The sequence below is a fragment of the Aphidius gifuensis genome, linkage group LG6, assembly GCF_014905175.1.
Source record: "Aphidius gifuensis isolate YNYX2018 linkage group LG6, ASM1490517v1, whole genome shotgun sequence".
NCBI lineage: Eukaryota > Metazoa > Arthropoda > Insecta > Hymenoptera > Braconidae > Aphidius > Aphidius gifuensis.
The window spans coordinates 11,979,709-12,051,797 of NC_057793.1; the positions used below are offsets into that span (position 1 = coordinate 11,979,709).

At 29.6% G+C, this 72,089-nt stretch overlaps 2 protein-coding genes and 1 pseudogene across 2 annotated transcripts; all 3 read right to left on the reverse strand.

Moving 5' to 3' along the window:
- Positions 1-15,197: 15,197 nt before the first annotated feature.
- On the reverse strand, positions 15,198-18,036 carry LOC122859489. Its single transcript, XM_044163102.1, has 2 exons — positions 15,720-18,036; positions 15,198-15,586 (listed from the first exon to the last, which is right to left on the reverse strand). Exon 1 carries the CDS (start codon positions 17,041-17,043, stop codon positions 16,243-16,245), a length of 801 nt encoding a protein of 266 aa, XP_044019037.1. The 5' UTR covers positions 17,044-18,036; the 3' UTR covers positions 15,198-15,586; positions 15,720-16,242.
- Positions 18,037-31,563: 13,527 nt separating this feature from the next.
- On the reverse strand, positions 31,564-48,700 carry LOC122859847 (odorant receptor 43a-like). The gene is made up of 4 exons (XM_044163530.1): positions 48,539-48,700; positions 47,734-48,448; positions 34,884-35,168; positions 31,564-31,619 (listed from the first exon to the last, which is right to left on the reverse strand). The coding sequence occupies exons 1-4, from the start codon at positions 48,698-48,700 to the stop codon at positions 31,564-31,566; spliced, it is 1,218 nt and encodes a 405-aa protein (XP_044019465.1).
- Positions 48,701-54,716: 6,016 nt separating this feature from the next.
- Positions 54,717-62,128, reverse strand: LOC122859848 (annotated as a pseudogene).
- Positions 62,129-72,089: the final 9,961 nt, after the last annotated feature.

Consider the following 72,089-nt stretch of genomic DNA (forward strand, 5'->3'; position numbering starts at 1 on the left):
GTTTCGAATCCTCATTTTATTTGTTTCAATTTCTTTTCATTACATAATTCACCACAACTTCTAAACAAAGTGTGAAATTACTCATTTTCGTGAATTATTTATAAGATGTGAAAGAAGAAATTATAAAAATAAACACCTATGCCATTAATCATATCAACATGACCAGTTCCATCAATAGATTATAACAGTCATATATTTATCAATAGTTATACTGAAATAATCAGTTTTTTTACTTAAAGAGACATGTATATATGTATATACATATTCTACTTTTTTTGTCAAAATAGAATGATTACATTTTCAATTGTCAATAAAATTGTGAATAAAATGATTCCTTTTTTTTTTTTTTTTTTTGTTTCTAAATAGAATGTATGTGGATATTATATAGATACATACTTTTATTTTCTTGTACATAAGCCTATTGATTTTTTCATCATCATATTAATAAAGTTATATATAAATCATTTCATTTATTATCAATAAAAACAGTTATTATAATTTAAAGACTATTTTTTGTTCAAGCGATCTGTCAAATCTTGATTTAAAAATATATAAACAAATAAATTTATTGATTACCTTAACGACGGGAAAAAAAAAAAAATGTGAGTGACTGAGAAAGAAAATTTGTTTATTTATTTCATTAACAACCGACAAAGACAGAATGACAAATGACATGAGAATGACAAAGAAAACCAAATAACCAATCAAATCTTAGGAAGATCGATGACAACTGTCCTTTTTATATAAGGAATACTAAGACGTAACAGTAATATGTCGACAAAATAAAAATTATAATATTAAATGAAAATATAATATAATAATTTATTAATTTTATAAAATATAATATTAAATTATTTACAAGAATAGCGTCATATTAATGATAATCTCATGATAATTACAAAAATATAGTCATATTCACGATGATTTTGTAATATTAACAAGATTATCGCTGATAATATTTATGATAATTTTGACGAAACTCACGACATTGACGATACAATTATATCGTGAAAATTTGACGATACGATACGATAATACCTGGATGACCATAATTCTGATGAATCATTGTGTAATGGTGTACCAGCCAATAATAAACGATGCATTGATTCACATTTCCTCACTTCCTTTTGCCGATTTGGTAGTGTTGATGGAGGACAAATTATCGAATAAGGTCCTGGTATCTGTTTTTTAGTTCAATAACAAATTGATGATATTGTTTGAACTGTTTTACTAAAACTTATTTCACTAGCTAGTATTCCACTAAGTGCTATTCTCGTGTAATGATGTTAACTATTTTGATCCAATCTTTTGATAATCACGTATTACTGCTCCAAGATATTTTGGCTTTTTGTAGATTGTGGATACTTTCTCATCTCCGTCATCTGACTCATCTGATGATAATATTGTTAATTCAGCTTCGATTTGTTTTTCACTTAGATTTCTTTTATTTTTTTTTCTTTCTCTTGTTTCTCTGATAGAATATCATTAAATTTTTTATTTTAAGATTGTTTTTTTAATGCTGGCTGTTGTTTTTTTAATAAAAATTTATATTGTTCTATAGATAGTTTTTCAGCTTCACGTTTGGCTTTCAGGATATTTTTTCTACTTTCAATTTAATTTTTTTTCTTTATTACATGCAGACAGTTCTATTTGATATAAAAAAATAAAAAAAATTATGCGTGTTGCAAGTACGCACGTGGGAAGTGAAACTTCTTTCAGAGTGATTGCGGTTATGACTCTATGAGTTTCTTTTATTGATTTTTCTGTTGTTTTTGACAATTTATATTACGGTCGGTATTAGTAGTGAAGCAAGGCGGATCCTGGGACAGTTTGATATCAAACCCCCACTCCGGCCCAATTAAACCCCCACCAGGCTCCGATTAAATTCCCCCTCTATGTCAGCCATTTTGAGGTCGACCATTTTGTATATCGGTAACGTGGGGAGTTGGTATATCTGTATATTCAAAAGTCGGCCATTTTGAATGTTGGTAATTCAGTGATTACTATTATCTATATATATATATACACTGTGATTGGATGATATTTATTTATTATGGATATATTTATTAATAATAATTGAAACAATGACTAAAAATATAAATTTATGATGGATATATTTATTAATAATAAAAAAAAAACAATGACTGAAAAATTATAAATTTAATATCAAATATTTATTCAAGTTTGCATGATTCATTCGAGTATTGTACAATCATTAAGCCAATTATTATTATTATTATCATCATGAAATTATTTCTTCTATAAATACAACATCATCATCATCCTTTTTTAAACAATTTGCAATCTCCATTTGACTGTTATATATATTGTCGAATTCTATGGCAGCTCTCTCCAGTTTTTCTTGTTGTTCTCTGATGATGTTTCTCTCTTGCTCCAATGCTTCTTCTTCCCCTTCTGATGGTCTGAGAGCTATATTGTTAGATAAACAAATAAGTAAATATTATTATTATTATTATTATTTTTTTTATGGGATTTATTTATTATTTATATGAACAGTTTAAATATACTTACAAAAATTAATAATTGGCATTCTTCCAAATGAATCAAAAATTTCATAGTATCCTGAAAACATAAGAATTAACATTATTAAATCGAGTAATTAATATGAAGAAAATAATTATGTGTGTGTGTGTATATATATATATATGTATATATTACCATCTAGAGTCACATCATACTGCAACTCATCAAGTGCCACTGGTGAATCGTCTTCTTCTGGGAAAATGGAGCCATCATTCCAGTAATCTGTAATACAATGAATAAAAATTATATTTTATAAAAACCAAATAAAAAATTATGAACATTCGAATTATACCTGGCAAAATAGTTGAGATTGGAGTTCTATTATTTCCTATACATTTTGTATGAATATTGAAACCACCTGTGGATAAAAAATTTATGCAGTTTATTATTATTATTATAGACATGTTTAATGATTTAGAAAAAATCTTTGAATTTAAATATAAAAAAGTACTTACAATAATTATTCATTAGTCTTGATGAATACATTAAACTATGTATTGATAAAAGATTATATTCAATCTGAGAAACGATATTTATTAAAACAAATATAATGATTAAATATAATTATGCATAAAAAATCGAATATTACCATTTTTAAATTATCCTCTCGCATGTGTAAATCATATGAAACTCCAGAACGCTCATCCTCTCGATACTCTCCCTCAATAACAATCAGTGGTGCAATTTGGGTGGAAAGTCGATCCAACTAAAAATCAAAAAAATTAATAAATTAACAAATTGAAAATACATTAATAAATAAATTAAACACATGGAATGATAAATTTATAAATACTAATAAATAATTTAAAATGTTGATATATCACTTACCTCATTGTTATAAAATTCGTGAATCATCTTGATACTCTCCCTCAATAACAATCAGTGGTGCAATTTGGGTGGAAAGTCGATCCAACTAAAAATCAAAAATTAATAAATTAACAAATTGAAAATACATTAATAAATAAATTAAACACATGGAATGATAAATTTATAAATACTAATAAATAATTTAAAAATGTTGATAAATCACTTACCTCGTTATACAATAATGATATGTAAGACTGTTTACTATGCGAGGTTTGTTGACGTAAACAAGAGATAAAACGTTTGCAATGATCCATTCTCATTATACCTGGAGGAGCTTGTTGGAATTATGTGTCACTAGCCAACATACAAAATATCTATTTCCTATGTTGTCATGTAATGTTTCATGCAAAATTGTACATCTACACACACACATACAGTCACATGCTAAGATGATGCTTTGAGAATCTCTCGTCCTAAACAAATAAAAAGTTTTTCTCTTACATACTATAATATCTTTACAATACTTTTATTTTCCTGTAAATAAACAATGTTAAAATTTTCTCAATATTTTTATCTCGTTATGCTTGAATAATTGAAGGCCAAATTTACAAGATGAAACTTGTTTAGAATTACTCACCACTGCCGCACATAAAAACTGTCAAGTAAACAAATGATGAAATTTTCCAATAGCTTTTATTTTTTTTTCAAATTCTATCACCGTGAATAATCAAGACAATGTAAAATGATAAAAGTTGTAAATAATATTGACTATTATTCACAAAAATACATCTTGAAGGGAAGCAAAAATGTTTTATTTATTTTTCCGATAAATATTTTCAAGACAAAATTTCTATGAAAAATGTCACACACTTTTTGAAAATGAAATAATTTCACCCCCATCGTACGTATATAAGGACTCTCAAAGCAATTAAATATATCAGTATCTTCTGAACCTCACAGCCGGAGTTTATATTTTTTTTATTTTCTGCTACTTAATACAGTATTTTTATACTTTAAAAATATGGCTGAATCAATGATAATATTCGCAAATATGCCAATGAAAAGTCATAAAGAGCAGCGTGCTTTTTATGATAATATGTTTATTAACTTATCGCAGAATAGTGTCAACAGAGATACAATTTGTGAATCAATCGATGATTTATCGTGTCGAATTGTTGAATATAATGACATTATGAAGAATGAAAATTTGGAGTATAACGAGCGGAAAAAATTTTCAACTTCTCTAATATACGCAAAGCGGGCATTGTTAAAAATTGAAAAATTACTAATTAAAGTTGGTTCCGGTTTAAACGATGATAGTGACAATGAGAATGTTAATAATAATGATAGTGAAAGTGAAAATATTAGTGCTAGAGTGAGATGGCAAGAAGTTTCAAGTTTATTCGATTCAAATATGCGCACATGCGCAGTAATCAATTTGCGACATGTTGATGTCCAGACTTTTTGTAATGATGTTAAAACATTGCTCATAGCAAAATTAAATTTGGCAATGGAAAGTACAAATTCTTATAAAGTTGATTGTGCTTTATCATGCAAATTTAAAATTTCCAAACAAGACAATGAGACAATTGATACAAAATATCTTCATACCGGAAACATGATAATATTACCATCAACAGATATGGAAGAATTGTTTACAGCAAAATTCAATGAATTAAATGCGCGAAAAGATGATATTGAAATGCAAGGCTCAGGTTGGACGCTTCATGAAATAAATAACATGGAAATTCAAATCAATGTATACAAACCACTTAAGGGTGGTAATTCATTTGTAGAATTACCGAAATGGCTCAAAGTGAAACATGCAATAATAAACGTAAAAAACGATGATGAATACTGTTTTCTGTGGTCAATTTTAGCAGCCATGTATAATTTTAAAGATCACCCTGAGCGTATGAGCAAGTACAAGCCACCTAACAATGGTAAAGATCCATTTAAAAATATTTTATTATATCAACAATTTGATTTTCCAATGTCATTACAGGATATTAAAAAATTTGAAAAAGTAAACGATTTATCGATATCAGTATATGGCATCGAATATAATAAAAATGGAAATAATAAAATAATAGAAAAAAATGGTAAAAAACAAAAAATAATTGTGCCATATCACTTGAGTGAATATACACCAATCGAGCCAACAAAAAATTTAAATTTCAATAAAGTTTATGTAAAAAAAACAATTCATCTTTTAATGCAACAAAAAAATGTCGAAATAGAAGAAGAAGAAGAAGAAGAAGAAAAGGAAGAAGATGATAATGATGATGAATACATTCCAGATGAATATCATTATACTTGGATTCATAATATGTCAATGTTGCTGTCATCACAATTGTCAAAACACAAAAGTAAAAAATTATTTTGTGATCGTTGCTTGTGCAGTTTTCAAGTTGAATCATCTTATTTGAATCATAAACTTGCATGTTTTAACGTCAATAAGTCGCGTATCGAACTGCCTATAAAACAAAATAATATTTTAAAATTTAAAAATTATAAATATCAGTTAAGAGTGCCGTTTGTTGTTTACATGGACATAGAGTGTTTGCTTAAAAAAGTGGAAGAGAATGAAGATAGTGTGCAAAGAAAAAGTGTTGATGTGCAAAGTCATATACCATTCAGTATAGGCTATTATTTAAAGTGTGACTATGATGACTCTTTATCAAAACATAAAATATATCGTGCTAATGATTGTATTGAGTGGTTCATTAATGAGCTATATGAAATATCAAAAAATGTTGATGCTATACTCAGTGTAAATAATCCAATGATTATTTCTCCACAAGAACAAGCTGAGTTTGATAGAGCACAGTTTTGTTATATTTGTAATAAAAAATTCACGGAAAAAGACCCTAAAGTTAAAGATCATCATCATTTCTTAAATCGCTACAGGGGTCCGGCACACAACAGCTGTAATATAAATTATCAAGAGTCGTGTATTATAAATGTAGTGTCGCATAATATGTCAGGTTATGATTCTCATTTTATTTTAAAACAATTAGCAACTCAGTTTCCAGGTCGTATGACATTATTACCAGTAAATAAAGAAAAATATATCTCATTTACAAAGTATGTCAAAGGTACACGCGTGCAGCTTCGTTTTATTGATTCATTTAGATTTATGCCTTCAAGTATTGAAAAATTAGCCTCATATTTAACAAATGATGAAAAATATATAACTCAAAAATATTACACTGATAAAAATAAATTCAGTCTCGTGAATAAAAAAGGAATTTTTCCATATGATTTTGTTGATTGTTTTGAGAAATTGAACCTTCCTACTTTACCAACGAAGGATCAATTTTTTTCAAAACTCTATGATGAACATATTAGTGATGCCGATTATGCTCACGCTTGCAATGTTTGGCATACTTTTGATATAAAAACACTTGGAGAGTACTCAGATTTATATTTAAGAACTGATATTTTATTATTAAGTGATATATTTGAAAATTTTAGAGATAATTGTATGGAAACCTATAAGCTTGACCCACTCCATTTTATTACATGTCCATCATTGGCAATGCAGGCAATGCTAAAAATTACTGAAATTGAATTAGAGTTGCTGACTGATGTTGATAAAATGTTGTTTATTGAAAGCGGTATTCGGGGTGGCTTGGCACAATGTTCAAATCGTTGGGGTAAGGCAAATAATAAATATATGAAATCTGGCTATAATCCAAATTTAGAAGATAATTATTTAATGTATTTTGATGTTAATAATCTATATGGGGCTTCAATGATGTCATATTTACCATATAAAGATTTTAGTTGGGTTGAAAATTTTAATTTAAATATTTTGAATGAAATTAGTGAAACATCAGAATGGGGTTATATTTTAGAAGTTGATATGGACTATCCAATCGAATTGCATGATGAGCATAAAGATCTGCCATTAGCTCCAATACATGATAAGCCACCATTGCCAACTTCAAAATGTAAAAAATTACTAACAACATTGTCACCAAAAAAAAAATATATTATTCACTATAGAAATTTGCAATTATACACCAGTCTAGGATTAAAAATTACGAATTTGTATAGAGTATTAAAATTCCGTCAAAAAGACTGGCTCAAAAAATATATTGATTTAAATACAGAATTGCGTAAAAAAGCAACAAATGAATTTTCAAAGAATTTCTATAAATTTTTAAATAATAGTGTATTTGGTAAATTAATGGAAGATGCTAGAAAGCATCGCGATGTACGAATCGTGACAAAATTGAAAGGTCGTTATGGCGCAGAAGCATTAATTGCGAAACCAAACTTTTCCGCATCTTACATAGTTGGTGATTTAGCAATAATTGAAATGCGTAGACTGAAAATTATATTAAATAAACCAATATATTTAGGCTTTAGTATATTAGATATTTCAAAAACATACATGTATGATTTTTATTATAATTATTTACGCAAAAATTTTTCTAATTTTGTCACTTTATATTATATGGATACAGATAGTTTTATTTTAGGTGTAAGACGTTATAATATTTATGAATATATGAAAAGAGATTGGGAAAAATTCGATACATCTGAGTATTCTCCTGCAAACCCTTGGGGCATCGGGCAGCATAATAAAAAAGTAGTTGGCTTGATGAAAGATGAAACAAATGGGGATATTTTATTAGAATTTATTGGTTTGCGAGCTAAAATGTATGCATATCGAGTTCAGCGAGATAAAAAGTCATATGGCTCACGTGCAAAAGGTGTAAAAGGTTCTGCTCTTCGAACAATAACTTTTGACGATTATAAAAATTGTCTTTTAAATAATGTCAATATTGATCGTATTCAACGGACGATACAATCGAAAAAACATGAAGTTAAAACCATAGAAATGCGAAAATTAGCTTTAAGTGCTGGTGATGATAAGCGACAACTTATTGAAGGCTCAACTGATACTCTACCGTGGGGTTACAAAGAAGTATTTGTTGATGAGCCAATGGAAATTGAATAAAAATGTTTACATTTATGTTTTTTAAATTTAGCAAAAGAGGGTGCTTGAGTAGCATAAATAAAACCTCATACTCAAGCAAGAGTAAAAGTCGCTATAATGTAAATATATACTTATATTACAGGGGTATGTTACTAGGGTATTATACTGTATTTTTTTTTTTTAAATAAAATGACAAATGTTTGTTGTGCATAAAAATACAAAAAAGTTATATAGATGGATATCATGTTGAGAAATAAATAAACAATTAAGTAAAAATTAAATAAACAAATATGCGAATGAATAAAAATTTAAGCTAGTATTATCTAGGGTTTATCTGGTAACTTGTAAATACACTTGTATGCAATAGTGTAAACACTGCTTTAATGGTAATATGTTTTAACTGTATAAATAAATAATTAAATAAATAAATAATCCAATAAAACAATAAATAAAATAAAATGAATAAATAAATAAATATAAAAATGTAGAAATCATAATAATTTCAATAAATATTAATGTAATGTGTCTGCTATGTAAAATACTAGTGTATTATACTACAATTCAAAATAATATTATTACCACAGCCTGTAAATGTATTATGTTTCAAAAATGTAAATAAATAGAGTGAATAATTTTAAAATGCATTGTTTTTATTTTATAAGTCTGCTTTATTTATCCATTGATTATGAGTATTATCGAAACCCAAGAATTTTACAAATAATTTATTACCACGTTTTTTTATTACTTTTTCAATCAAATAAATATTTGGATGTTTGACTGAATGTAATTCTTCCTCATAAAAACATCCTTGTATAGGGTTTTTTTGATAATCTTTTAACATGTATGTTACTGGATTGGTATTGTTGATTTTTACAATTTTAAATATTTCATTAGTATAATTTGGTATATATCCTTTTTCAAAAACATGCTTATATTTTGATATTCGAACAAAATCATTTATTTTAAATTTTGCAAATAAATATGGTAGTGGTATATAAACTATCATAACGTTGTTTTAACTTGCCAGCATGATTTGGAGTCACGTCAGCAGGCTTCATGCCAATTGTTCGATGTTTTCTCTTGTTATATTCCTCTAGAAGAGATGGTAGTATTTTTTCCCACTTGTATGTGCCTTGAAAACTAAATTTCATCCACATTATACGTTTTAATGTACGATTAAAACGCTCACAAATGGATGCTTTTAAGTGTGTGAATGTAGAATACATGTGTATTTTATATTTTTTCAACAATTCATTGAATTTTGAATTTTTAAATTCTTTTCCATCATCTACATGCAAATTTTTTGGAATGCGGCCAAGTTTTAAGATGCTTTCAAATGCTTTTGTAACTTCGATTGCACTTTTATTTTTCACAGCTACAGCCCATGCAAATTTTGAAAAGTTGTCAATTACAGTCAATATGTATTTATAGCCATTATTTTCAGCAGCATATGGAATCATTTCCACAAGATCAGCTTGCCAGGTCTCATCAATGTCACGAATGTCAACATGTCTTCTTGAAAAATTTTTTCGCGCAGGCGCATGAAGCTCTTTAACAATATCCCATTTATATACTGCCATGTTACATCAACTGATGATATGCAACAACTAATTATTAATATGCAATTTTCTTAATATATGAAACCAGCTTCTCGCAATTCCTCAATAATCGATATGATTTCATTATTGTGGCTGGAGTTTCCAGCTGCTCGTGAGGCAATCAGTAATCGCAGGCGTTCGACAAGCTCTTCCGGATCATTCCACCATACATAATCTAGTTGTGGAATATTTCTTGTGCTTTGGAGACTCATAGTTGTAGGCAAAAGACCAGCACCATGATGCTCAGTAATATGTGGTGAAATATACTTTATAAATTTTGATGAAGCTGGATTTCTGATAGATCCAAGTGGTTCATAACGTTTTAGATGACCATTTGTATTTATGATAATATTAGCATAATTTTTTTTATCAATATCTGTCACTTGATTTTTATTCGGACTTTTCATGAATAATAATTCCATCATTCCTGGTGTCATTTCATAGAAATTGTTATCAATATATACACAATTGTCTTTAAAAGAAACTTCAGCAGAACCAATTTTATAATAGGACCTGAATTTTCTCACTCCAAAATCTTTATCCCATGCTATTGTATCGATGGTGTTAAGATAATGATTCACCAAGCTATCATCATCATTGATACTTGTAATATTATTTTTTTCTATGACTTTTTTTGCACTATTTTCTTCTTCTTCCACATTTATTAAAGTATCATCGAAAATTTTGCTATTTTCATCAATTTTGTTATCTTCATTTTCCTCATCAAAATTGAAATCTTTTGATGCCTCAATGTTTTTTGAATTTGAAACTTTATCACTAATCTGTTTGAGTGGTGTCAGCAGTGGCTTAAAATAATTAATCGATGACTGCTCTAAAGTATCTTGATTATGTTTTAATAATTTATGTTTTTGTTGTATTACTTTTCGAACTTTTTCTAATTCACTTAAAATATTAGATTCTTCCACAAGGTTTTCTCTAGTCAGAGGCATCTTGCACTCTTGGTGTCGTAAACTGATCTGTTCACTATTTTGCCCTCATGAGTATGATACATTATTTGTTTTATGCATCAATGCTAATAAATGTATCAAAATTTTTTCTGTATCGTCCAGCATTTATTTCACTATCTTTATCAATAACAATAAACCCATAATTATCTTTCCAGCATTTCAAGCACATGGTTTTAAATTTTTCGAATGTCATGTCTGTGTTTACATGATCATTATATATATGCCGCAAGTTCATCTCATCTTGTTTAAATAAAATGAGGAAATTTACATTATCACGAATCAAATGTTTTGGTATACGAGCGTATGACTGGTTTATATAAAAACTGTCAACATTTTTATGCCTTCCTTGACAAAAATATGCTCGAATATTATTTTGTTTTTCCATTGCAACGTCATCAAAAATAAATATGGAATTTGGCTTCGCCTCATCAACTGGTACAACTTGCTCATTGTCAGAAAATGGATAGTAATTAATCCCATCCAATGCCAAGAGTTTTTCGAGATATTGATATTTAGGTTGATTTAATGACTTTGAGTAAATATATATGTTTTCAAAGCGCAAACCATTTTCATCGATCAACAAACTCAGGAGACAATTAGTTTTTCCTGTATTTGATGGTCCGCAAATAATTGATCTTATTGTATTTGGCAATAAATCACCATGACGTTTTATAGTATTCACCCCAGCACCACTTCTTTTGATGTAAATTATATCGAAATTTATGATTGACAATTTTTTTGCTTGTGCCTTGAACTCCATCATGACTCATACTAAACGAAATCAAACTGTAGAGAACCATTTATATCTGCCATCGTTCAGTATCATTTAAGCCATGGCTAAATGCACATCAAAAAACGCCAAAAACTGGCAACTTTGAGTTTAAAAATAAAAATTAAAAATAAAAATCCTAAGAAAAAAAAGAAAAACCATACAGCTGGTGATGGATTATTAAATAAAATTATAAATAAATTGCCAGTTGAACTTCATATTCCTGGATATTCATTCGCTGGACCTGGGACAAAATTGGAAAAACGTCTGGCTCGTGGTGATCAAGGCATCAATCCTCTCGATAAATTTTGTAAAGATCATGATATTGCGTACGCAGCAAGTCCTAATGATATGCATGCAAGGAATATGGCAGACAAAATACTTGCTAAAAAAGCATCATCAAGAGTTTTTGCAAAAGATTCAAGTATTGGGGAACGTGCAGCAGCTGCCCTCGTTGCTGGCACCATGAAAATAAAATCTAAACTTGGAATGGGCATGAAAAATTCAAAAACTCCGAAAGCTAGTATTAAAAAAAAAGAAAAAAAAAAGAAAAATGGAAGAAAAAAAAAATTGCCATTGAAAAAAATTATTCAGGCAGCCAAAAATGCAATGCATTATGTAAATGATAATCAGATGAATATTAAATCAGCATTACAAGCAGCAAAAGTTGAGATGAAGAAGTCTGGGGGAAAATCAAATATACAAGTACCACGAATTATACCAATACCAAGTAAGATAGGTGGCGCTCTACCATTATTGATTCCAATTTTGACAGCACTCAGCGCCATCGGTGGAATAGTTGGCGGCGCTTCCGGCGTTGTAAAAACAATAAATGATGCAAATTCCGCCAAAAAACAATTGGAAGAAAGCAAAAGACATAACAAAGCTATTGAATCAATAGCACTCGGTAAAGGTCTATATATGAGACCATATAAAAATGGGGCAGGATTTTTCTGTCTCCAAAAACTTGTAGAGATGCTGCCACGTCGAGCGTTGACTGATTGGGATCTGGTGAAATTTGCAGAGCAATTGAAAATAAAAATTTTCGTGGGGTTTTATGAGAAATAATCTACCAACAAGATCTTTGCATCGAAACTGGTATAATAAAGCTCGATGATGATAAAAATCCTGGTACACATTGGACTGCATATAAAAAAGTTAATAAAAATCTTGCGATTTATTTTGACGGCTTTGGAAATCTCCAGCCCTCCGACAGAGCTCGTTGAATATTTAAATGTTGGCAGCATCAAATATAACTATAAACGCTTTCAAAATTGGAATACATGGAATTGTGGTCATTTGTGTCTTCAGTTCTTAGCAGACTGCCTATAAAAGGCATAATTTTCATTAATTATAATCAGTCTTTATAGTAACAGTGAGCATGCATGACGCATTCACACTTACTTTATCTGGCAACTCATCAGTTCTAGAAGCTTCATATTTTCCAAGGATTGAATTATCACCACAAAAAAATTACTCGCTTGGCCTAGCGACTTTTTTAACATTTAACACGATACCAAATATTACATCAGAAAATAACAAAATATATTTTTCAACGTCTGATGATTGGATTGAGATACCTGAAGGAAGTTATGAGATTGATGCTCTTGCTGAATTTTTGAAACCATACTCTATTCAGCTTTGGGGCAATACAAATACATTACACAGTCATATACAAAGTGCAAAAGACATTGATTTTCGATCATCTGATACAATTGCAAAACTGTTGGGATTTACTCCACGTATCTTGGAGTCAAATATTGTGCACGTATCCGATTTGCCAATAAACATTATAAAAGTGAATTCAATAAGAATTGAGTGCAATATTACCACTGGTGCTTTTATTAATAATAAAAAAGTTCATACAATCCACGAGTTTTTTCCAACTGTGCCACCAGGCTATAAAATTATTGAAGTTCCATCAAATATTATCTATTTGCCAGTATCAGTAAGAACAATTGATCACGTGCAAATAAAAATTGTTGATCAAGACGGTGATCTGGTTGACTTCCGTGGTGAGACAATTACTGTAAGATTACACATTAAATCACGTTAATGGGCATCGTCTATAATCGAAAAGTTGGCTCATCATATAAAAGGATTCAATGCAATCCACCACCAATCAGTTGTCATCGAGCATTGAAAACATTAACACCACAGAGTGTCCAGTTTCTGAAAAGTCTCGGCCTTCAAGTGGTGAAAAGCTATTGGAGTTGGGTCTGGGTAAAAGTATCTTGTTTGAATTGTGTGTGCTGTCCAAAATGGCGGAGGCTATGCTGAGTATTAACACACCAATTGAATTTGATTCATCAATATCTCACTATGAGATCCATGCACATCAGCCCTATGGTTCAACAACATTTGGAAACAGTGATGAAATTAGAATCAACATACAAAATCAGGATATTTTTATTTTGCCATGCAAAAGTTCATTACACATTTCCGGAAGATTAGTGACCGAAAAAAATGATGGTAGTGTGGCAGCGGCTTTGACTACTAAAATTGTTAATAATGGTATACTTCATCTTTTCGATGAAATAAGATATGAAATGAATGGTGTTGAGATTGATAGGAGTAAAAATACTGGCAACAAGCACTTTAAAAACTGTCAGTAAATCAGAATCAAATTTAGAGAATGCTGGTTGGCTTGGTACTAGCGATGATATATCATTGACTAACACTGATGGATACTTTGATGTTTGTATACCATTACAAATGTTTCTTGGCTTTGCTGAAGACTATAGAAAGATTATTGTCAATGCTAAGCATGAATTGATATTAATTCGCTCAAGAAGTGATATGAATGCATGTATTGGAATTGGTGGGGCAGAAGAAAAAGATTTGAAATTTCAAATAAGCAAGATTGAATGGCTAGTGCCATATGTTAAATTATCTGATAAGAAAAAAATTGATATGATGAAATTTATTCAACGAGATCCACCAATTTCAATGAGTTTTCGAGCATGGTGTCTTTTTGAATGGCCAATTTTACCTCCAACTAATAAGCATGTATGGTCAATACAAACAAGTACACAGCTAGAAAAGCCTAGATTTATTATTCTAGCTTTTCAGTGCAATAAAAAGAATAAATGGAATGAGAACTCTGCTTATTTTGAGCATTGCAATATTCGAGATGTCAAGCTTTTTCTCAATTCAGTGTCATATCCATATGCTAATTTGAACCTTGATATTGGGAAAAATCAATTTTCAATTTTATATGAAATGTTTAAGGACTTTGGTGAAACATTTTATGAAAAAGAAATAAATTATGCAATATCAAAAAAATTATTTTTGGAAAAATCACCATTAATTGTCATCGATTGCAGCAGACAAAATGAAATGATAAAATATGGACCAGTTGATGTTCGACTGGAATTTGAATCCAAGGAAAACTTTCCTCCAGCAACGAGTGCTTATTGTTTGATTCTACATGATCGTATTATAGAGTATAAGCCTATCAGTGCAAGTATTCAGAAATTAACATAATATAAAGGAAAAAAAAAAAAAAATTGATGTAAAACTATAATTGAATGAAAAAATAAATAAAAAATGAGACACAATTTCTTGTATTTAATATATATATTTATTAACATTATTTATACATTTACTCCTTAATCAAGCATTTCAATGTTGTTTTGTTTTCGTTTCTCGAATCCAAAATGGTTTGATCCATGTCTGACAAATCTAAGTTCTCCAGAGAGAGCATCTTTAAGTAACTCTGGTAAAATTGTTGAATTCTGTGTGATGAAATTGCTAAGTCTTTTTGGTAGAAATACTGAAAATTTGCGCTCCAATTCCAATATGATTGAATCTCCATATGGTGTTCGAACTTGTCTTACATTTGTCACACAATATAAGTAATCAAATTCAATCTTTTTGATTGGGATAGTAGCAGGATATGGTGTTACTCCAATAGTGTTCATTTCTGCATATAATTTGTCCATGTTGCCTGTTGGAAATGAAACAAAATTAGAATCATTGCAAGAATAATAATACGACAATGCATAAATACATAAATGAGAGGTTACATAAATAAAATGTTTAATCGTATAAATAATATAATATATGTATAAAATATTTACCAATTTTATTTTTACTGTCTTGGAGATGCTAGCTCAGAAGGTTCGATGAGATCTGTGGCTCTACAGCTCTGGGCAGCAGCTTTTAAAGGAAAATCGATCCCCCACTTTCAACGATCCCCACTTTAAATGTTTCTTAGGTTAGGTTAGGCTTATATTTTTTTTTGTGAGTCACTTTTCTAAAAATTTTTGCTGTTAGAGGCTGAATAATCATTCAAGATTATTATTTGGCTGATTCATTATTTGTAATGAGTCATGTGTTTCGTTGAAAAAGTTTTGGATGATTGTAAGTTAATATTTATACATGATAATAATAAAACTTATTTACTATTTGCAGCTGTCCAACTCCTCAAACATGTCTGAGCATGTATAAACTTGCCTGAACATGTTTAAACATGTTTAAACTTGGTTTTAAGAAATTCTAATGCTAACCTTATTTTATAATTTAAATATTAAAAAAGAAATAAATATACATTCCAACACAATTTTTTCATCGTTTTAAATTTTCATTTATTTATTAATTTTTTTACATGATCATTTTAGTAGAAGATTGCTCTGCAGCACATTTCTCACAGTCTTTTATTAGTGAATAAAAAAAACATCCAGCTATATCACCATCTCCACAATCAATTGAATGCTTGGTACATCTGCGCAATCCTGAAACGTGAGGATTTTGTTTCTGGTTTTCAGACAGCTTATTCCAGACTTTATCTATTTCATGAGCGGAAAATTTGATGATTGCCATTGTTGGAATCAGCGCAATATCTTTAGCAGACATATCCGCCAAATTTTCGACAATACTATAGAACATGATAGACTTGCGAAGAGATGGTCGAAATGTAAAGGCTCTAGCAAACCAATATTTGTATCGATTTACATTTTCAGCAGCACAAATATAATTAATGCATTCTGTATGACAATTCATATGCCTCAATGTTGGTAGATTATATAATTTTTCATCTGGTGGACAATCAAGATCATCAAGGTTGATGATTGTTGCAGTCTGTGATTTCAAGATTTCTGATAGCCATTTTTTTTTCTCAGCACCTTTTACATAGATATATTCCAAATCACCACCTAGTTTTTCATTAATTATATTTGATACTTCACGATAGTCAACATCCCCAGCACTCCATGAGATTCGATGCAGATTAGTCGCAGTTTTTTCAATAGTCTTCCAATACTCATTCGTTAAATTTTCTTTTCCACATGGTGCAGCAAAAATGATAGTTTCACTTGCTAGCTTTGAGTTTGCATTACTAATTGCAAGTTCTTTGATAATAAAAATTGAATCATTGAATCCTTGAAAATCAACAAAAATGGCCATTTTAATTTTTTCAACTGCGATCTTGACTGTCGAGTTCGTTTTTTACAACTGGCAAAATATATATGGTTCTGAGTGTTGCCTGATGCTAGCTCCCCCACTACAATTTTCAAAATCAACCTTCCCCTTCTATAAAATTTTCTTATTAATTTTTCGACTACATCGGAAATTCGTTTGTACATAGTTTCCAGTGTGCTAACTCTAGATTCTATGAGTTGAAAAAAATTTTTGCTCTGATAAATTGAATCTGCATCAACATTTATAGAATGTTCATTTTTATGATCGTGAAAAGCTGATTCGAGTCCGCCAATCATAATGCTATTATTTTCACAACTATCTTTCAATGATGCAGTCTGATGATATATCACTCGCGTTTCTTCTTGAATCATTTCGCGAACAATTTTAACTGACGCAGCATCGTTTGCATTTAGCGGATCTCCGACATTACACAAACGTTTATGGTTTATATCATATTGTTTATCCTTTGTTAGCTTAAAGCCCTCACCCGTCGGACCTCGAACACCAACACTATTTATTGTATTACTTTTAACTATACTTTTTGGCAGTTGACGACCGAAAACATCTACAGTCATCTTGCCTGAATGACAAAATCTCTACTGTGAGAAAAACAAAATTTCAAGTCTATTTAACCATTTTGAATCAAAATAATAATTGAGTTTTTTAATTTAAATCATATTCAAAATGGCCGATATTTCAAACATGTAAATATAGTAACTTACCACATTATCGATAAACAAAATGGCTGACATATAGAATCAAATTCAAATATATAGATATACCAACTCCCTACGTTACCGATATACAAAATGGCCGACTTTTGAATATATAGATATACCAACTCTCCACGTTACCAATATACAAAATGGCTGACATACTAACATAGAGGGGGAATTTAATCGGAGCCTGGTGGGGGTTTAATTGGGCCGGAGTGGGGGTTTGATATCAAACTGTCCCAGGATCCGCCTTGCTTCACTACTGGTATTCATATTATTGTTCATTTTATTAACAATTTATTATAAATTTTTTCGTTATAAATTATCGTTGTCTAGAAGGATATCGCTGTGAACGTTCAGTACTTGATGAAATTGTAGGTGTTACGGCTAATATGGTATCGGGATTTTCCTATAATTTTTTTCCACGTTGTCTAGCACGGTATTGCAGTAAACGTTGAGTGCTTGAAACAGGTAAAGATGTTGAAGAGCATAAAGGTTTTCCTGTAATTTTTGAAACTTGTGGAATTTCTTTACGGAGGGTAGCGACAAAATTCGAGGCCTCACTAGCGTTACGCGCTCTCGTATACTCTCTCGTATACTCTCTGGTATACGCTCGGTCACAAGCGGATGAAGAGGGGAGAATTGCGTAGAGAGAAGGGAGCCGGCAAAGAAGTTTCACTTCCCCCTCGCGTACTCGCAACACGCTAATTTTTTTAACGTTGTCTATCACGATATTATTGTACACGTTCAGTACTTAATGGTCTTGATTTCTTCGCAGGATTTTCCTGGAATTTGTGATCAGTTGAATTAGGAATGGGAAACTTGAGTCTCGACGAGTAATACAGTTATTTACAACAATTTGAATCAAATGTTGAAAAATAGTACCATCAATAGTATTAATATTAATACGATATTTTTTTTTTTTTCAGTTATGCGCATTCCTATTTTTTTTTCTTCCTCTCAATCTATACTATACTGTATTCCATGCCGCGTTGCCTATGCTATATGTATACTGTGATGTTGGACGGAATTCTTGTGTCAAGTTTTTCACATCAACAAATTATTGGTTGAATTATTATTTTAAAGAATATAATTATAAATGAAATTTTAGCACATGAAGCTGCCAAATGAACTTTTTCCAAAGGCTCAAGTCTAAGAAAAAAAGGAGCTGCTGCATTTATGACTGATGCAATAAAGTTAAAGACAAAATTTGACATGGGTTTCGATTATAAAAAAGAGTTTGTTGCAGAACTCAAAAGAATAGAACAACAAAGTCTATTATGGAAAGAAAGAATTTGAAAAGTTGTGGAGAATTGAAAAATAATAAACAGTCTATTGCTAAAAAGAAAAAGACTGCAGCAAACAAAAAAAAACTAAAAAATGTGTTGAAAAAAAAAAAATATCATTGTCAAAAATTGTTTCCAAGCTGAATGGCTTAAATAACTCAATAATGTCAACTTAATCTGCACTTGAAGGGGCAAAGTGCTATCGGTGTGCGTGGAGTTTCACCAGTTGCTGAACACATTGGTGGTGCGTTACCACTACTAATACCAGTCCTATCAGCTGTATCAGCACTAGGTATAAAAGTTGGTGATGTATCTAGTGTTTTTGAAGTAATTAATAGTGTTGCATCTATTAAAGAACAATTCAAAGAGAGTATAAGACATAATAAAATAATGAAATTGATTGGCATTGAAAAAGGACTTCATTTGGCACCACATAAGATTGGGATGGGACTGTATCTGACTTTAGAAAAATTCGTCTGTCTACCCCCAAGAGCTTCGACTGATGATGATTTATTGAAATTTGCAAAACAATTAAAAATATATAATTCTCGATAAGTATTTACGACATTCCAAAAAGTGGTCTTTGGAATCGTGAGTATGCAATTGTCAGTTTAGATGATAAAAAAAATACTGGAACACACTGGGTTGCACATAGAGGACTTGGCAAACATAATGCAATTTAAAATATTCAAACGTTTACCACCTTTCCTTTTTACTTATTTCAAGATTTTACTTTAAATACTTTGAAAGAAAACAAACACAATTTCTAATTTTAATATTCATTATACTACTTATTGAATAATTAATTAAAGAGATGAACTATTTAAATATTATACAATTGATTAGTGATGTGGCAAAACCACGTCACGAATATCTGTTGATCAAGAGTATTTTTCGGTCGCACCTATCAGCTTGGTGGCGGACTCGAAGTAAATTTTATATTTTACAAATTAATTTATTAAGCAATATCACAAAATAAAACAATTGCGGTACAAAATAGTACAAATTAAGTTAGAAAAATTTTATAAGACTTATGCAGGCTAGGTTTACGCACCTAAAAAACAGACGAATAAACAAAATAATAAGTTTATTTTATATTAATTAATTAATTAAAGAAAAAAGAGAATGTTTGACCCCACAGCAACCGCAATATCTATAAAATTGACAAAAAAAAAAAAGAGAAAAAACAGACGAAGAAACAGATAAATAAATTAATTTTATTATTTAAAATGAAGAGAGAGAGAAAGAATATCAAGCTAGAGATCCGAGAGACAACCAATCACACAACGAAGAACCGGCATTACAGTTCTGTTTATAAATTAGATAATAAATTGAAATATTTTTTCACTTAAAATCAAACTAAAATTTCATAATAATCATAGTTCAAAGTTAAATTATTTTTTCTTTAAAATTTAAACTCGAAAATTTTGAACTATCAACAATCAAAATCAAATTAAAATTTCATAATATTCATAATTCGAAATTAAAATATTTTTTCTTCAAAATTGACATTGGAAAATTTTAAACATACAAACAAATAAAATTCAAAAATTGTGTGTGTTACCAGTACGCGCGAGGGAAGTGAAACTTCTTTCGCAGTCTGTTGAGTTATTTTATCATGTAGATGGTCTCACAAGTGTATAAGTAAGACAGAAAGAAATATAAACACAAAAAATTTCCTCATGGTCTAGTAAAAAAAAAAAACGAAAACCAAGTACAATTTCATTTGGTTTTTTTAATTTAATTTTTTTTTATATAAAGAATCGGAGTCTTTTAGAACCCAGGTAGGAAGTGACGACGTGCACAAGCCTGGGATAAGCCTGATTACCCGGCTCTCGGGCCTGTGTCAGGCCTGAGACACAAGCCTGTGTCAAGTATGTATTTGCTGGTGTCGGACTAGTGTATCGGGCTTGACACAGGCTTGTGTTCCCAAGCTCGACACCGGCTTGCAAAAAAAATTATAAAAAAATATAAATAAACAATTATTATTAATTTATTAAGTTGACATTTCTGTTTTTTACGCGATACAATTTGAATTAACGATAATTATATGAACGAAAATAAACGGCGTAACGGGGGATCGATCCTGGGTCTCACGTGAAACTCCTATGCTTTATCAAGTCAACCACCGGGATATTAACGAAAGAGTCAGTCAAAATTTTTTATATAAATGAATTTATTCAAGAGTCAATTCACAGTCCTTGTAAAAGCCTGGCACGATAGTCAAAACCTAATAATTGTTATTTAAAATTTCTATTTACAATTTATAGATCTAATTAATATAATTTTTTTTTAATTGAATATATGCACAAGTCAAGTCCTGTGTCAGGCTTGGCACAAGGCTTGTGTGAGGCCGGGGAAAACAAAAAAAACAGGCTTGACACCAGCTTGGACTATTGAGGCCTGTGTGAAGCCGGTTGAAAACAACGGGGTCAGTCTTGTGTCAAGCCTGTGTTCACAAGGCTCGTGTGAGGCCGGGGAAAACAAAAAAAACAGGCTTGACACCAGCTTGGACTATTCGAAGCCTGTGTGAAGCCGGTTGAAAACAGCGGGGTCAAAAGAAGCAAACGTTTAGTGGATGAAAAAGTCAAGAAAAAAAAACTGATGATATTGTTCAAAATCTATTAGCAAAAATAATATTTATGATTTTTGATTCCAGATTTTGTATATCTTTTTTTTTTTTTTTTTCTTTCATTCTCATTTTAATATTATTTCACGTATAAAAATTGAGTTCTTAATATAATCTTAACCTTCGTCATTTCTAATAAATAACAAGTGTACTTATAAAATAAAGAATTGTCAATATTGTTTTTTATTTCATTATTTTTTATACAATGTCAGTATTCATATATAAATTTCATTTCGATCCAAAACGGAATCATCAAGAAAACCTGAACAGAAAGCAATTCTAATTGATATCATTAGTCAAATTCTTAATAGTTCAGGAGTTTAATAGCATACTCACTAGCACCGTTCTAAAATCAAATAGCAGGTCCTTGATTATAAACAGGAACGAGAGAAAGCAGATTTTTCCTCGTAGATACATTACTGATACATACACTGATTTGGATTCTTTCAATTGACATACATATAATCCTTTGATTCCTCAATTATTGTCATTGATTCTTTCAATTTTTTAAATTTTTGCAAAATTAATATTATCTATGTAAATAATACTATCCCAAAACACTCATTTAGAAAGAGATTTTTTACCCACTCATGTACTGATTCATCATCAACCGTATCCATAAGAAGTTTTTGGAGTATAATTCGCGATACGATCGGTGATTTTCAATCATAAAGACTGATGACTGAATGGATAACATTAGCATTCCATAATTTAAATGTAACGGATAATATTTACCCCAGTTACGTACTGACTCTACCAATTGCGTCAGTGAATAAATATTCAAGCTCATCAAATTTTCCCTCCGCAAATCACTTATTTGACTCACGCATTAGTACAATTTTTGATCGGCTATTTTTAAATTCAATTTATCAAATTATGAATTATAATTAAGCATACAGATGAAATAAAAAAAAAAAAAAAAACGGCAGTGGAAAGGAATATTAAATAAAATAATAAACGAGTTAGCATTCGAACTTCATTTGCCTGGTTATTCGTATTGTGCACCAGGTATCAAGTCAAAAAAACTATTAGCGAGAGGTGATCCGAGAACTAATCTTTTATACAAAGACTGTGAAAATCACGATATTGCATATTAAAAAAATTAAAACGATATCAGAGCAAGGCATGCAGCTGATCATATTCTAGCTTGTGAAGCAGCTAAACTTATTTTTTCCAGACACGCAAGTTTTAGTGATACTAGAGCAAAGAGAATCAAATTAGAATTTGGTATTGGTTGTGTTAATCAAGAAAAAAAAAATATCATTTTTAAAAATTGTACAAACAGCAAAGTAAGCAATGAAAGAATCAAATAATTTATCTATTGCAATCAAATCAGCATTAAAAGGTGCAAAAGCAAAACAAGTGGTGTCAAGAAAGCAATTACTATACTCAGAGTTTTAAGACTAGTCGCTAAACATATTGGTGGTGCTCTGCCGCTTTTAATCACAATTTTCACCGCCATAACAGGATGTCGTGGATTAGTTGGTGGAGCATCTGCTGTTGTTAAACCAATCAATGCAGTTAAGCCGAGCAAAGAACAATAAAATGAGAATGTAAGACATAATAAAATGATGGAATCAATTTCCATTGAAAAAAGACTTGATGTAACACCTTAGAAAAACGAAATGGGACTATACCTTTCTTTGAAATACTTCTATTGATGCTACGACAAAGAGCTATAACTGGTTGTGATTTATTAAAATTTGCTAACCAATCCGAAATTACTAATTTCCGTGGAGTTTGTATCCGGAATGATATGCCAAAAGATAAACCATGGGAATAAGGTAAAAAAATCATTAATTTGAATGACAAAAAAAATCCTGAAACACATTGTATAGCATATAAAAGACTCAATAGAAATCTAGCAATATACTTTGATAGTTTTAGCAACTTGCGATCACAAAAAGATCTCGTCCGTGATTTCAATATTAGTCGTATCGATTCTACTTAAAAAACAATATTATGATTCGAATACATTCAATTATAAACATTTTTTCGAAAAAAAAATTTTCTATTAGTTATTTATCAACCTTGACAATAAACGATTCATTTTCTTCAACTCTGAATGGGAAGTTAACTTTAGTCTCAGAAACAGATTACTTTTCACCAATACAACTATAAAGTGTTAGAAATTATCCTTCAGCACCTATTTCATTTTTATCAATTAATACCAATTGTTAGAACGATATAAATTTATATTTTGGAGGGTGATAGAATAGTTTAAATACCAACTGGGAGTTATAAAATAAACGATCTTAAATATACTTAGCGAATAAGTAGGTGGTATGAAATTAACAGTGTTAATTTTAGAAATTACAGTATTATAGTTATTATTATTATTATTGTTGCTGTTCAATAATTTGATATTATTTGTTGATGTTATCATAAGAATCTTATTGACAATCGAGAATATAATTATTTTATTGACGAAGAAGTAGAATATATATGTATATAACTTTTTATATAACTCTTTAGGATAGTAGTAGTGCACGAAGAAAAATAAAAAGTAAAATTTATTATAAAAAAATTGTAAAAGTAATATTTTTTGTAGAAAAGGAGTAATCTGAAGACAAAATTAAGTGAAAATTACCTATTGATAAAATCGAAAGACGGAGACGTGTTTTTATATTTATTCAATATGAATTTTACAATTTTCAAAAATAAAACAGAAGCTTAACCATACAATTCATAAATTTTACATTTTTTTTTTCTGTAGTTTTTTTCATGAGGTGTTTTTTGAGTGTAGGAATCATGATTCCCAGAAAATTCTATTTAGAAATATTTTATTATGAACATGGGTAATTTTGAAATAGAATATTGAACTGCATGACAGAAATAAAAGAATTGAAAATAAAGTGATCGATACTTTAATGAATGAAAAATCATGGGTAAATTGTGAGAAGGGTTTTTGAAAAGACAAGAAAACATAATTATAATTCGCTCTTTTTGTAAATGAATGATTAAGTTATCAAAAATACTCAGATATGAAAAACTTAATAGTAAAATTGAAAAAATTCAAACTAAACGTCCACAAAAATGTCATAAAGAAATGAATTTCGCTTTAACAGTGGTTGCAGGAAACTGTATCTTTATGAGAAATCGTCTTTTAATCGTGTGAACGGAGTGTTATTTTTTTTTAATTATTACTAAATAACAATAAAAATAATTCAGGGTGTGGATGAAACTGATATTTGAAATAAAAAGTATGAAAAATAATAATTTATGAAAATAAAAATTTAACAAATAAAAAAAAAAAAAAGTCTTAAAATTTATTTCCGTAGGTTAAGAATAATATAAGATATTTTTCATCTATGTTTAAGTTTTGTTTTCAGCAAAAAAAATATAAAAAAGATTTTCAAAATGAGTTATGTACATCATGTCTGGAACTGACCCCAACTATGTAAAGTATAAAACCCTCTCTATCTCGCGCATTGCCTTCCCCACAAGACGTTTTCCTATCCGAGTCCTTATTCGCTTCCTTACTCCGCCCCCGAGTTTTGATGTTTAGATGATTTCAAGTTTATATTTTCGTTTTTGAAATTTTTTTTCGTTATTATGTTAGTCTATATTTTTATCTTTTCAATTTTGTTTTTGTAAAAAGTTTTTTTCTTAATTTTTTTTTTTTCAAATTTAAATTTTGTTTTCATTTTAAAAATTTTATTTGTGTATATGAAAATATACGCCTTTTATAAACTAAACTAAAAAACTATTCTGAAAAAACTTGACCGAAAAAACTATACGAAAAAAAAATAAAACGAAAACTCTACTAAAAATACTATACTAAAAAAACTATACACCGGTCCGCTTCTATACTACCTGTTAGAAGAGAGATAAGTGAGAAGAGAGAGAGAAAGAGAAACAAGTAAAATTCATTTGAGAGAAATAAAATAAAATGTAAAATAAAATAAAAACTAAAATAAGAGAGAAAATATACAACAAACATTGGGCTAGCGTGTCTAATTCTCTGACGGCACGAGTCAATGCCGACCAGTGCCTCAGACTGACAACTTTGCTATTAGAAAAATGTTGCAGTTTGACGACAACTAGGATTAGGCTGCTGACCTCGAAGACCACCCAGTCTTTCGAAAAATAAAATAAAATGTAAAAACATTTTGGAAAGTTTGTCGGGTCCAAGCGACGCTTGGTTATACAAGCGTCGTTTGGCCTTCTAGAATTTTCCAGAATTTTCATATTAAGGCCCAGAAGCTGAGTTAGCGTCCTGGACCTTTTTTGCAGTTAGTTGCATTCGCTATCTTGTAGCCTACACATCTCTCTCTTGTCACTTGCTCTTATTCAAAATCAACTTAAATAAGTTAACAATTCAATAAAATAAATTCAAACTAATTCAATTAATAAATTGAATATTAATATAAAATTCGAATAATAATTGAATTAACAATTATTAACATTAAACGAACAAACAAAAATATTATTGTGTTCATTATTTAAATTAACCATCCCAAATCATTACTAGATATAAATCCCTTAACGGGCAATATATCCAACACTACATATCGCTTGCTTATGCTCTATATGTACCGCTGCCCCGTGACGTCATCCATGCATTTTTATTTTACCCGTGTTAAAACCGCTCTCATTCATCCTATCTATACTATACGATCTCATGCACTCTATTCCTATACTTTACACAGACCTCTCACTCGCACACATACATCTTATTTTATCCCATGCTAGCTCTATAGCTATAGCCTCATACACCCTGTAAAACACACACATGAGTGGGGAGGAGGGGAACCGCATTCCACAAAATCACCCAGCCACCTTCTACTTATCTCATTTCCCTATCCTTCTATCTTGAGGAATCTCACAAAAGGCTGACTGGCAAAAGTCTCGGATAGGGAAATGATGACCACTTGCCGCGACTTTCAGATATTTTAGAAAAATATAGCTATGCAAATTTTCCTTCTCCTGATTTATCCAAAGGGTGGAGAAGAGCCCCTATCACCACCTGAGTGACTCTTGCCAGTCGGTTTTCAACTCAGCAGCCCTCTTACACATGCTTAAATACTATGCTATTCACTTTCATTTTCCTATGCTAAAACCGCCCCTCTTTTGTGCTCACTCATTTTATTATTCCGAGCTATTCTCTATTATTTTCGCGAATAATATCTAGTAAAATATTATCTTCTCGAATATTCAGTCTTCTTGATACATGAATTTTATTCCTCTATTCTACAACTATACACTATTCTTTCCATACTAAAACCGATTTTTTATATGCTAAAAGTCTACGTTATTCTTCTACATTGTCCCCGTGATACCACAATAACTTGAGAAATCCCCAGGAACCGTGCCTCTATCCAGTGGAAGAATTCACGTGTATTTTCCACTGCAAACATGACAACATGAGAGGCCACTAAAAGAAGAGAAATTTCAAGAAGGTGACCAAATCGCCCTCTTTTTACTGTAGATTCATCACACTCCCTCCTTTTCCAAAGTACAATAATATAATTCTACAATTATATATTTTGTATAGGCTCCCGTCATTATCCACCTTGAAAATGATAGACCTTTACCGTTTTTTACTTAGCTAGATCACTACCGATTGGCCGTTGGCGGCATATGCTTTCGTATGCTATCTCCCGTTTGTTAGTTGCCGTGATATTCATCTGGTTTGTTAGTAAGAGTGGAGAATACATATAATTAGTATTCTTACCTCGCCAGTGAATGTACTTTTACACAACATAATAATGATACTAATCGTTTTGACAATAGTAATAGTCATAACAATAATGTTCATAGCAATATCAATGAATCATAAATAAAATGATGAATAGCTGACATCGTTTAACATAAATTCTGATATTCAATCTAAATTTTCAAGCTTTTTTTCCGTTAGAGTCATAAAATTTTTCAAAAAATACGGTGTGTATTGAAGCTGAAAATCTTTTTGTTCAAAACTCTCGAACCTGTCCTCAAATTTTGTACGTTTTCTGTCGAACTTTTCTCGATATCAGTTCACTACATAAATCTAAAGAAAAACAGATGATTGTTTCGCTTATTGCGACATTCCTGTAGCAACGATTCATTTTGTTACACTGAAAAATTTTTTCTATTTTAAGACAAAAAGTTCTTAATAATAGAAGTTTTCTTCTTGCAAAAAATGGTTTGGATTAAGAAAATTGATTTGGATTGAGACAAGACTTCTTAATCAAATCATAAAAACTCTTGAATCATGAAAAAACGTCTGACAGAAGTTTGTGTTATTTAAAAATAATTTCATCTTGATCAAGTCCTGATTTCAGGCTATTGAGATATAGAATGGCCTGATCAAGATAGCATCAGTATCTGTAATCAATGAGCTATTGGATCAAATTTGATCAGAAAAATTAGAAAAACAATAATCTTGATCAAGATTTGATCATGATCAAGCTACTCTAGATAAACAGATAGCTGATGTATCTGATCAGGCAATTTGTAAAATTAAAGAAAATTTGTACTATGTTTTGATCCAACTAGTTACTCTATCGTAGCTGATCTTCTGGATCAAATCTTGATCAAGAAAAATTATTTGAAAAATAAATTCAATAATTTTTCTTGATCAAGATTTGATCCAGAATGGATCAGGCTTCTGGATAAAATACAGATAGTACTATCTTGACGACCATTCTACTATATCTTTAATAGATAGCCTGATCAGTGGATCAGGACTTGATCAAGATAAGTATTAAAAATTAAATAAACACTGAAAAAAAACTTCTGTCAGATAGAAGTTTCTTCTTCTTGAAAAAATGATTTGGATTAGAAAAAGTTGATTTGGATTGAGACAAAGACTTCTTAATCCAAATCATAAAAAACTTCTTGAATCATGAAAAAAACGTCTTGGTTAAAAAAAAATTGTTCATGTTTTTAGAAGTATGCTTCTTGGATTATGGATAAATGTGTCTTGAACCGAGACAAACTGTTCATGTTTTTAGAAGTATACTTCTTGGATTATGGATAAATGTGTCTTGGATCGAGACGAACTGTTCATGTTTTAGAAGTATGCTTCTTGGATTATGAACAAAGTTCTCGGTTCAAGACATATTATGTTTTAGAAGTATTCTTCTTGAATTATGAATCGATATGTCTCGGTTCAAGGCAATATTGTTTTTATTTATGAACATTTATTCTCAATAGGATTGAAAATAAAAAAAATAAAAAAAATTTTTCAATTACAAACTTGTAATTTGTAATTTTTTTTTTCCTACCATTTTTTTTTTTTTTTAACCTAACGCGGGACCCGAACCTATGACCGTAAAACCTATCTAATCTAAACCTGTGCCTTAGCTCGCTTAACCACGGGCGCGATATGGAAACGGAAAGTTATTTGTATTACTTTAGTGACAAGATATTTTTTTTTTTTTAAATTTATTACATGAACAAATGAACTAAAACTACCACGTATCAATTTGTATTACTTTAGTGTACTATTGTATTATTTTATGTTTTCTAAATTTTATTAAACATTTAGATAACATTTTATCATTATTATTATTTAAGAATATAAACAATTTAAATGCTAGTATTTTGAGTCGATTCAATATTGACACATTTTGTATTTTAATAAATTAAATTTAACATTTATTTGTTTTAATTTATTTTTAGAATGTACTAATATAAAACTTAAAAAAAAAATAATACATTTTTTTTCAATTTTCGATTATAATTTAGTTTTTCTTTACAGTCAGTAAATCTTAAATCTTTCAATAATTCTAACTATTATATTATTGTTGTTTATCTTCTTGAATAATAATAATGATAAAATGTTATTTATATGTTTAACAATTATTTGGAAAACATAAAATGTTTCGATATAACAAAAGAATGATATTATAGTAATTGAATAATTAATTATAAAAAAATATATATATACGTGTAGTTTCAGTTCATTTGCATAAAAAATTTAAAAAAAAATATCTTGTCACTAAAGTAATACAAATAACTTCCCGTTTCCATATCGCGCCCGTGGTTAAGCGAGCTAAGGCACAGGTTTAGATTAGATAGGTTTTACGGTCATAGGTTCGGGTCCCGCGTTAGGTAAAAAAAAAATTGTAGGAAAAAAAATTATAAAATAAAAATTGCAGGAAAAAAAAAATTACAAATTACAAGTTTGTAATTGAAAAATTTTTTTTATTTTTTTTATTTTCAATCCTATTGAGAATAAATGTTCATAAATAAAAACAATATTGCCTTGAACCGAGACATATCGATTCATAATTCAAGAAGAATACTTCTAAAAACATGAACAATATGTCTTGAACCGAGACACTTTTGTTCATAATCCAAGAAGCATACTTCTAAAAACATGAACAGTTTGTCTCGGTCCAAGACACATTTATCCATAATCCAAGAAGCATACTTCTAAAAACATGAACAGTTCGTCTCGATCCAAGACACATTTATCCATAATCCAAGAAGTATACTTCTAAAAACATGAACAATTTGCCTTGGACCGAGACACTTTTGTTCATAATCCAAGAAGTATACTTCTAAAAACATGAACAATTCGTTCTGATCCAAGACGTTTTTTTCATGATTCAAGAAGTTTTTTATGATTTGGATTAAGAAGTCTTTGTCTCAATCCAAATCAACCTTGTCTTAATCCAAATTCATTTTTTTGCAAGAAGAAAACTTCTATCTGACAGAAGTTTTTTTTTTCAGTGTATGATCATAACAATGTAATATCGTGGTACTTTTAATATGACGATTAATGCTATTAGGATAAGAGAGAAAAGTTTGTAAAATTTAACAGTATTTCGAAGACATTCTCTATTTGAAAAAAGTTCCAACTTATCGTGTTACTCGAGTAAGCTCGAGACCTCTGGCGGATGGCGTATGAAAACATAATATTTTCTACGAGTGCGAAAAGGATAGAAAAAAGAAAAAAAAAATTGTTTCTCACTTCCACTCATGTATTTAGACAAAGACAAAAATTTATTTTTCTATTCTATGAACAAAATATTTTAGGTCAGAAAATTATTATTTAACTAAAAAATTCGTCTTTTTTTCCTCTACAGGCTGATAGTTTTTGAGAATTAGTTTTATATGAAAGTTTAAGTTGAACTAAAAAAAAAGTAAAATCTCCCTATCTCATCATGTTTAACCTCAAAAAAAAAGCAACTTTAATAGTTTACAAAGTTACCTAGGACAAAAAAAAAGTTATGAATAGATGTATTTCTTTGCATAGAATCATTTTTTATTAATTACATTGGTATCTTACTATTTCGACTTTACTCGAGTAACACCTTAATGTGAAAAGGTAGGGAAATCATCTAATAAAATAACTTTTAATTAAATTTTTTTAAAAACAAACACAAGCGTGTTGCAACTTTTATCGGTAAAAATGTTTGGTGCCATCAGTCTCATCCCCTGCTGTTGACGAAAGAATTCCGAGATTTCTGCTCTGATACTTGTTTTATTTACAAGTTGATAGATTTGACCAGGAAGTGGAGCAGAAAAAAAAATACGAGAAAAACGATTCCAACGTCGAATTATGTCATTAGTCTATAATTTAGCAGATATAACACGAAATCAAGTTTGCAAGAAGTCAAATATTATTCACGATAAGACATAAAAAGATCCCCGTCAAAGTTACAGTGCCTAAATGAAAGAGAGATAACTGCAGCAGCACAATGTAGAAAACTATATCGATGCTTAAGAATAAGTATTTCACAGATCAAAGGTACTATTTAAACATTGTAATCTGCAAGTTTTTGAGCTTTCTACCTTGCAGTCTTTTACTTTTTCCAACAGTTGAAATGATATTTTTCCAATATTTTCGATGAAATTAGTATCAGTAAATAGACACAAACATTTAATGAAACGAAGTTCCAAGTTTATTTCCATCAGTGTTTATATGAAAAAACAATATTCAATCTTGCAGCATAAGTCTCAAGACAGAGAAAAAAGAAAACATCGATTTTACAACTGCAAGAAAAGAAAATATTTACAATATAATAAAAACTTGGTCGTTAATAATATACTTAAGAAGGAGGGACTATTTAACGATTTAATGAGCCTATGATTTCATGTAAAAATAAATTCATTATATTTCATTCATATAATCTCAATATGAAATAATAAGATTAAATGCAAGTTATTCAAATAGTTGTAAGGAATAAGTCAAACAAAATCATTGTTTTTTTCATAATTTTACTTTTTGAATTTAATAACGATTCATAGCGATTATATGACTTGTATGACAAACTACCATAATTTATTATTTCAACAAAAAAAACAAAAATAAATAAAAATTTAACACTTTTTTTGTGTAAAAACTTTAATCTGTATTTAATAGGCTTTTTTAATTATTTCTACCTATAATAACTGATTCTATCGTAAAATGAACTGTAAAAAAAAAGCCTGGCACATTTTTAGCTAGATCGGTCAGATCTAGAGGTCACGTGGAGCGGAATTTTATTTGCATTTAATTGACATAGGCAAACGGTGTTCATTGACTTGATATCTTAACTAATTTTTTCCACATCACCTAAACAATGCATAATACTATAAATAATTAACAATTCTGATAGTTGTTGAAAATGATTGTGGAAAAGCACCGCTGTTATTCATCTGTACCATATGTCTAGTAACAGACAGCCCTGGTAGAAATATTTTTTAGCGTTCGACATAGTTAAGTCGAATTCAAAGTCGACCCAATGTCGGCCGTATGTCGGTACAATGTCGAACTTGCCCGTTTGTCGTCGTTAAATCGAGGTTATGGTATTTGAAAAAAAAAAAATTCCTAGCATGGTTTTTATTAAAATGACATTATCGGCAGCGGTATTTTATTTATTATTGGATAAATGAACTACATGTACTTTATTTATTAAATAAATAAGTTGTATGTATTTTATTTATTTAAAAAATGAGATACATCAAAATTATTCTTTGAAACTGAAAATTTCCAAGAAAAGCTGCAGCTAAGGAAAAGATGTGGCTGAGGGAATACATTTGCCAAAAAAAATATATTTTCAAGCTACATTCTTAGCCACATCTTTCCTTAGCTACTGCTTTCCTTGGACACATTTTTTATTTTTCAAAATGAAATTACATGTATTTTATTTATTTGATATAAATAAAAATCTCAGGACAAGCAGTATTAGGAAAAGATGTAGCTAAGGAATTACAGTTGCCAAAAATTATGTTTAAAAGCTACATTATTTCCTTAACCACATTAATTCATAGCTACTGCTTTCCTAGGACATTTGTATTTTTAAAAAATAAATTCACATGTATTTTATTTATAAAATAAATAAAAATGTCAAGGAAAAGCAGTAGCTAAGGAAGAATGCAACTAAGAAATTGAGGTTGCCAAGGGTATGTTTAAAGGAAATAATTCATAGTCACATTAACTCATGCTTCATCTTTTCCTTAGCTACTCTTTTACTTGGACATTTTTATTTATTTTTATAAATAAAATACATGTAATTATTACAAAATACAAATGTCGAAAAAGCTTTAGTAGCTAAGAAAAGATGTAGCTAAGGAATTAATGTGACTAAGAATTCTTTCCCTGAAACATTAATTTTTGGCAACATTATCTAGTACACATTAATTTCTTAGCTACTGCTTTTCATGGTTTTATATGTATTTTAAAAAATAAATTCACATGTTTTTATGTATAAAATAAAAAATGTCACGGAAGAAGCAGTAGCTAAGGAAAAGATGTAGCTAAGGAATTAATGTGACTAAAATTATTACCTTGAAACATAATTTTTGGCAACATTAATTCCTTAGCCAAATTAATTCAAAGCTACTGCTTTTCCTTGGACATTTGTATTTTTAAAAATAAATTCACATGTATTTTATTTATAAAATAAATAAAAATGTCCAAGGAAAAAACAGTAGCTAAGGAAAAGATGTAGCTAAGGAATTGAGGTTGCCAAGAATTGTTTTAAGGAAATAATTCCTTAGTCACATTAATTCCTTAGCTTCATCTTTTCATAGCTACTGTTTTACTTGGACATTTTTTATTATTTTATAAATAAAACTGTAAATAACCCAAGAAAACAGTAACTAAGGGAATTGTGTGGCTGAAATTGTGTTGCCAAAATTCTGTTTTCAACTGGTCACATTATTCGAGTACATCTTTAGCTACTGCTCACTGGACATTTTCATTTATTTTTTAAATAAATCACATGTGAATTTATTTTAAAAAATACATATGTGAAAAGCAGTAGCTAAGGGTAATGTGGCTCGAGAATTATGTTATGTTTCAGGAAGAATTGCCAGTCATTATTCCTTAGCTACATCTTTTCAACAGCTATGCTTTTTCTTGACATTTGTATTTGAAAAATAAATTTACATGTTTTTTATTTATAAAATAAATAAAAAATGTCCAAGTAAAAGCAGTAGCTAAGGAAAAGATGAAGCTAAGGAGTTAATGTGACTAAGGAATTATTTCCTTAAAACATAATTCTCTGGCAACCTCAATTCCTTAGCTACATCTTTTCCTTAGCTACTGCTTTTCCTTGGACATTTTTTATTTATTTTATAAATAAAATCATGTGGTATTTTTAAAAAATACAAATGTCAGAAAAGCTTTTAGCTAAGAAAGGAAATAATGACTAAAAATAATGTAGCAAAACATAATTTTAGCTCATAATTACTTTATCTTCCTTTGTCGAATTTGCTTTATCCAGAAATAAAAACATGTGATTTTCATTTTTGAAAAAATAAAAATGTCCAGGAAAAAGCAGCTAAGGAAAAGATTGGCTAAGGAATGAATGTAGCGAAAATATATTTTGGCAAATATTTCCTCAGCCATCTTAATAAGCTGCAGCTGAAATTTGGATTTCAAATATTTTGATATCATTTAAATAAATAAAAATACAGACAACTTATTTATTTGATAAATAAAGTACATGTAATTCATTGTCCATACCGCTGCCATGTGACATAGCAAAAAACATGCTGAAATTTTTTCCATACTGCCTCATCACGACAAACAATGGATCTTGATATACATAATACAACAATTTTGATAGTTGAAAATGATTTAATAAGTCGAACCATATGTCGACCCGACGGAGTATTTCTACCAGGGAGGGTTGAGAAGTTTTAACTTTGTTTTTATTATCTATTTTCAATCGTGTATGAACCCATTCACCTCGGTAAGGACCGTTAGACACGATAGACGGGATTCTTTAAATGAATAAAAAAGATAATCTCTATTTGTTTTATTAGTACCTGCTTTAAAACTCATTAGATTCATCGGTAAAAATTTGCCAGCTGTTATGTAGAAAGGATAGTTGCTCCGAATCATTATGAATTTCAAATCTTTTGCGACGAGTGGTGAAAATGCATACCAAGGACAATTATAAATTGCATCTTGTATTTTATCTGCTTGAGCAGATAATTTTTCACCCATATATGAGTATATATAAAGCTGAATAAAAACAAGTACTAGTCTCACAACCATTGCGGAAACAGTTTCACTATCACCTTCATGCTGAGCTAAGAGAAGCATGACACCTGAAAAAAAAAAACAAAAAAACAGAATCAGATTTCTCAAAATACTTCAATCATTTTTTTTTCTGATTTTGGAGAATTTTTAATATGAAGTCTAGACAGAATCTTGTCATTTCGTCAAAGCTAATTGAGATCGTTAAGCATAGATCCAATAAAGAAATCAAGTATACCATAATGATTAGTGTGTTTGAGAGTCCGTCACTTTCTATTATGACACATCTATGTGCCAGAGCTTAAAATTGCAAAGAGTCACTAGCAAGACACTAGGATGCCGAATAGGAGCCATCTTCTTAATTTCGGAGCTGAACACATCGGTAAATTCGTAAAAAGCTACATATGTTGATTTCACTTTTGTTCCAATATTCGTTTTATTATGAATAGTTTGAGAGTATTTTCTCGAATTTTGCGTGGCACTCTTCATTGAAATTCGATATGTCCTATTGTTTTTTAAACTATACACTTTTATTACTCGACTCGAAAAAAGATGATATCAATCTCCTATACAAATTGGGACTTGTTGTAAGTCAATCCAAATGCCAAAAAAACATATGTACGATTGTAAAGGGGTCAGAGTTTTGACATGACAAATTTATCCGTCTTGCCTTGTATATGTTATAACTTTTGAACAATATACATGTTTGTCCCCGTTAACCAGGTACTATGAAAACGATAGTTGTTACTGCACTGTAAAAAAATGATTAGTTTCACTATGTTACTATAGTACTGAGGGACGTTTTGGAAATATGGTTTAACATATTATTTTTATAATTTTTTACTATGTGAGCTTTAAGTTTTACTATAGTAAAATAGTAAAACTACTCTGCTGGGGTAAAACCGGTTTTATTATGGTTTTAGTAGACTTTACTTGTTCAATAGATAGTCTCCTCTATACCAATGATACGAACAACCATAGACTTGTTACTTTTTACTATGTTGTGTGTTTAAATTAACCATAACCGTGAGGGTACATTTAGAAAAATGAACCGTACTATGGAAACCTTTAAAATGTGCTATGCAATTCGTACTTGTTACTATATACAAAATGGTAAAACTTATTAGGTCTGTAGTTAGTTTCACTATGCTAGCATGAAAGAAGAAGGGAATAAAAGGGAATAAATATATATAGACATTTTCGATTCTTCTACTGTTTTATACCTGAATGGCTATTTCGGTAAACCATCGGAGTTCAATTCCAGAAACCCGAGTTCGAATCCCGAGTTAGGTCAAGAAATAGCCAAGTTGAGAAATTTGTATAAAGATAATAATAATTATTATGAATAATTTAAAGTTATTTTTTAAATAAACAAATAGCTCTATTTTTTTTTTATCGAAAATACAAATAGAATATAATGAAATGTACTATTGAGGATCGTGAATCTCACCATGCAAAAGTAGATTTAGCGAACGCTAGACTTGACTATGCAACATAGTACTTCTTAACAAGATATATCGTATCTTTTCCAATTGAAACATTGTAAACTATACTAGGATAAAAAAATTTTACTATGTGCATAGTACATGTTATTATTTTTTCGAAAACGTCCCCGAGTACCAGAAAAAATAGTAAAAATAATTCTTTTTTTATAGTGAAACTAATTATTTTTTTTTTTACAGTGTACATGAATATAATCGGTGACGAATTTTGAAAAATTTTTACGCAACGTATCATTGGGAAAGTTCGTAAAAATACTGAAAGGTTCAACAGATTTCAACAGATTATCGTTATTTCGGTGTATTGTTGGTTGAAAACTTTTAATTGTTGAATTTTATTCTTTCAGATTTTTGTTTAAACGAGAAAGCATTTCTCGTAGTTGGAAAGATTCTATAGTATTTTCCAAGAACAGATGTGAGCACTGTGATGCAAATGAGTGCATCAGGGAGAATTCTGCATCCTTACGTGAAAGTCAGAATTATAACAGCCAATGATAGTGTGCTTTCAATTGCGTCAATGATTCTGAAATGTCTTCTTACTTTTAATTTGGCATAACAAAGCACTTAATGAGAACTGTATAGAAATCTATTTCTGAATATGAAAATAATTTAAATAAAGGAAAAACTAGGAAACATGGTTACTTCATAAATTTTACTATCTTTACCACCATAGCATTTTTAGACTATGTGACTTTAGCTCAAGCGATTTTCTGATATGCCTGAGATACAATAGGACGTAGAAGTTTATTTTTATAGAAAGTTTTTTTAAACTACTGCCATAATGCTTGTAATTATTCAGCTTTCAGAGCTATTCGACGTTTTTCTAGGTATCTACATGGAGAGAAGACTCTTTTTGATTTAAGTCAAAATACATTAATAATTCAGGGAGTATCATGAGTCCCCAAGACGTTAGATCATTCCTTCAATTTTTACGGGATACTTTATTAGATTTTAATAAAAACCGTTAAAATTTCAGAAAAAAAACCCTGAATTATTAAGTGAATGATCTTACGTCCTGGTAATACTGGAGCATCCTGTAATTATAAAATGAGTCACCTTTGGAGCCGCGATTGCACAACAAGTTACTTATCCCTTCCAGCTCTAAACACCAATTGATTTTCAAGAGCTGAACATACTTATATTCGATACAAGAAAATAAAATAGAAATTTAGTTGTGATGCAATATTTCGTACACAGTGGAATCTAGTAAATGCAACCTCTAATGAAGCTATTTGTAAATATTGATTTCGACAACCTCAAAAACAAATGAAAATCGAAACATAACCAGAACGGTTTATTATAGAACCCGAGACAAAAGCGTCATCTTACTTTAACTGAATAATTTTATAAGATACGAAAAGTTATTCATAGTCGAAATCATGGTGTCAAAATTTTCAAAACAAGCATATAGATTACGCGAAGTCACGAGCAGATATGATTTAACTTGGTTTATTTTTTTAAATCATTGATTATTCTTGACTACTCGAGAAAACGATTTTTCACGTCTTAATCAAATGGAACATTTGAAGACTTCGAGGCAGTACTTAAACATAAATATGGGTCAGGCCCATCGTGCGAAAATTTTGGCAGTATTGTTTTTAATCGGCCTACTTTTCACATCAGAATATGAAAAAAAAGGTCTGAGATATTTTATAACGAAGCTGGGCAAATCTCGTGCTCTTAGTGGCATATATTGATATGTCAGGCTCCGTAGATGACTATCCGTCTAATACCTTCAGTGCCATAACAAGGGGTGGGCAAGACGGGCAACTGCCCAGGGCGCAGTGTAAAGGGGGGCGCACTTAGAAGCGCGTCACAAGGAAAAAAAAAATTCTTTTTTAAACAAATAAAAAAAAAATTATATTTTCAGGAAAGAAATTGACTACTATCATTTATGATCATTCAGATATTACATAAACATGATTGTCTTTCTGAATTTTGGAGTTAATTGTCCTCATTATTGTCATTTGTCGTTTAGAGACAATCGTCCTAGAACAATATTAAAAATGCAAAATAAGACGTAAAATAAAAAATATACTTAATAATTTGAATTGAAAATTTTTTCTGTTTCTTCTGACAACGGCCAAGACACGATCCTCTATACTCTAAAATTCTACCTAATTCTACCTATCACTAACATCGTACTATAACCGACTTAACCACTAACGCAGGTTAACATGGACCGATTTTTATTCTGCTTGTATTGACTATATGCCAAAGGTTTGCGTATCCTTTTTTTAATTGACGAAAATAGAGATGATTATGGCAAATGGCTGAGAAATTAATTCAGATTAAGAATTTATTTATTTGGTCACATCCTTTTCTTAGCAACATTTGCCATAATTAATTAATAAAAAAGCTATTGCCAAATATTGCTGAGGAAAGAATGTATAACCAAATATATTATTTCCTAGTCTAAATGAATTCTTTAGCTATTTTAGACAATAATTTCAATTTATGATAGGAGATATTGCTAAGAAATTAATTTAGACTAGGAATTAATATACCGAGTGTCCCATTTTAATTTATCAATGGATTTTTTTCGAAAAATATAGCTCAAATTGTAAAATGTTTCAAGTAAAAGTTGTAGGGTTTGGAGGGGGACGAAGAAAAAAAAAAAAAAAAATCGAAAAATCCAAAATGGCGGAGTTTCCGGTATAAACATAGTTTTTTAAAATGGATACTGCATTTTTTTTTTGAACCAAAACATTTTCTACGTCAAAACTAACACTTTTTATTTGAAAAATTTTTCGATAAAATCACTTTTTTTTCGGGCCGATTTTATCTGCTTATGGATTTTCCTGAAAAAATATGGCTTTAATTAAAAAATAATATTTAGAAAAGATGTAGCGCCCAGAAAGACGAAAACGAAAAAAAAAAAAAACTTCCGAAAAAAAATCAAAATGGCGGAGTTAGAAGCATAAACAAAGTTTAAAAAAAAAAAATCGAATTTTCCGGAAAATTTTATTTAGAAAAAGTGTTAGCCTTGATGTGAACAATTTTTTAATAAAAAAAAAATACACCTAACCTCGAAAAAAAATGTTCATACCGGAAACTCTGCCATTTTTAAATTAATTTTTAATAAATTTGTTTTTTTTTTTTTTTTTTTTTTTGTCTTTTTTAGCGCTACAACTTTTTTAGATAACATTTTTGAATTGAAGCCATATTTTTTCAGAAAAAACCATAAACAGAGAAAATCGGGCCCAGAAAGAAAGTCATTTTATCTAAAAATTTTTCGAATAAAAAGTGTTAGTTTTGATGTAGAAAACGTTTTGGCGAAAAAAAAAAATGCAGTATCCATTTAAAATAACTATGTTTATACCGGAAACTCTGCCATTTTGGATTTTTTGAATTTTTTTTTTTTTTTTTTCTCCGTCCCCCTCCAAACTCTACAACTTTTACTTGAAACATTTTACAAATTGAGCTATATTTTTTGAAGAAAATTCATTGATAAATTAAAATGGGACACTCGGTATTTGGTTACATTCTTTCCCTAAATACATCCCTAGATAATTAATTAATCAAAAAGCTATTGGTGACTGTTGCTAATGATTGGATGTAACCAAATAAATTATTTCATTATCTAGATCAATTTCTCTGCAATATTTTCTATAATACAATAGAATCATTGTGCCAAATTGATTGTATCTTCAATAGACTTCGATGACATCATAGATGAATTTTCCAGCGACAACGCCAGAAGACAGAAACTGTTTTGATTTTGTAATGATTCATTCTTCATCTATATCACTTTTAAAATATTTTGTCTTTTATATTATTATCCACAACAATTTTTATTTAAAAAAAAAAATAATTTTAATATATTCTGGCGGTTTTGCTTGTTATATATATTATTGTTAAATACACCTAACAAATGATTTTTTTAAATATATTATATCGATAAAAATAGGGCGCAAAATATAATTTTGCCCAGGGCGCAAAAATTCCTTGTTACGGCACCGGGATACTTGGCACAAACTCAAAGTTAATTGATACCGCTAGTTGGTAGTAAAAACAACTATCTTGCTAGTGTCATCTCAAAGCTACTAGTCAATGATGACTTGTGAGATTTGCTATAAGCTGGAATAGTATACACACCCTGACTACGTTAGATAGCATGCCTCTACTTTGTTACCCCACTTGAAAGCCACATGAGCACGGTGGGCAGACGGAATAGTGTCAAACAAAAGTGGGGCTTAATAGTTTATGAAACTAGCGAGTGTTATCAATTAATTTTCAGTAGTCGGCCAGCTTTTGGAGCTGGTTAATGGCTTCGAGACTAGAAAAAGTGGTGGAGTTGGCTAGCTTCTCAGTGACGTTGACATTGTTCTTTAATGGAAACTAGTTGATGTATCTGGTTGGAGCTTACTATGATCTCAATGAATAAAGCATGCTCTCGTATGCGATATACTTTGTTCCTATCTTATCATAGATAGGAGCCATTATCATTGTTTTCCTAGGAGTAGTGTGGATAACCTTCTGTCAGCAGTGCCGTAACAAGGAATTTTTGCGCCGTGGGCAAAATTATATTTTGCGCCCTATTTTTATTGATATAATATATAAAAAAGACATCATTCGTTAGGTGTATTTAACAATAATAAATGTCACAAGCAAAACCGCCAGAATATATTGAAATTATTTTTTTTTTACATAAAAATTGTTGTGAATAATAATATTAAAGACAAAATATTTTAAAAGTGATATAGATGAAGAATGAATCATTACAAAACCAAAACGGTTTTTGTCTTCTGGCGTTGTCGCTGAAAAATTCATCTATGATGTTATCGAAGTCTATTGAAGATACAATCAATTTGGCTCAATGATTTTATTCTATTATAAAAAATATTGCAGAGAAATTAATCTAGATTATGAAATGATTTATTTGGTTACATCCATTCCTTAGCAACAGTTGCCAATAGCTTTTTGATTAATTAATTACGGCAAATGTATCTAGGGAAAGAATGTAACCAAATATATTAATTCCTAGTCTAAGTTAATTCCTTAGCAATATTTCCTATTATAAATTAAAATTATTCTCTAAAATAGCTAAAGAATTCATTCAGACTAGGAAATAATAAATTTGGTTATACATTCTTTCCTCAGCAATATTAACATGATAAATTATTGAATATTCAAGTTAAACAAAATATATACGATCACTGGAGGATTAAAGAGAAAAATTAATGAACAATACCCATCAATAAATAATAAAGAAATAATGATACCAGTAGAAGCTTATATAAAATTCGATGACGATGAGGAAAATGAAAATATACCAAAAATTAATTTCGAGTTTAAAAAAATACAAGAAATTGTACATCTACCAATTAATTCATTTGCAGGCAAAATAATTTTAGCGAAAAAAAAAAAAAAAAAGAAAACTATTCAATAATAATAATGACATTATTTAGATATCATCGCAATCATAATAGCAATAAATAAAGTGGAATTTATATATGCAATGTCAGGACGGTTATTAAAATAAAGAACAATAACATTAGCAGACGACAGTGATTATGAAGTAAAATAAAATTTAAATGAAAAAAAGTTTGATTAAACTAAATAAAGATAATAAATTTACCAAAGAAAATATATTTTAGATTGAACTAACTTTATGGAATGAAGAGGCAGAAAATTTCTAGGGAAAAAAGGGTGATGTGATAGCATTGAAGGAATTGAAAATGAATGAATATAAATAAATTAAAAAATATAACGACGACTTCAGCAACAAGTAAAACGTTAAATCCTGATTCAACCGAGAGAAAAAAGTAAATAAAATAAATACAATCGAACTCGACAATTTTGTAATAAATATTTAACATTGACAGGCTAAAATCATAGTACAACAAAATGAATAAAAACAGAGAGTTTAAAAGGTTAGAAGAAAGCGATTCTGGACATGGAGATGACCCATTAGAAGGAACAAGCAAAATGAATGAAAATTAAATAAATTTTAGTTGTAACAATAATCATTGTAACGATAGAGAATGAAATAAATTTGTAGTCACGAATTTCGATATATATTAAAAAAGAAATTAAAATTCCCCCCGCAGGGAAGGCACAGTTGCTTCAGCAACTGTATGATCATTTTTTTTTTTAATTGTTTAAAAAAAAAATATTTTTTTTCTCGTAACGCGCCTCTAAGTGCACCCCCCATTACACTGCGCCCTGGGCAGTTGCCCCTCTTGCCCGCTCCTTGTTACGGCACTGTCTGTCAGGGTTATCTATATCTCGGTGGTTGGGTGAGTAAAGTAATGTGTCGTATTCATGCATGACTACGAATTGATCTTGCATCTGACTACCTGTTGCAGTAGATAATATTGAGTAACCACTAACCCGGAGAAAATTTAGTAGTGTCGAAGGGTATACAAATCATTACGTTCCGGATGACACCAGACTTATGCGACCTAGCTTATTAAAAGTTAATGATTTTAGTGATGAAATTACGCATGCCATTGTTCTCACCTCACAAATTACCCAACCCGTTGGTTGCCATTATGCACCGGTCGTCATATTTATGTTTTCCTTGTACCTTGTCAACATCAATATTCAAATAGTATATTTCGTTACAAGTGCCCACTCAGAGAGTGTGCTCTCAACGAATTTGGAGGGGCAAGCACGAGCCTTGGCGAGTGTTTCCCCTCCAAATGAGTTGTGAGCGGGCTCTCTGATTGGGCACATGTAACGAACTATATTTTATGTTACTAGGAACAGTGGTAATAATGTGTGAATTTCCAAAAAGCGCACTACCCCTCTTACGCTTTGGAAATTCACACATTATTCCCACTGCCCTTGTAACATAAAAGTAGTTTTACTACATATTATACGATGCTATCACCTTAAATTGTCACAATCGAAAAGTCGAGTCTAAGGACACACCTGATACAAATTCATTGACCTCAAAGACTACAATTCTACTTGCAAATAGATTTTTTCTTTCGCAAAAAAGCCCAGCTAAGATTTTCCTACTATTTATTATTATAAGTGTGCCACATTCCCATGATGAAAGTCTCGAGGTGAGGTGTACGAGGCCAAGTCAGACTTTTGTCATTGCCGTTTGACATAAATGGGCCCGTATAACTGTAATGATGATTTTCATTCTTCAAACATGAGTTATCGATACAAGGATAGAGAGAAAAATGTCAGAACCTCGTAAGCGCAATAAGAGTAATGCAGTTTTATGAACTCTTACATTATATTCACTACACTTTTGTCTAAATATACTACTTCATCATCAAGAGATATAACAAGAATTCTTCTAACCAATAAAGGTAAAATTTCCAAGCTTGGAAGGTCACGTAAAAGACCAAATACTATTCTTTTCTTGAGACTTCCTTTTCTGGTTTGCAATATTGCTCAACGTATATCGATATCGTTTTATCGTCGACTGAAGAGCGTTCTAAGTCGCAATCTATCAAAATCGTTGAAGGATGTTCAAAAGATCTCAAGAAGACAAAAATTTTTTTACTCGGTCGATAAGCTTGAACTATTTTATCAATACACCTAGTTATCAGCTGTTTGTCTGTGGGTGTAGGAGTTGCACAAACCCACGATATCAATAACTCTTTACTGATAATGATAACCGATGCTTATCAGCCAACCCCATGGTACTTATAAGTCCAGTGTTGACTATCTTTTAGCTTATTAGTCGCTTGCGGGGAACAAAAAAAAAAAAAAAAAAAAAAATTCGAAATGGCGGAGTTTCAGGTATAAACATAGTTTTTTTAAATGGATACTATATTTTTTGTACCAAAAAGTTTTTGACATCAAAACGAACACTTTTTATTTGGAAAATTTTCGATAATATCACTTTTTTTTCGGCGTAATTTTATCTGTTGATAGATTTTTCTCAAAAAATATGGCTTTAATTTAGAAATAATATTTAGAAAAGGTGAAGCGTTCAAAAAGACAAACATGAAAAAAAAAAAAATTTTTTTTTGAAAAGTTCAGAATAGCAGAGTTAGAAGCATAAACAAAGTTTTGAAATAAAAAATTGATTTCTCTGGAAAATTTTATTCAGAAAAAGTGTTAGTCTTGATAGGAACAATTTTTTAATAAAAAAAAAGTACACCTTACCTCATAAAAAACGATGTTGAGGAATTAGATAATAATATGATACTATTGTCTTACGTAAGAACTAGATAAAATGTCGATTGAGATGATGAAGACCTATTCAAGTTTTTAATTAGCATGAATTATAAAGTCTCGAATTGTCCTTTATATCAAACCATTAAGTTATTACGACCAAAAGTTGTCCAAATAGCTAGAGAAAGATGGTGTCATGTTCTTATAGTTCTAAACAGAGAAAAGTACAAGAAAAATTTCGACAGGTAACAAATGAAACGGTAGCTGAACAACATGGATACTCACGAAGTTTTAAATTGGCCTCAATAACCAAAAGATGCGAGTCATTGTTTGATTGGTATTAAAAAAAGATAAAATTAGCATCAAAAAATCCAGAAGTGTCATATTTTTCACTTGTTTTTTATCTTTTGATTTATTCAAAAAAATTATAAGTATAATTATTCTAGTATCAAATAAAATAAATTATATCGTAAAAAAAATTAAACTACTTCACTTAACCGTAATACGTGCCAGGCACTTTTTTTTCAAATCAACTGGAAAATAGAGGACAAACTGTAACCAAAGAAAAGATGTAATTGCAGAATAGTTGCTCGCCTGTCATTTTTGTTTCAATAAATAAACAGATAAAAGTCACGCTATAGCAAAAAAAGGCGTATGAATACATTTTTCTATAAAAGCGACAACAATAAAATCAAAGCATCATAGGGTACTAGTTCGGCGTTGTCAGACCGTGATTATAGAACATTTCTGGTAGAATTCTCCGAAGAAAAATTTATATAATACGTAAAATTCTTTGCAAAAAAGATTATTGTTAATTAATCAAAAATATAATGAAAAATTTTTAGTAACGAATTCGTTCTATTGAAAAATGAAAATTTTCAAAACTCCGGCGGAAGCCCGTGTGGTTTATCTCGATTATACCAAATTCGTTACAGTTTAATTTTTTTTACAATTTTAAATTATATGATTGAATTTTTTTTTTTTTTTTTATTTACCCTGACGTGCGCTGTCAAATTATGTACACAAATCAAAATACAGATAAAACAAATTTGAGGTTATACTTCATGTAGGTATCAATGATTCTATTAGATTTGTTCAAGAAATAAATCAATACAAATATTAAAAAAATAAATCGTTCAATTTACTTTTTTTTTAACTAAACAAATTTTTTTTTTCAAATCATTTTGTTTAATACTTTTATTTATAAAAATTTTTCCGTGGCAATTTTTTTTTTTTTTTTTTAATAACGTGATAATTTGAATAACTATTTTATCGATCAAGCAAATTATAACCACAGCAAAGAAACTTTTACGCATGCGCGCATCCCTTTTTTGTCAAAAAACAGTGTTAAAATTTAAATTATTAGTTGTTTATACTTTCAATAACTTTTGAACAAATAAACATAAAAAAAATTTGTAAAGCCCAAAAATTCCTGATTAAATTTCTGAGAGCCACACTCTCTTCTAAAAAATGGTTAAAAGCAATCCTTCATGTCTATTTTTTCATTAGAACATACCAGACACTACTTATTATTATAAGCAATTGTTGATAACTAATTAACGCGAGTTCGGAGCGTTTTTCATCAAGACAGTGTGGCTCTCGGTATTTAAAAGGCCAACAATTTGAGACCAAATGGAAGTATATAAGTTGATTTTTTAAAAAGTTATGCGAGGTATAAAAAAACGTAAATTTTGTTTTTTTGTTAATTAACAAATTTATAACAATAGCAAAAAAAAAAACTACCTCTTAATTATATAGATTTTGCAATTTTAAATGTCTAGGCAAAAAATCGCATCCACGATTTGTTTTTAGTTTTCTTAATATTTTGTTTTTAAAATTTTTGCAAAAACATTTTTTGTTGATAACTAATTTATTAACAATGAGAATATTTTTTTTTCTATTCTCGGTTGTAGTATTTCTTCTAGGCTTTAATTTGGTTCTAATACGAACATCCTATCTATATTATTTCAGAAGATATGAACATTTTTTTAAATTCATATAGTGAAAACAATACTAGTAGGCTTCCGCCTACGTAAAACATGAATATCATAGAAAAAAAATAGAAATTAGTTTAGTCTTCAATCTAGGTTGGATCCGAAAGCATTGCATCTAGTTCATTACTCAGATTGAATCCAATTCACTTACTTAATCAGACAAAGTTGAACATTCAAGATCCCGTTTACGATATCGATAAAATTGAGTTGATCGTTCAAATCCGAGATTTTAGTCCCTAGATCAGATTCAAGACTCGTCCAGGAAATTTAATCTGGTTCCCTCAACTAAACCAGAAAAAAACTAAAATTTAAAATTTAGGAACGGCGATATTAATCTGATTTAGATCAGAAACTTGCCAGGGAGAACGGTTCTAGATATTAGGAGGTTATTTGGATCTGATTCTGATCTGAAACTGATTGGATCAGGCGGATCCGTTTTTCCGCTTCTGTATTTAATTCGAATAGAATGAAATGACAGTCATAAAAAATTCAATGAAACTAGATTCGGCTAGACTAGATTGAATCTAGAACTAACATTAGTAAGAAAAATGAAATCAGGTACCGGTCTGAATCCAATTCAGATCAGAGAAGTGTTAGGGAAATCGTATCCAGGTAGCTTTGGATATATTCGATCAGATCGATGTCATGAAACAGTCAACTATTCTGAATCAGGGGTAACTTAGACTTTGGAATTTTACTTGGGTTCATTCAGTTGTGTCCAGTAGATTCGTGAAAAGTTTTGCGCAGAAGTGTTTCTTTTTATTACTGGGTATGTTAAAATCATGCAATGAGTTTTACGACTATTTCTTTTTCTTAAACACGAAATTTTTTTATAAGATGATAATATAAAAACTTTAATTTTACCGAAATATAATATTGTTACGTTCTATCAGGAATTTTAAACTTTTCAAACTCTTAATCAATAACTGGTTAACTACAAACACTCGTTTCGCACGACTGTTTCACACAAGTCATCCGGACAAGATTGGTATTTGTTCTCGCAGTGCCATAAAAAGGGTTTTTATTTATAATTTTGTGATTATTGAGTTCTATTTTACCGGCGACACAACCAACCACAATAATTGCAGCAACTTCCGATAAAATAACACCAGTTGAAGCATCTTCCAGATCATTTGCAATTTCAAGTATTTTATCATGTCGTTGAACAAATTTTTTAAAAAATTTCTTTTGTTGAAAGTGGCTTTGATTATCAAAAACCGTGTCCAAACTGAGATACAATAGTTCGAATTGCACAAAAACATGAAGTCCAAGTCCATAAACAAACAGATTGCAAGAAACTGTTGCCATACTCACACAAAATATATAAAGTGCAACAGAAGTCCAGTATGAGTAATAAAGATATGACGACATTGTTATCGAAACCCAGCAGCTTGGTGCTAACGGAATGGTTCTTAATAATATTATACTACTATTATTCTCATTTGGTACTTCTTTGAGTTTCGGAAGTTCACTCATTATAAGAGGAATTGCCGTTGCTACTCCAGTCATAACTTGACAGGTAAATAAAACCCGTCCAATATAACCAAACTTTATCATGATTCTTTTCGATGGTTTGTCAATAATATTCGACCAATCCTCAAGAGCAGAACTAATAATCCGTTTAAATTTTTGATGTTGAAAGCAAATCAGTAGACATTTCAAACTGATTTGTGTTGAAGATATGCTGACAACTATCGTGTCAACGATTTCTTGAATAGTTCCACAATTACCAGATACTATGATTCGTTCAATAAAAATGCAGACTGTAGTTAACTATGAAAAAAAATTCAGAAAAATTGAAATATTAATACAATTCTTTTACTTGATATACAGATATAATTGAAATACGATTCATCAGTGAACCTGTAATATGATAAATGTTCCGATCCGTATTTTCGAAAAAATACGATTCTCTGACGGCCAAATACCAAGAATAGAGCTTAGCCACCTGTATAGCCCTAGCGCATATATTGCATCCTTGTTCCATTTAATTGATGTCTCTTTGTTTTTATTTTGCAAGTCCATGACTACTAACTGCTGGTGGAAATACAAAGTGTAAGATGTTTTGTTCCGAGGAAAATAAAGTTAGTTCTTTTCTGTTCACAACAAAGTGCATTGCTAATGAGTATTGATTTTGTTGTAGGGAAACATCACACAGCTCATACATCCTTTTGTATAATTCATCTCCATTAATTATGTAAAATTTATGTGGAATGGTTTTTTTAATGGAAAAACTTGTCAGTACCTCAGACTAAAGTGTTACTAAGAACTGTTCGTGTTGATATTACCATGTTACCATTTTCAACTCGGAAACGTAATACTAGTAATATACTTAAACTTTTTGCTATTGTGTTTCAATTTTATTTTTTTCACTGCTTTAATATTTGAAGACATATGAAAAATAGATAACAAGAAGCACTGGGTTACTGAAATATTCGTGTTACTCTAAAGGAATAATGTAGCACTTAATAAAATATTTGGATTTGATTTGAACTTCAAGTGTGACAACTCTCGTTTCTATACAGCATCCATTGCTATATTAGGTCAAAATATATGCATTGACAAAAAGCTGATAAATAAGGAAAAATTATTCTTAAAATTTTAAAAAGTAAAGGAATGGAAAAGTTGAATAGAATATTTTTAACTATTCATTCATAAAATGTTAAGTCTAGACTTGTTATTAAAGACCTTTATTAAAGATGTTTTTTTTTATGTCGGACTTTTTTGAAACTGTTTGCAAATCGCTTTTATTCACCAATATTTATATGTCCTTCTGTTGTATTATTTACATCGCAAATTTTTCCGATCTTTTTGTCTCAATCTACTCGATTTACAAAACTATTCAATAATTATTTTGAGTCAAAATTTTAATGTATAAATTTCTTTTATTTTGAGGATTGACCGTACATCTAATCATTGACCCTTTGTTTCTATAATTTCTTTCAAAGATTATAAAAGATAGATCATTTGTTATTGATACATCATCAGCTGTATTTTCAGCTGCAAGTGTTTCAAAAATTTGACTTCAATTGACAATCGACGAAAGTTACAATTAATCTATCGAATTTATCTGAAAAAATAACGGTTTCATTATCCGATTTTATATTTATATTTTTATTAATAATTTTGAAGTGAAACTTCTTGACGGAGGGTGGCGACAAAATTCGAGGCTATATTTCGAAGGTATTTTTTAAATCAACATCAACAACAATGTTTGAATTGTCATCAGTTTTTTCGGATCGATTCTGAGATATATTTTCTTGATCAAAATCATCAAGATGATAAAAAAATTGAAATACATATCATTTAAAAAATTTTTTTATTAATCTTCAATGATGCATGTCATAATCTCTTTATATATATTAGCAGGTCTACCAATTTCGAACGTCGGTTTGGGCCTTGACCCTTCAGATCTTTTTGAAAGTTTGTAGGTCAATAGTCCTCTTTAAAAAAGTAACTAATAATTTTTTTCAGATTTTTTCGATAATTATTTTAGTAGTTATGATATCGCTAATTCCATGATATTTACGAAAATTTTTTTTTTTAATCAATTTTTCCGAAGTTTTATGGAGAATTTTAAATTAATTTAAGAATACCTTTTAATGTAAAATTTTCTCAGCTCTTTAAAGAACGTATAAGTTTATTCCTCAAATTCGAAAAAAACTATAAAATTTCTGTTTTGAGTCTAAAAAGCTGTTTTTATGGAATTGCCTATACTTCAATATTTTTTAAATATCATTTTCGAAAAGCTAAGAAAACTTTACTATATAAGTGCAAAATCCGATGTGGGATCTCTATCAGAACGGCCAGGAACAATAAAAATGTAGTAATGTCAATGTAAAAATTTTTTTGATCTTTCATTTTTTACATAATAATTTTTATGTAAGTGGGATCTTTATAAGAACGTCTAGAATCAATGAAAATGTAGTATACTCAATTTTAAACTGATTATGTGAAAGAGAAAAAAATTAAAAATAATTTTTACATAATAAATACACTGATAAATACACTGATTCTAATTTGTTAATAATAAAAACGATCAATTATACAGTCAAGTCCAAAAACTGAAGTTTGTTATTTTCTCGGTTTGAAAACTAAAAATATTACTCAATCAATCTTTTGAACTAGGTATAAATCCTTTAACGGGCAATATATCAAACATTTCATGGTGCCGAAACCAAGAACGTTTAGATATTAAATTTAGATTGAATCAAAATAATGTAATTAACATCAAAATTATTGTTCAAAACTATAAGTCTTAATTTTTTAAATTTTTGAAAATAATCGATCAATCGTTTACAATTTGATTTATTTTCTTTTTAGGTAAGTTCAATAGTTATACTCTGGAGCGTAGGAAATCAAATAGAAAATTTTGAATTAAATACGGTCATTTCCGGAGTGACGTCATTCTCTTTCCTTGCTATTCGTGTTATTCATCAATTAGCGGATGACGACTCAAACCGTTCTCCATGGGCTGCTCAGATTTTAAAGAATGATTTATATGTTGATGATCTTTTAACTGGTGGTAGTATGCTCGAAGAAACTCGTCAGCTCCACAATGAAATAATCGGTTTATTGGAATGTGGTTAACTGAATATTCGTCAGTGGACTTCTAATGAACCAAAAACTGTGTCAGATTTATTGAAAGTTAATATCCATTCTAATTCTTCACTTGATAAATATTATGCGTTGAAAACTCTCGTAATCGCATGGAAAACTAAACCTGATGTGATTCGATGTTCAGTCAATGCAATTCAGATACCTGAGAAAGTTACTGAAAGAAATATTTTATCAGAGATTGCAAAAATACTCGATCCACTAGGCCTGGTTGGACCAACTGGTCGAAGACAACTGTCTTGCACGCAAAAAAAGATCATGCAAAAAATATGGCAGGCCAAAGTGAAGTGGGATAAATTCGTCCTTATTCATCTATATACACTATGACAGACTCTCGTCAAGGAATTAAATTATTTAGATAATATTTTCCTCGACCACTATATTCTAACCGACATATGTTGTGACATTCTGGTCTATTGTTTTTGCGACGTCAGTAACATCAGTTACGGCGCATGTCTTTTTTTAAGAGCAACGTTGCCAGACCAGTCCATATATTGTTGACTAATTTGTGCTAAATCTAGAGCCTCCTGAAAATTAATAACAATATCTCACCTCGAGCTTTGCGGAACGCAGGTGTTAGCTCAATTGTACAATGGAGCCTCCAGCTAAATCAAATTTTACACTAGTTTCGTACATTGGTCAAAGACTGCTCCCAGTTGATTAACTATATATGTTGCCAACCGAGTGTCAAATATCCAAGAGCTTTCTGTGAGGGCTTGTTGAAGAAGTGGCTCAAGCAAAACTTGATCTTTTAATTTTTATTCAAAGCATGTATTCTGATAAAGAAATCAAAATTTTTAATATCTAAATTTATAATAAATAATCTTATATTCACAAATAAATGACGTTTTAATAATTTGAGTAGTGGAGCAAGGCGGATCCTGGGACAGTTTAATATCGAACCCCCACTCCGGCCCAATTAAACCCTCACCAGGCTCCGATTAAATTCTCCCTCTATGTTAGTATGTCAGCCATTTTGTATATCGGTAACGTAGGGAGTTGGTATATCTATATATTTGAATTTAATTCTATATGTCAGCCATTTCGTTTATCGATAATGTGGTAAGTTACTATATCTACATGTTTGAAATATCGGCCATTTTGAATATGATTTAAATTGAAGAACTCAATTATTATTTTGATTCATAATGATTAAATAGACTTGAAATTTTGTTTTTTTTCACAGTAGAGATTTTGTCATTCAGGCAAGATGACTGTAGATGTTTTCGGTCGACAACTGCCAAAAAGTATAGTTAAAAGTAATACAATAAATAGTGTTGGTGTTCGAGGTCCAACGGGTGAGGGCTTTAAGCGAACAAAGGATAAACAATATGATATAAACCATAAACGTTTGTGTAATGTCGCAGATCCGCTAAATGCAAACGATGCTGCGTCAGCTGAAATTGGTTGCGAAATGATTCAAGAAGAAACGCGAGTGATATATTATCTGACTGCATCATTAAAAGATCGTTGTGAAAATAATAGCATTATGATTGGTGGACTCGAATCAGCTTTTCAGGATCATAAAAATGAACATTCTATAAATGTTGATGCAGATTCAATTTATCAGAGCAAAAATTTTTTTCAACTCATAGAATCTAGAGTTAGCACACTGGAAACTATGTACAAACGAATTTCCGATGTAGTCGAAAAATTAGATAATAAGAAAATTTTATAGAAGGGGAAGGTTGATTTTGAAAATTGTAGTGGGGGAGCCAGCATCAGGCAACACCCAGAACCATATATATTTTGCCAGTTGTAAAAAACGAACTCGACAGTCGCGATTGCAGTTGAAAAAATTAAAATGGTCATTGAAGTATTGGAAGACTATTGAAAAAACTGTGACTTATGTGCATGGAATTTTATGGAGTGCTGGGGATGTTGACTATCGTGAAGTATCAAACATAATTAATGAAAAACTAGGTGGTGATTTGGAATATATCTATGTAAAAGGTGCTGAGAAAAAAAAATGGCTATCAGAAATTTTGAAATCACAGACTGCAACAATCATCAACCTTGATGATCTTGATTGTACACCAGATAAAAAATTATATAATCTACCAACATTGAGGCGTATGAATTGTTATACAGAATGCATTAATTATATTTGTGCTGCTGAGAATGTAAATCAAACAAAAAACAAAAATAAATTTTTGTACAAAAATGAGAGTCAAGTATTCGAAATTATTATTATTTTTTTTTTAAACATACAAAAAAAAGGAATATCAAAAAAGTCAAGTACAAAAGTACTAATTTCTTTAAAAATCATTGACCCATATGAATGGTCTTAACTTTTGACAAAATTTTATACTTGACCCCGCCCGGTTCCTTTTAAATAAAATTTTGAGTCTTTCACACAAATTTAGACTCATCAATAAGAAGTGAAAAGGAGAAGCACTTCATCTGTATCAAATTGATTAATACGAATATGAAACATAATACGTATGTAATACTGAACTATCATACTTAGCCTATGTTTTTCTATCAAGTTTTTCCGCAATACGGGACCAAGAATAGCACCCTAGTTCTTATTATTCTTTGTAATTGATTTGTTTTAACCTATCCCTGGTAAAAATAATCTGGCAGAATCTGTTAAAAAAAATCAAGAAAATGTGAGTTCTATTGCACGTAGCCATTTTAGCATTATTTAAAAGAAAAAAAAATAATAAAAAAATAGATGCACATATGAAGATAAATTATTAAAGAAGTATAAATATAAATAGCAAAAGTCTTTTTGAAAAAAAAAATTTCAGAAAGCTAAATGTCCACTTTAAATTAATATTGGCAGTGCAGCCAAAATATAAACACTAAAAAAAAGAGAGACGTCTAGGAGAGAGAAGAAAAATAATTGTAAAGTTTTATACCAACTGAACGGAAGAAATCTGGTCGATTTGATAAAAACTGATGAAAACGCAAAGACCGTAAATATCAATTATGCTTTAAATATATATTACCGCAACGAAAAAACCTGATTTCTTTTTAAAAAAAAGCTCGACATTGATCTATGGGATCATTACTAAACCTCAGCATCCTCATTCAACTCTATCATATTTTAATTAAATTTCTAAAAGATTAGAGACAGAAGGGGACAAAATATTTGATATATAATAAGGCACGGTAGTAGTTACCCTGGTAGAAATATTTCTCCGCCATTACTCCGGCTTTCTTCGGCATTACTCCGTTTTTGGCCCATTTCCGGAGAAATTACTCGGGCATGAGATTAATGTCGGAAAAATAAGTCAGCCACTACTTTTATACCGGAATAATTTCTCCGCCAACAACCTCATGCCGGAGTAATTTCTCCGGAAATGGGCCAAAAACGGAGAAATGCCGGAATAATGCCGGAGTAATATTTCCACCAGGGTAACTCTCATAATCACACATATTCTCATCAACACATATACGTTTCTTTCTCATACTTGACTCAAGGCACTACCGTGCCTCTTGATGAATAAGTAAACAAACATACTGAAAAACTAAAAAAAAAATAACCTTTTAATTATTAAAAAAAAATTAAGACTCAACTAAAACTAAATAAAGATAATTTGTATTAAAACAAAACCAAAAGAAATTTTTTTTACAATTTATTTATTGTCAATTTGATTCCCCACTTTTCTTTTTTCTTAAAAAAAGTATATACAAACATCTACTGATTGTTGTTCCTCAACTGAACAATAGTTATCACGTGAAATTGGTATTTATTTATTTTTTTTTCTTTCACACGTTGATTTTTATGCCATCTAGGTTTATTGTTGTAAAAAAAGTGTGAGTGTTGTTTTTTTAATAAATATAAACATGATTCTAAACATGATGATAGTTTAATATGTGGTCTAATAATTGTATTATTTCTATCAAATGATTGTCCATTTAGTTCAGCTGCTTTTTTATCATTTTCATATGTATTGACTTCATCTTAATAATTGCACAATTAAGTGGTATTGGTAATGGTAATAAATATTCTGGTTTATATGAATATTTTACTTTACCAGAACTACTATATTCTTCAACTTTAAATTTAAAACAATCAATTGTTGACGATTCGATGAAAAACCAGGATGTCCACGTGATATTAAGTTTTCAAACATTCTTGGTGATATACCTTGACGATTATAATCTTCATTATTTAATTTGATTTATTATTATTTGGTTCGATTGAATATTTACCAGATAATAAACCACAACCAAGTTTTGATATTTGTGCATCGAATTATTTGCTGGATCATTATAATTATCATTAAATATATTAACTGATTCATCAACTTATTTTTTAATAAAATCTGGTATTATAAATAATGTTTGCATAACACAATTTAAATAACATGAATTACCAAGATTATTTAAACCAGTATAACCAGCACCATAAATTGGTATTATTTTACTTGATACTTCTTGTAATGCAACCTATTCACCAAATTTTTTATTCAAATCAAGCTCAAGTTCAATCATTGATTTTTCAGTTTTTTCCATATTTGAAATATTGATACCCTAATGTGATAAATTAACTGTCACATATTCATATACTTATGATAAATAATGATTAAAATTTTGTACACATTGTTGTAGAGAATATGCTGTTGTACTTGATGAAATGTTTTTTAGCATTTGCTGGTTCATTCAACGTATGGTGCACATGCTATTGCATCAATATAGCTGTACTTGCACCTTCCTCAAGTATGTTCATCTTATTAAATTAATATTTGTGTTAATTAATAAGTATTTCATTTAAAAATACTATCATCAACTGATTCAGTTGCTTCACCAGCTGGTTCAATTGTTTATGACAAGTAGGTGTGATACTTTATTGAAATATCCCCTTGAAAAAACAAATTAAACTGTAATTCAAAAATTTGATAACAACTAAGTCTAGATGATAAGCTGATGAAAATGTTTCTTATACAAAAAATCAATTATTATGTGAACAAATGAAATAAACAATAAAAATTATCATTTAACATACACTTTTAATGTCAACAGCTTCATCATCAGATTCTAGAGCTTCTCCTGATAAAACTATAGCTTTTTGTTCTATTTTATTTGTTATTATGTATTGTATTTTACATTATCCAATAATTGTTGGTAGTCTGACATGACACTGTTGTTGACATTGTCATTTGTCAGTTTGTTTATCGTTGATAATAACATTGTTGGCGTGTGTGGAATGTGAATGTGTCAAAAAAATAATATACCTATAGTTAAAAATCTAAATGAAAGATAAATAGTGCTACATATATATACATATCTCAATCAGCTGATACCAGCTGATATCATTTTTTAATATGACTTTAAGCTCGTACAAAGGGTCGAGAAATCGAACAAAAAAAATAAAATTTTAAAAAATTCTGTGTTTGTTAATTAAGTCATCCTATAAATTATTTTAGATTAAAAAACCAGGATGTCCACGTGATATTAAATTTTTAAACATTCTTGCTGATATACCTTGACGATTATAATCTTTATTATTTAATTTAATTTAATTTATTATTTGGTTTAATTAAATATTTACCAGATAATAAACCACAACCAAGTTCTGATACTTGTGTATCAAAATTATTTGCTGGATCATTATAATTATCATAAAATATATTAACTGATTCATCAACATATTTTTTAATAAAATCTGGTATTATAAATAATGTTTGCATATAACACAATTTAAATAACATGAATTACCAAGATTATTTATACCAGAATAACCAGCACCATAAATTGGTATTAATTTACTTGATGCTTCTTGTAATGCAACCTATTCACCAAATTTTTTATTCAAATCAAGCTCAAGTTCAATCATTGATTTTTCAGTTTTTTCCATATTTGAAATATTGATACCCTAATGTGATAAATGTATTATTAAATTTGGATCATCAACCATATCATTTTCATCATATGAATAAACATCACCATTACCTTTTTTTGTTATTGTACCTAATTTAACAGCAAGTGGATAACCAGTTGTACGATAATGCTTAATTACATAATCATTAATCATTACCACCAGTACCATTAAAAAATTTACGTCCACATAATATACTACCATCAGTTAAATTTAACCATAAATTTTGTGGCAAATCACATTTTTCACATTTCCAATTACTTGGTGGTATTTTTTTACCATTATTTAATTGTCGCAATGTTGTTGCATGTCTAAAAATTCAAAAAAACGAAAATAAATATTTATACTTAAACTTATTATTATTTTTTTGTAAAATTACTCTGTTATTATTCTTGCTTTACCATCCCATGTACCAGCTAATGCTTCTCTTTTAATCGCTGATTCAGCTTCTAATATTCCAGTAATCGATTTTATTATCTGTAAAATTAATTTTGATATGTTTATTTATATTTCAATTTGTATATTATGATTAGCGTTATTTATTTATACCTGTTCTGGTAAATCAACTGATGGATATATCATACTTGTAAAATTTGGTAATATTATTATTTCATAAGTTTCATCATATTTAACAAAGTCACGACTAAAAACAAGAAATGTTTTCAAACTGATGAATAATTCATTTGGTGATTCTTTGAATAATATAAATTAAATAATTTATAAATGTTTTTTTTTCATGTTTAGAAGTATAAATTAAATAATTTATAAATTTTTTTTTTTTCATGTTTAGAAGTATTTATAAATTCATTATTTTTAAACAATTATTTTACCGGTGTATCAAATGAAAATACACTTTCATCCTTGTAAATTTATAAAATGATAATTTGTAAAATAATAAATAAATAAATGAACAAATGATACATACCTTAAATATTTTCGGTGGATGTTTTGTATGTATATATAAAATAAAATATATTTGTCATGAGATGCTGAATTTCTTGACGATATTTTTCAGGACCATATTGACAAGCAACTCTTGAATGTTTTTTATATGCTGTCAAGAATCATGAGTGCATTTTGGGATTTTTTTTACTGAACTATGAGCTCATCATAAACAATATTCATTTATATTATATATTTATGTTGTTTATGTTGTTTATTTTTTTTCTTACATTTAACTGCATTTGACGTGAGAGTCAACATATTCTGGAGGTTATGTTATGAATGTAAATAAAAAAATGAATATAAATAAAATAATAATAAAATTATGCAGTGCAGCCAATATAGCAACACAAAAAAAGAGAAAAGAAATAATTGCAAAGTTTACCATTACCAACTGAACGGGAGAAATTTGGTCGATTTGAGAAAAATGAAAAGACCGTAAATATCAAAATTATGCTTTAAATATAATTAAGCAACGGAAAAATCTGATTTTTTTTTTAAAAGAAAGCTCGACATCGATTTATGAGATCATTACTAAACCTCAGCATCCTCATTTAACTCTATCATATTTTAATTAAATTTCTAATAGATTCGCGACGGAAGGGGACAAAATATTTGATGTATAATAAGGCACGGTAGTAGTAGTTAAAATCTCATCTCACACATATTCTCATCAACACACATACTTTCTTTCTCATACTTGACTTGAGGCACTACCGTGCCTCTTGATCGATACAAATATTGGTTTGCTAGAGCCTTTACATTTCGACCATCTCTCCGCAAGTCTATCATGTTCTATAGTATTGTCGAATATTTGGCAGATATGTCTGCTGAAGATATTGCGCTGATTCCAACAATGGCAATCATCAAATTTTCCGCTCATGAAATAGATAAAGTCTGGGATAAGCTGTCTGGAAACCAGAAACAAAATCCTCACGTTTCAGGATTGCGCAGATGTAGCAAGCATTCAATTGATTGTGGAGATGGTGATATAGCTGGATGTTTTTTTTATTCCCTAATAAAAGACTGTGAGAAATGTGCTGCAGAACAATTTTGATATAGCTGGATGTTTTTTTTATTCCCTAATAAAAGACTGTGAGAAATGTGCTGCAGAACAATCTTCTACTAAAATGATCATGTAAAAAAATTAATAAATAAATGAAAATTTGAAACGATGAAAAAATTGTGTTGGAATGTATATTTATTTCTTTTTTAATATTAAAATGATAAAATAAGTTTAGCATTAGAATTCCTTAAAACCAAGTTTAAACATGTTCAGACAAGTTTAAACATGTTCAGGCAAGTTTAAACATGTTCAGACACGTTTGAGGAGTTGGACAGCTGCAAATAGTAAATAAGTTTTATTATTATCATGTATATATATTAACTTACAATCATCCAAAACTTTTTCAACGAAACACATGACTCATTACAAATAATGAATCAGCCAACTAATAATCTTGAATGATTATTCAGCCTCTAACAGCAAAAATTTTTAGAAAAGTGACTCACAAAAAAAATATAAGCCTAACCTAACCTAAGAAACATTTAAAGTGGGGATAAAGTTCCCTTTAAAAGCTGCTGCCCAGAGCTGTAGAGCCACAGATCCTATCGAACCTTCTGAGCTAGCATTTCCAAGATAGTAAAAATAAAATTGGTAAATATTTTATACATATATTATATTATTCATACGATTAAACATTTTATTCATGTAACCTCTTATTTATGTATTTATGCATTGTCGTATTATTAATCTTGCAAAGATTCTAATTTTGTTTCATTTTCAACAGGCAACGTGGACAAATTATATGCAGAAATGAACACTATTGGAGTAACACCATTTCCTGCTACTATCCCAATCAAAAAGATTGAATTTGATTACTTATATTGTGTGACAAATGTAAGACAAGTTCGAACACCATATGGAGATTCTATCATATTGGAATTGGAGCGCAAATATTCAGTATTTCTACCGAAAAGACTTAGCAATTTCATCACACAGAATTCAACAATTTTACCAGAGTTACTTAAAGATGCTCTCTCTGGAGAACTTAGATTCGTCAGACATGGATCAAACCATTTTGGATTCGAGAAACAAAAACAAAACAACATTGAAATGCTTAATTAAGGAGTAAATGTATAAATAATGTTAATAAATATATATATATATCAAATACAACAAATTGTGTCTCATTTTTTATTTATTTTTTTATTCAATTTTTTATTTAAGGTTGAAAGTAAATAGAATTTCCAACTATACGATTTTCGAATTTTTGGTCCCATATAAAAGCCAGAATAATTATCTATTTTGTTAATTTTTTTTCAGAATTTTGTACCGTGGTTTTTTTTAGATAATTAATGTCAAAGTTGACAACTTTAACGAGTAGGTATAGGGACTGAACACATATTTTCTTCTGTAGTTAAAAAAGTTTCTATACGATTTTGCTTAATTTACTATCAGTTTGTACTTCTTTACAATACGGATTTTTTAAGCCCTCAATGATAATTTTCCACCGTGGATTTTAAAAGATATTCAATTATCAGAATCAAAATTTTTTATCATTAGCGGTCATTCTCTTTCTTTTATTCGTCGTGCTGTCTCATGTTTCTTGGCTATGGTAGTATGTGTGTGTCTATCCAGATAGACTGCATACACACATATTACCAAGAACCTGCCAGTATAGTGAATATATTTTGGACAGAGGGGCACTGAAAATATTTTTTATAACCATATGTAGATGCGCACCCTCTCAGGCCCAAACTTCGTCCACCGATGCGATTTACTTTCAACCTTAATAGTTTTACATCAATTTTTTTTTTTTTTTTTTCTCTTATATTATGTTAATTTTTGAATACTTGCACTGATAGGCTTATACTCTATAATACGATCATGTAGAATCAAACAATAAGCACTTGTTGCTGGAGGAAAGTTTTCCTTGGATTCAAAGTCGAACATCAACTGGTCCATATTTTATCATTTCATTTTGTCTGCTGCAATCGATGACAATTAATGGTGATTTTTCCAAAAATAATTTTTTTGATATTGCATAATGTATTTCTTTTTCATAAAATGTTTCACCAAAGTCCTTAAACATTTCATATAAAATTGAAAATTGATTTTTCCCAATATCAAGGTTCAAATTAGCGTATGGATATGACACTGAATTGAGAAAAAGCTTGACATCTCGAATATTGCAATGCTCAAAATAAGCAGAGTTCTCATTCCATTTATTTTTTTTATTGCACTGAAAAGCTAGAATAATAAATCTAGGCTTTTCTAGCTGCGTACTTGTTTGTATTGACCATACATGCTTATTAGTTGGAGGTAAAATTGGCCATTCAAAGAGACACCATGCTCGAAAACACATTGAAATTGGTGGATCTCGTTGAATAAATTTTATTATATCAATTTTTTTCTTATCAGATAATTTAACATATGGCACTAGCCATTCAATCTTGCTTATTTGAAATTTCAAATCTTTTTCTTCTGCCCCACCAATTCCAATACATGCATTCATATCACTTCTTGAGCGAATTAACATCAATTCATGCTTAGCATTGACAATAATCTTTCTATAGTCTTCAGCAAAGCCAAGAAACATTTGTAATGGTATACAAACATTAAAGTATCCATCAGTGTTAGTTAATGATATATCATCACCAGTACCAAGCCAACCAGCATTCTCTAAATTTGATTCTGGATTTACTGACAGATAATTTTTTAAAGTGCTTGTCATGCCAGTATTTTTACTCCTATCAATCTCAACACCATTTATTTCATATCTTATTTCATCGAAGAAATGAAGTATACCATGATTAACAATTTTAGTAGTCAAAGCCGCTGCCACACTACCATCATTTTTTTCGGTCACTAATCTTCCGGAAATGTGCAATGAACTTTTGCATGGCAAAATAAAAATATCCTGATTTTGTATGTTGATTCTAATTTCATCACTGTTTCCAAATGTTGTTGAACCATAGGGCTGATGTGCATGGATCTCATAGTGAGATATTGATGAATCAAATTCAATTGGTGTGTTAATACTCAGCATAGCCTCCGCCATTTTGGTCAGCACACACAATTCAAACAAGATACTTTTACCCAGACCCAACTTCAATAGCTTTCTTTTTTTTCACCACTTGAAGGCCGACACGTTTCTAAACGTTTCTTTCAAAAATATATTTTGTTATTTTCTGATGTAGTATTTGGTATCGTGTTGAATGTCAAAAAAGTTAGCCATGGCTTAAATGATACTGAACGATGGCAGATATAAATGGTTCTCTACAGTTTGATTTCGTTTGGTATGAGCCATGATGGAGTTCAAGACACAAGCAAAAAAATTACCAATCATAAATTTCGATATAATTACATCAAAAAGTGGTGCTGGGGTAAATACTATAAAACGTCATGGTGATTTATTGCCAAATACAATAAGATCAATTATTTGCGGACCATCAAATACAGGGAAAACTAATTGTCTCCTGAGTTCGTTAATCGATAAAAATGGTTTGCGCTTTGAAAACATATATATTTACTCAAAGTCATTAAATCAACCTAAATATCAATATCTCGAAAAACTCTTGGAAACATTGGATGGGATTAGTTACTATCCATTTTCTGACAATGAGCAAGTTGTACCAGTTGATGAGGCGAAGCCAAATTCCATATTTATTTTCGATGACGTTGCAATGGGAAAACAAAATAATATTCGAGCATATTTTTGTCAAGGAAGGCATAAAAATGTTGACAGTTTTTATATAAACCAGTCATACGCTCGTATACCAAAACATTTGATTCGTGATAATGTAAATTTTCTAATTTTATTTAAATAAGATGAGATGAACTTGCGGCATATATATAATGATCATGTAAACACAGACATGACATTCGAAAAATCTAAAACCATGTGCTTGAAATGCTGGAAAGATAATTATGGGTTTATTGTTATTGATAAAGATAGTGAAATAAATGCTGGACGATACAGAAAAAATTTTGATACATTTATTAGCATTGATGCATAAAACAAATAATGTATCATACTTATGAGGGCAAAATAGTGAGCAGAACAGTTCACGACACCAAGAGTGCAAGATGCCTCTGACTAGAGAAAACCTTGTGGAAGAATCTAATATTTTAAGTGAATTAGAAAAAGTTCGAAAAGTAATACAACAAAAACATAAATTATTAAAACATAATCAAGATACTTTAGAGCAGTCATCGATTAATTATTTTAAGCCACTGCTGACACCACTCAAACAGATTAGTGATAAAGTTTCAAATTCAAAAAACATTGAGGCATCAAAAGATTTCAATTTTGATGAGGAAAATGAAGATAACAAAATTGATGAAAATAGCAAAATTTTCGATGACACTTTAATAAATGTGGAAGAAGAAGAAAATAGTTCAAAAAAAGTCATAGAAAAAAATAATATTACAAGTATCAATGATGATGATAGCTTGGTGAATCATTATCTTAACACCATCGATACAATAGCATGAGATAAAGATTTTGGAGTGAGAAAATTCAGGTCCTACTATAAAATTGGTTCTGCTGAAGTTTCTTTTAAAGACGATTGTGTATATATTCATAACAATTTATATGAAATGACACCAGGAATAATGGAATTATTATTAATAAAAAGTCCGAATAAAAATCAAGTGACAGATATTGATAAAAAAAATTATGCTAATATTATCATAAATACAAATGGTCATCTAAAACGCTATGAACCACTTGGATCTATCAGAAATCCAGCTTCATCAAAATTTATGAAATATATTTCACCACATATTACTGAGCATCATGGTGCTGGTCTTTTGCCTACAACTATGAGTCTCCAAAGCACAAGAAATATTCCACAACTAGATTATGTATGGTGGAATGATCCTGAAGAACTTGTCGAACGCCTGCGATTACTAATTGCCTCACGAGCAGCTGGAAACTCCAGCCACAATAATGAAATCATATCGATTATTGAGGAATTGCGAGAGGCTGGTTTCATATATTAAGAAAATTGCATATTAATAATTACTTGTTGCATATCATCAGTTGATGTAACATGGCAAAGTATAAATGGGATATTGTGAAAGAGCTTCATGCACCTGCGCGAAAAAATTTTTCAAGAAGACATGTTGACATTCGTGACATTGATGAGACCTGGCAAGCTGATTTCGTGGAAATGATTCCATATGCTGCTGAAAATAATGGCTATAAATACATATTGACTGTAATTGACAACTTTTCAAAATTTGCATGGGCTGTAGCTGTGAAAAATAGAAGTGCAATCGAAGTTACAAAAGCATTTGGAAGCATCTTAAAACTTGGCCGCATTCCAAAAAATTTGCATGTAGATGATGGAAAAGAATCTAAAAATTCAAAATTCAATGAATTGTTGAAAAAATATAAAATACACATGTATTCTACATTCACACACTTGAAAGCATCTATTTGTGAGAGTTTTAATCGCACATTAAAACGTATAATGTGGATGAAATTTAGTTTGTAAGGCACATACAAGTGGGAAAAAATACTACCATCTCTTCTAGAGGAATATAACAAGAGAAAACATCGGACAGTTGGCATAAAGCCTGCTGACGTGACTCCAAATCATGCTGGCAAGTTAAAACAACGTTATGATAGTTTATATGCCGACTACCAACATATTGCAAAATTTAAAATAAATGATTTTGTTCGAATATCAAAATATAAGCATGTTTTTGAAAAAGGATATATACCAAATTATACTAATGAAATATTTAAAATTGTGAAAATCAACAATACGAATCCAGTAACATACATGTTAAAAGATTATCAAAAAAACCCTATACAAGGATGTTTTCATGAGGAAGAATTACATTTAGTCAAACATCCAAATATTTATTTGATTGAAAAAGTAATAAAAAAACGTGGTAATAAATTATATGTAAAATTCTTGGGTTTCGATAATACTCATAATCAATGGATAAATAAAGCAGACTTATAAAATAAAAAACAATGCATTTTAAAATTATTCACTTTATTTATTTACACATTTTTTGAAACATAATACATTTTACAGGCTGTGGTAATAATATTATTTTCGAATTGTAGTATAATACACTAGTATTATACATAGCAGACATTTACATTAATATTTATTGAAATTATTATGATTTCTACATTTTTATATTTATTTATTTATTTTATTTTATTTATTGTTTTATTGGATTATTTATTTATTCAATAATTTATTTATACAGTTAAAACATATTACCATTAAAGTAGTGTTTACACTATTGCATGCAAGTGTATTTACAAGTTACCAGATAAACCCTAGATAATACTAGCTTAAATTTTTATTCATTCGCGTATTCGTTTATTTAATTTTTACTTAATTGTCTATTCATTTCTCGACATGATATCCATCTATAAAACTTTTTTTGTATTTTTATGCACAACAATTATTTGTCATTTTATTTAAAAAAAAAAAAAAAATACAGTATAATACCCTAGTAACATACCCCTGTAATATAAGTACATATTTACATTATAGCGACTTTTACTCTTGCTTGAGTATGAGGTTTTATTTATGCTACTCAAGCACCCTCTTTTGCTAAATTTAAAAAACATAAATGTAAACATTTTTATTCAATTTCCATTGGCTCATCAATGGGCTTCTATGTAACCCCACAGCAGAGTATCAGTTGAGCCTTCAATAAGTTGTCGCTTATCATCACCAGCACTTAAAGCTAATTTTCGCATTTCTATGGTTTTAACTTCATGTTTTCTCGATTGTATCGTTCGTTGAATACGATCAATATTGACATTATTTAAAAGACAATTTTTATAATTATCAAAAGTTATTGTTCGTAGAGCAGAATCTTTTACACCTTTTGCGCGTGAGCCATATGCCTTTTAACTCGCTGAACTCGATATGCATACATTTTAGCTCGCAAACCAATAAATTCTAATAAAATATCCCCATTTGTTTCATCTTTCATCAAGCCAACTACTTTTTTATTATGCTGCCTAATGTCCCAAGGGTTTGCAGGAGAATGCTCAGATGTATTGAATTTTTCCCAATCTCTTTTCATATATTCATAAATATTATAACGTCTTACACCTAAAATAAAACTATCTGTATCCATATAATATAAAGTGACAAAATTAGAAAAATCTTTGCGTAAATAATTATAATAAAAATCATACATGTATGTTTTTGAAATATCTAATATACTAAAGCCTAAATATATTGGTTCATTTAATATAATTTTCAGTCTACGCATTTCAATTATTGCTAAATCGCCAATTATGTAAGATGCTGAAAAATTTGGTTTCGCAATTAATGCTTCTGCACCATAGTGACCTTTCAATTTTGTCACGATTCGTACATCACGATGCTTTCTAGCATCTTCCATTAATTTACCAAATACATTATTATTTAAAAATTTATAGAAATTCTTTGAAAATTCATTCGTTGCTTTTTTACGCAATTCTGTATTGAAATCAATATATTTTTGGAGCCAGTCTTTTTGGCGAAATTTCAATACTCTATACAAATTCGTTATTTTTATTCCTATACTGGTGTATGATTGCAAAATTCTATAGTGAATAATATATTTTTTTTTTGGTGACAATGTTGTTAGTAATTTTTTACATTTTGAAGTTGGCAATGGTGGCTTATCATGTATTGGAGCTAGTGGCAGATCTTTATGCTCATCATGCAATTCGATTGGATAGTCCATATCAACTTCTATAATATAACCACATTCTGATGTTTCACTAATTTCATTTAAAATATTCAAATTAAAATTTTCAACCCAACTAAAATCTTTATATGGTAAATATGACATCATTGAAGCCCCATATAGATTATTAACATCAAAATACATTAAATAATTATCTTTTAAATTTGGATCATAGCCAGATTTCATATACTTATTATTTGCCTTACCCCAACGATTTGAACATTGTGCCAAGCCACTCCGAATACCGCTTCCAATAAACAACATTTTATCAACATCAGTTAGCAACTCTAATTCAATTTCAGTAATTTTTAGCATTGCCTGCATTGCCAATAATGGACATGTAATAAAATGGAGTGGGTCAAGCTTATAGGTTTCCATACAATTATCTCTAAAATTTCCAAATATATCACTTAATAATAAAATATCAGTTCTTAAATATAAATCTGAGTACTCTCAAAGTGTTTTTATATCAAAAGTTTGCCAAACATTGCAAGCGTGAGCATAATCGGCATCACTAATATGCTCATCATAGAGTTTTGAAAAAAACTGATCCTTCGTTGGTAAAGTAGGAAGGTTCAATTTCTCAAAACAATCAACAAAATCATATGGAAAAATTCCTTTTTTATTCACGAGACTGAATTTATTTTTATCAGTGTAATATTTTTGAGTTATATATTTTTCATCATTTGTTAAATATGAGGCTAATTTTTCAATACTCGAAGGCATAAATCTAAATGAATCAATAAAACGAAGCTGCACGCGTGTACCTTCGACATACTTTGTAAATGAGATATATTTTTCTTTATTTACCGGTAATAATGTCATACGACCTGGAAACTGAGTTGCTAATTGTTTTAAAATAAAATGAGAATCATAACCTGACATATTATGCGACACTACATTTATAATACACGACTCTTGATAATTTATATGACAGCTGTTATGTGCCGGACTTCTGTAGCGATTTAAAAAATGTTAATGATCTTTAACTTTAGGGTCTTTTTCCTTGAATTTTTTATTACAAATATAACAAAACTGTGCTCTATCAAACTCAGCTTGTTCTTGTGGAGAAATAATTATTGGATTATTTACACTAAGTATAGCATCAACATTTTTTGATATTTCATATAGCTTATTAATGAACCACTCAATACAATCATTAGCACGATATATTTCATGTTTCGATAAAGAGTCATCATAGTCACACTTTAAATAATAGCCTATACTGAATGGTATATGACTCTGCACATCAACACTTTTTCTTTGAACACTATCTTCATTCTCTTTCACTTTTTTAAGCAAACACTCAATGTCTATGTGAACAACAAACGGCACTCTTAACTGATATTTATAATTTTTAAATTTTAAAATATTATTTTGTTTTATAGGCAGTTTAATACGTGACTTATTGACATTAAAACATGCAAGTTTATGATTGAAATAAGATGATTTAATTTGAAAACTGCACAAGCAACGATCACAAAAAAATTTTTTACTTTTGTGTTTTGACAATTGTGATGACAGCAACATTGACATATTATGAATCCAAGTATAATGATATTCATCTGGAATGTATTCATCATCATTATTATCTTCTTCATTTTCTTCTTCTTCTTCTATTTCGTCATTTTTTCGTTGCATTAAAAGATGAATTGTTTTTTTTACATAAACTTTATTGAAATTTAAAATTTTTTGTTGGCTCGATTGGTGTATATTTACTCAAGTGATATGGCACAATTATTTTTTGTTTTTTACCATTTTTTTCTATTATTTTATTATTTTCATTTTTATTATATTCGATGCCATATACTGATATTGATAAATCGTTTACTTTTTCAAATTTTTTGATATCCTGTAATGACATTGGAAAATCAAATTGTTGATATAATAAAATATTTTTAAATGGATCTTTACCATTGTTAGGTGGCTTGTACTTGCTCATACGCTCAGGGTGATCTCTAAAATTATACATGGCTGCTAAAATTGACCACAGAAAACAGTATTCATCATCATTTTTTACATTTATTATTGCATGTTTCACTTTGAGCCATTTCGGTAATTCTACAAACGAATTACCACCCTTAAGTGGTTTGTATACATTGATTTGAATTTCCATGTTATTTATTTCATGAAGCGTCCAACCTGAGTCTTGCATTTCAATATCTGTTGTTTCATATCTGTTGATGGTAATATTATCATGTTTCCGGTATGAAGATATTATAAGATATATGTCTTGTTTGGAAATTTTAAATTTGCTATTTGGTAAAGAAATCATCACTTTAGTGAAAAATGGTAAAAACACTATTTTTTTTTAGAACCATGGTTTGCAAACAAATAAAAGTAGAAAAAAAAATCCAAAATAAAAAAAATTAACCAAGTAATTTCATATTTTTTCTTGGCTCAGTACACCCGATTTTTTTTTCCGATTCTTGAAAAAAAGTATCGAGAATCGATACATCGGCCCAAAAAAAGTATCGAGTAAAAGTACTCAATACTTTCCGATTTAAAATCGGCTTGTCGATACATCGGCAAAAATCGAAGACCACTACTCTATAATAATAATAATAAACTGCATAAATTTTTATCCACAGGTGGTTTCAATATTCATACAAAATGTATAGGAAATAATAGAACTCCAATCTCAACTATTTTGCCAGATATAATTCGAATGTTCATAATTTTTATTTGGTTTTTATAAAATATAATTTTTATTCATTGTATTACAGATTACTGGAATAATGACTCCAGTTTTCCAGACGAAGACGATTCACCAGTGGCACTTGATGAGTTGCAGTATGATGTGACTCTAGATGGTAATATATATATATATATATACACACACACATAATTATTTTATTTATATTAATTACTCGATTTAATAATGTTAATTCTTATGTTTTCAGGATACTATGAAATTTTTGATTCATTTGGAAGAATGCCAATTATTAAATTTTGTAAGTATATTTAAACTGTTCATAAAAATAATAAATATGCCCCATTAAAAGAAAATAATAATAATAATAATAATAATATTTACTTATTTGTTTATCTAACAATATAGCTCTCAGACCATTAGAAGGGGAAGAAGAAGCATTGGAACAAGAAAGAAAAATCGTCAGAGAACAACAAAAAAAACTGGAGAGAGCTGCCATAGAATTCGACAATATATATAATAGTCAAATGGAGATTGCAAATTGTTTAAAAAAGGATGATGATGATGTTGTATTTATAGAAGAAATAATTTCTGTTAATGATGATGATAATAATAATAATAATTGGCATAATGATTGTACAATACTCGAATGAATCATGCAAAATTGAATAAATATTTGATATTAAATTTATAATTTTTCAGTCATTGTTTTTTTTTTATTATTAATAAATATATCCATAATAAATAAATATCATCCAATCACAGTGTATATATATATAATAGTAATCACTGAATTACCAACATTCAAAATGGTCGACTTTTGAATATACAGATATACCAACTCCCTACGTTACCGATATACAAAATGGTCGACCTCAAAATGGCTGACATAGAGGGGGAATTTAATCGGAGCCTGGTGGGGGTTTAATTGGGCAGGAGTGGGGGTTTGATATCAAACTGTCCCAGGATCCGCCTTGCTCCACTACTAATTTGTGTCCATTTATTGACGACAAGGGCCTACTTCGTGTGAAAGGTCATCTCAAACGGGCTAGGATTTATTATTATCAAAAGCATCCTTTATTATTACCGTCAAAAAAATTATTTCACCGATTTATTTATAAAAGACTTCTATCTTCGACAAGTTCATCAGGGTATACAAATGACACTGAATCGATGCGTCAACATTTTTGGGTACTTGACGGAAGATATCCAGTACGTCGAGTCATACGAAACTGCATGACCTGTCGCTGAAGTAGGACAATTCAAAATGGCTGACTTACCCGAAGATAGAGTAAATGGAAGAAATGTCTTTTAGATTGTGGGGGTTGATTATTGCGGCCTCTTTTTAAATAAAGAGAAAAAATTCCGTGACACTACTAGAATACAAATATATGTATGTGTTAATTAATTTTTCCGATCACAATTTTAGTTTTGCTTTTGTATACGATTATCTTTTCCGGCTATTTACAGATTTAGAATTGATTTACTGGCGGTTTGTGTAGACAGATTACGATTAAGTTGAGGTATTATTGAATCTAATTTTTGTTATAAAAATATGCTGATATTGTTCGTTCAATACGTTGCTAATTATGTTTTGTATTTTAATTATCGAGACTTTGAATATAACTTTTGACTTACGGCTTTGCTTGAATAGTGTTTGTTAAATTTATTATTTGATTAATTCTCACACACAACTTTACTCATCCCTCTTTACCCACACACTAAGCGACCCTGAGGCTTTCCTCGAAGACTGAGTCTATGAAAGGTTTGTTCGATTGAGTTTCTGGTGTTAATTTTGCGGTTTTAAATTCTGATTACGACTACGATTCTGTTTGAGATTACGACTACGTTTAAAATTAAGTTTGGGTTACCGTTCAGTTTCCGCTACGTTGCAGTGTTGGATTTTCAGCAGATTTCATTGTTTTACTTTGATTCGTTTCATTTTCTTGGTTAATATGATTATTATTTTGTTTAAGAAATTATTCTATGGATTTGAAGCTTTGGTTTACGTTTTTGGTTATTATTATTATTATGTTTCTAATTTATTAATTTATATATATATATATATTTGTTTCCAATTAATTGTCATGTGGAAGAAACGATATCGGTAAATATATGTGAATATATTTAAGTTTATGCTTGAAAAATAAATTTTATGTGCCTACCTTTTTCCAACCTATTCACTAATGAAAATGAGCATATATAAAATTAACGATTCATGACTTATGTTTTACAAAGCCATAATGTTGCCTATTAAAATCTGTAAAACCAGCCCCAACATAGCCTTTTCGCCAATTCCCAAAAATCTCACCCCTCTTTCCAATTTGCAGAATTAGCACAGCGATTTCTGTGAATAATGGAATCTTATTAACTTGACGAAAAAAATAATTTACTTGATTTTTAAGCTAATCAACATTGTTAATTTTTATTATGTATTAATGTTGTCGAATGTAAAAAATAGGAAATACTCATTACATTCAAGAGAATGCACCAATATAAATATGTTTCAATATTTCAAAACGTAAAAAAAATCTTCTTGATAATAATTTTATCAATGATCACTTATTAATTTGCAAAAAATGATGGTTTTTGAATTGAAATTTTTATAACTATAAAAACTCATTTGAAAAAGTTATAGAATTTT

Excerpts from the sequence above, each read along its gene's own strand:
- LOC122859489 (XM_044163102.1), bottom strand. The coding sequence starts at position 17,043 with ATGGCCATTTTTGTTGATTTTCAAGGATTCAATGATTCAATTTTTATT.
- LOC122859847 (XM_044163530.1), bottom strand. The coding sequence starts at position 48,700 with ATGGACTTGCAAAATAAAAACAAAGAGACATCAATTAAATGGAACAAG. Across the intron at positions 48,449-48,538 it reads GAACATTTATCATATTACAG|TTAACTACAGTCTGCATTTT; the intron begins GTTCACTGATGA and ends TTTTTTTCATAG. Across the intron at positions 35,169-47,733 it reads TGTGGTTGGTTGTGTCGCCG|GTGTCATGCTTCTCTTAGCT; the intron begins GTAAAATAGAAC and ends TTTTTTTTTCAG.